At 38.7% G+C, this 72,089-nt stretch overlaps 3 protein-coding genes across 3 annotated transcripts in view; 1 reads left to right on the top strand and 2 right to left on the bottom strand.

The window, feature by feature from the left end:
- Positions 1-20,616: 20,616 nt before the first annotated feature.
- LOC125491941 (uncharacterized) lies at positions 20,617-22,808 on the bottom strand. Its single transcript, XM_048634022.1, has 3 exons — positions 22,527-22,808; positions 22,368-22,438; positions 20,617-22,015 (listed from the first exon to the last, which is right to left on the bottom strand). Exons 1-3 carry the CDS (start codon positions 22,806-22,808, stop codon positions 20,617-20,619), a joined length of 1,752 nt encoding a protein of 583 aa, XP_048489979.1.
- Positions 22,809-25,074: 2,266 nt separating this feature from the next.
- On the bottom strand, positions 25,075-27,549 carry LOC125499564 (proline-rich extensin-like protein EPR1). Its single transcript, XM_048648505.1, has one exon. The coding sequence runs from the start codon at positions 27,504-27,506 to the stop codon at positions 25,344-25,346; it is 2,163 nt and encodes a 720-aa protein (XP_048504462.1). The 5' UTR covers positions 27,507-27,549; the 3' UTR covers positions 25,075-25,343.
- A 44,335-nt stretch (positions 27,550-71,884) lies between these two features.
- The window catches only part of LOC104899368 (glutathione S-transferase T3-like), a 597-nt gene continuing 392 nt past the window's right edge, over positions 71,885-72,089 (top strand). Inside the window, exon 1 of the mRNA XM_010686543.2 lies at positions 71,885-72,089. This exon is cut by the window's right edge and continues 392 nt beyond it. Coding sequence (XP_010684845.2) covers positions 71,885-72,089 — 205 coding nt within the window.

The following is a 72,089-nucleotide window of genomic DNA, read 5'->3' on the forward strand; positions in this document are numbered from 1 at the left end:
TTTGGCATTTCAAGAGTATTTTTGCATTTGTTGCATCATTACTAATATATATCCAGGCTGTAATATTATAGGTTTTCGGTAGGTATCAGGAGGGGTTTAAAAAAAAAATTCCGTCATAAAGGCGTTGCAATAACTATATGATAGTGTTGTAATATATAGAGAGGCGTTGCTATAGAATCCAAAATGGGACATAATATGAATATTAGGGTCGTTGCAATAGCTATCAAATGGCGTTGCTATAGATATAGAGGCGTTGCAATAGACCTTATAGATCACGGAACAGCTCTTTACATCTATTGCAACGACTTTGTGGTAGCCGTTGCAATAGGCCGCAAAGGTCGTTGCACTAGGCCTATTGCAACGCCTCCAAATGCAATGGTTCAAAACCGTTGCAATAGGTCTACGGCAACGACTTTTGGACCTATTGCAACGATTTTTGTGTGTTGCCTTTGCCTTTTAATGTAGTAGTGACTGTAGCAATATATGATTTAATTTCGAACAAAATCAAAGACATTTTCCTTCTTAACTTCTCAAAGAGCAACTGCTTCTACCCATTTGGAGAAATAGTCTGTGCTTGCGAGGATGTATGCGTGGCCGGCTGAGGACTTTGGTGTGATTGGACCAACGTCGAGACCCCACGCTTCAAATGGCCAAGATGTCACAGTAAGATGCAATGGCTCCGGAGGCTGATGAATGAAATTGGAATGATACTGACAAGCTTCGCATCTTTTTGCAAATTCCATGGAATCTTGAACCATGGTTGGCCAAAAATACCCCAATCTTTTGATCCGATCGTGAAGCTTTGGACCAGCTTGATGGGCACCGCAAACTCCTGAATGAGCCTCTTCTAATGTTTTGATCGCTTTCTCTCCAAGGCACCGCAACCAGGTTCCAAGAAATGAACGTCTATAAAGCGTCCCTTGTAGTAGATGAAGCGCGGAGCTCGTCGTCGAATTTCCGTCTTGTGTTTAGGATCACTTGGCAACTTTCCATGTTCTAAGTAATCTATGAGTGGTTGACGCCAATCATTTACATTTACTTCATAAACTGAGACTGCATTGGCACCTTCTTCTATTCCATCTTCAAGAGGTGTCACCACCCATCGATTGCAAACCGGGACTGACATGCTTTCTTCTGCCCCAGTGCCAATGTGGCTGCAAGGTTGGCAAGTGCGTCTGCCATCTTATTGACACTCCTTAGAACATGATGTAATTAGATGATGTAAATGTCTCCAACAATTGTGAAGCATGTCTGTGGTAGGGTATCAAATCCTCTTTCTTGACATCATAATCATTAAGCAGCTGATGTATCACCAATTTGGAATCTCCATACACATCCAGGTCCTGGATCTCCATTTCTTTGGCCATTTGAAGTCCAAAAATAAGCGCCTGGTACTCAGCGACATTATTGGAACAAAGCTCGGTAAGAACAAAGGAGTACGTGAGGATATGTTTTTCAGGTGAAATAAGAATCACTCTGGCCCCAGCACCATCCTGTCGTGCAGCATCATCAAAGTACATTCCCTATGGTGTCAAGATGTCGATATAGAAGACTTCTTCTCTAGGTAAATCGTCTGAGAGTTCCCAATCTGACAGGGTCGGATGATCTGCCAAGAAATCCGCCAAAGCTTGCCCCTTAATCGCCTTCTGAGAGACGTATACAATGTCATGTTGGCTTATGAGAATTGCCCACTTCACGATTCGCCCGGACATACTGGCTTGACAAGATTACTTGATGGGATCCGTTTGGAGATCACCGCACGGTGTGTGCTTGCATGTAATGCTTCAATTTTTGAATGGCAAAAATCAACGCTAAACACATCTTCTCATGGGAGAATAATTCAGTTCGCGCCCACAATGTTCGACTAAGGTAGTATAGAGCTTTCTCTTTACCTTCATTGTTTTCTTTTGCACATAATGCCTCCAATGATCTTTCTTGAGTCGCGATGTAGAGAATGAGAGGCCTTCCTGGAACTGGTGCCCCCAAGACCGGAGGTGTAGATAAGTACTTTTTGATGCTTTCGAAGGCCCTGTGACATGATCATCCCATTCGAATGGAGCACCTTTCTTCATAAGATGACTGAAGGGATGGCATCGCCCAACTAGTTTGAGATGAAGCGTCGGATGTAGGCTAGCCTTCCTTGGAGTCCGCGTAATTCTCTAAGATTTCGTGGAGGTGGCATGTCTTGGATTGCTATGATCTTGGATTGGTCAATCTCAATTCCCCTATGTCTCACAACGAATCCCAAGAACTTTCCAGAGGTGACCCCAAAGCGCACTTCATAGGATTCATCTTCAACTGATACCTACGCAATTTCTCAAACACGTTACGCAAGTGAAGTAAATGATCGCCTCGCTTCTTTGATTTGACAACAAGATCGCGACATAGCACTCAACCGTCTTGTGCATCATGTCTTCAAAGATCTTTTGCATTGCACGTTGATAGGTGGCTCCTGCATTTTTTAAGCCAAAGGGCATCACCTTATAGCAGAATATGCCTTTTGGTGTGCGAAAAGCTGTTGCTTCTTGATCTTCTGGTGCCATCAGGATCTGATTATATCCTGCAGTGCAATCCATGAAAGACAAGGCTTCATGGCCGGCGTAGCATCAATCATTATTTCAGTGACTGGCAACACGAAATCATCCTTGGGACAAGCATCATGCAGGTCCTTGAAATCCACACATACACGCAACTGACCATTTTTCTTCCTCACAGGGACAATATTTGCGATCCATGTAGGATATTTGACTTTACGAATGAAACCTGCATCGATGAGCTTATTAACTTCATTTTCAATTTCAGGTATCAACTCAGGTCGAAAGCGTCGTTGAGGCTGCTTCTTTGATGAAACCCCTTTCTTTATGGCTAAACGGTGTACTACCACTCTTGGATCTAACCCGTGCATCTCTTTATAGCTCCATGCAAAGACATCTTTATACTCCATGAGTAGCTCAAGATACGCTTTTTTCTTCTTTAGGGGTGAGCAATGTATTGACGAAGATTGGTCGTGGCTCATCTGGAGTGCCCAGACTCAACTCTTTTAGATCATCTACGACGTGGACTGACCTCCATCTTCAAGTGTTTTTGGGGTCGCCGTTTTCACTTCCTCATCTTGGCCTTCAGCTTCACAAACGGTGAAATGATTGTAGGAGGCGGCCGTTTCTTCATCTGACCCTTCATTTTGGACAATTGAGGGCTTTTGATTTGTGAGAACTACAGTGTGGCCTCGCACAGTAAGAGACTTATCCATTTTTACCTCTAAAGTTGAGAAACGCTTCATTCGAGATGGTATGGTACTTCTGACCTCCTTCTCCAATTTAATTCATCTTCCACCTTTACCATCCTTCCGTCGCCATTGTTGTTTGGAATTAACTTTGCTTTTTCCAATCCGACTGAAGACAGATTTCTTGCACTGCGTGTCTTTTCCCAGTCTGTTGAAGACGCTTCTTTTAGATGAAAATGGTGTTGCATCCTTGCGCCTTCCAGCTAACCGTTGAAGGATCGGACTCGACGATGGAGACTTTTCTCGTCCTTCAAGCCTGTCAAACACCGAATATTGTGGTTGAATCGAAGCAGGTTTAATCCTGTCAAAGACAGATTCCATCCTGACTGGCAAAGTATTTTCTCCTTCACTTTCCTCCAATTCTTCAACTGCGATGTATTGTGTTGCGTGTATTGGTTTTCGTTGTGCTGTTATCCTAACTAGCTTATATTCCGTGAATCTCAGGCCAACCTTCTTCACAAAAACACGCTCTCCTTGCTTCTGGAGGTTTTGCTGAGTCTTGCTGAGGCCATAAGCTTTAGCCTCTATGACCTTCCCCATAGGCTCTGGATTAGAAAAATCATATCCAGAGTTCTCCATAAGCTTATAAGCAACCGGGTCAAAACCTTCTTTTCTCGCACTTGGCATTTCTGATGATTTCTCGAACCCCGGAAGTGGCACGCTGCTTATTTTTGAGTCATTTATCTTTTGCACTGGTAAAGTCATTCTTTCAGAAAGAATTTTTTCTTTCACGCTGCTTTGGTACAGGTTTTACTTTTGCTTCGTCTCCCCCACATTGTCCAAAAGGAGATTGACCTTTCTTACGCCTCGACATTGGAATATAGCGCAGCACTGGCGCTGTTGAGGTAGACTTGGCTACGTCTTCTTTCAACGAGACCTTCTGATCCTTGTTTTCATCAATCTCTATGATCTCTGCTACTACAAGTTTCTTCGAATGAAACTCCGCCTTGATTGGCTCTTGCTTGACAACGACACTCTTTCCTGTAGATGGAATCTTTACTGGCATCACCTCTTAAGGCTCCTGCTGCTCAATATAGAACTTCGCATCGGCAAAATGTGACTTAGCTTCAGAGAATGGGTTCACATCTGCACTTACCCTTCTTTCGCCATTTCTATAGTGTTTGAGGCATTGATGCAAGTTGACGCCACACACATTTTCATGCATCCAGGGCCGCCCTAACAACAAGATATAAGATGTCTTCGAGTCAATCACATGGAAGACTGTGGTTGCCATCATCTCCCCTATAGACAAATCAACTCTGATCATTCCCATGGCTCGTCGACCTCCTAAATTAAATCCTTGTATCATCAAGCGGCTTTCCGACAAATCCTCTCTAGTGATCTTCAATTTCTCCATAGTAGCCTTAGGCATGATATTGACCGCGGACCCTCCATCAATAAGAATGCGGTCGATCCTTTGCTTTCGAATATACCCACAAACAAAGAGTGGTCTGTTATGGGGTTTTGACCTCAACATAAGATCAGCATCTGTGAAAGCCAAGGCTGCGCTACACACTGCACACTGATCAGGATGGTTGTCATAAATTCCTTGCTCAATATTTTCCTTAGATGTATAATGAGTAGGATTTTCTATGGCGCGTGCAAGAGCAAATCATATTTCTTCTGGGAGGGCAAGAGATTGTCGCCATCCCATGCGTGAAGGAACTATTTCCAACAATGCAAGAATTTTGGCATCTCTCACAAGATCATTCCCATGATTGAGACTTTCTTTGGGAAGATGACTTTGTCCATCTTACTTATTTTCTTCTTCCACCACGTCACATGTCACCATATTGACTGAAACTTTGTCAAAGTATTCTTCAGGAAAGAATTCGTCTAAGGTGATGGGCATTCGTGCTTCTTGTTCAAGAAGATCAATAGGTAAAACATCATATTTTCTAATTGGTTTTGTCTCCTTCTCCGCCTTAGAGCGTCTGGAACGTTTCTTCTTTTGTTGTCTTTTTCTTTGTCGAAGAGGTTGTGACTTTAACATCACCTTCTTTTTATGCTTCCTTCTTGTGACTAAAGTCCAGCCTTCTTCTTCTTCATGAGGCATGGGAACCAAATCTGAATACTCGTGATGCGATGTGCATGACAAATCTACCACTTCCACCATGACTGGCTCCAGGCTTCCAAACTGAATGAGTCTTATTTGCTTCATCTGGTCGTTGGATGGGAAGGCTTCCAAAGTGACTGAAGCATGATTTGATTCCACCGTATCACCAAGATCTAGAACAATCTTCCAGTCATTGGCAAGTTGCATGATCTTCTCCTTTAGTGTAATGCACTTCTCGATAGAATGACTTACCAAACGGTGGTAACGACAATGTTCGGATCAGATGTTTTCCCTGCCTCTTCTAGTCGCTTGGACTCGGGCAATTCTATAATCCTCTTCTCGAGCAAATCCTCCAACATTCCCACTAAGTCAAAATCTGGGAAGGGATACTTCTTAGCCTGTGATTCTATCAACATGAGTCTATCTTTCTTACAATTCTTGGCGAATGACCCTTTCTTTTGCTCATTCTTTAGTTTTGCAGATATCTTCACCGGAGCAGACGTAGTGGTGATTGCAAAAGACTCCTTCGCAGAACTCTTAAAAGGCTTATTAGTCTTCTTGAAGTCCTTCTTCTCCTTCTTGTACTCCGAACAACTTCCTTGACGGTTGGCGATAGTAAGCTCCATATCATGGGCCCTTTTTGCCAATTCCTGAAAAGATTTTGGTTTTATACCCTGCAGAATGTACAAGAGATCCTATTTCATACCTTGAATGCACATCTCCACAGCGGAAGTTTCTGACAAGCGATCCTTGCACTCCAGACTCAGAGCACGCCATCGATTGATGTAATTAATAACTGGCTCGTCCTTCCATTGTTGCGTCTTGGTTAACTCTGTCATGCTTACTATTCGAGGCGTACTGTAAAACCTGTTCATGAACTCTTCCTCCATCTGGTCCCAGCTGCTGATGGATTCTGGTGAAAAAGATCTATGTACCAATCGAAGGCCATTCCCTTAAGGGAACCAACAAATTGCTCAACCAGCAAATCTCCCGTGGTCCTAGCATTGTTGCAAGTCTCCACAAAATGTGCTATATGCTGCTCAGGGTTGCCCTTGCCATCAAATTTTTGAATTTTTGGAGGTTGATAGCTACTTGCCATTTTTATCTTGTCAATCCTCTTGGTATATGGCTTTACATAACGATGATTGCCATGAGAATCTCCAACCAATTGCATTTTGAGCGCACTGGCTATCATATCCTGGATTCTTTGAACACTTACTGCGTCACCTTCTGGCTTTTCACCCTTCGAGCTATGTTTGGAACCACAACTGCGATTGCTGTCGGCATCCGAATCACTTTCACTACGGCGTTTTTCAAGTTTCTTCTACAAGGTAGCAATCTGTACATCTTTTTCTTCTCAATCCTTCATCATCCTTTGGATTAGATTCTTCATTTCAACCAATTATTCTTCGGTTGTTTTGGCTTCATGTACCATGACAGTAGCAACGTCGGGTTCTTGAATTGCTTTGAACAGATGCAGAATTGATGGATGTGATGATGAGGAGAAACCAGTGTTACAATCATCATCATCGTCGGGCACGTTTATTGGTTCGAAGAGGGGATTCGAGGAGAACCCTTCGAGCAGAGCATCATCTGACTTCTCATGTGTGAAAGGGTTTGCATTGAGTACGGCAACTTCACGCGCTCCAAGGAAAAGTGGCGCCATGGATGATCCTGAAGTGGATGAAAGACTTGGTTTAGTGCGCAATTTGGTAGGTATAGATGCCGCTCGCAAGTTGGAAGCAGCACTCCTGATGGCAGCCTTCTTCGTACCCCTAGTATGGAAACCAAGGGTTACATCATCAATAAAATCACCCAGAGTCATGGATTTTCGCTAGAATTGATCAGGGTTCTCCACATTAGGATGAGAGATGTTTTTATTTGGTGCCATTGCTTGGAAAAGATTTGAACTTTGTTTGGAAAAAGAGATGAGTGGTAGAGATGTCCCATCGAGCGTGCCAAAAATTTGTAAACACAAATTTTAGATGTCTGCAAAATAGAATCAAAAGATGTGAACAAATGAGAATTTTATCAATATAAAATTATGAGTACAATCTCTAATATAAATATCCACTGTTTCAATCTCCACGAATGATTTGATTTTCTTGAATGAGGGCCTCCGAGCTTGATCTCCTTCAAGTATGGTTTTCAGAATAGAACGGCTTTGATGCTTGTTGTTCTTCTTCTAGGTTGGATGATTGGATTTGATTTGAATGCGTAGACTGAGAGAGTTTATGAACTCCGGAGCAGTTTTCTCTCTCTCTTTTCTAGTCTTCTGTTTTTTTTTCTCTTCCTGAAAAATGAGGAGGAGCTCTCTATTTATAGAGTTAGGAGAACCCAAGGGTTTCCACTTGACCTGCCTCTTGGGCCTCATAGACATAACAGTCTAACTTTCATTTAATGAGTCTAAGACTCAATAATAAATGATTTAATTAAAATATATCACGTTTAATAGTGAGCCCAAATTAATTAATTTAGATGATCATTTATTAACAAAAGTTAACATTTGACTTTAATGTGTGACGTGGTATATAATAAAAATTTTATGCCTACAGATGTTGAATGATATCGATGGGGAATTACATTGCAACCATCTGAGATACCACTTGATTGGAGTGCGTTTATTGGGAGTAGTATATGGGAAGTGCTAGAGGTTGAATTAGATGGAATACTATGGGATAATGTTGTTCGAGTAAAGATTATGGTTGCTGGCTGCGTTGCCACCAATACCATGACGCGCTGTTGCTATCGTTCCTCAGTTTCCTCCCTCATCTACTTCGTTTATCAGATAATGAGAAGCCGCTGCTATCCTGTTCGTTGCTGCTTAACTGGCGTGTTGCGGAGTTTGCGCTTCTACTTCTACTTTTGTTATCCTTCTCAATAGCAACTGTTGCCCCATTCTCATGCCAATATATATTTTTGTGGCAAGGTACAATCTTTCTTGGGATTAAGTTTTCACTCATATTTCAAGTATTGAAATCTGAATTGTGTGGGTTTTAAATTGTTTAAATACTTTCACTAGTAGATTAGTTTTGAATCTGGGTAATAGATTGCACAATCAAATGGTGGACTGGAAGCTAATTAGTGTTGCTCAAAGTTTATTTAACATCATTATTTTGAGTAGATATTTATCTAATAATCTATTCTTGTCTTTAAAGCGAATCATAAAAAATTAAGTATTCACCATATACTCATTCTTATTTTTAAGAAATGAATTAGTTATGACCATGGTTATAGATGCATCATTATGTGTTGAGTGGTGAGATGACATGGATTGATTATAAAAGTATGAATTTGTTCCATTATTATTGAATTTGTTCGAAAATATTTATGTTTCACGAAAGATGATTTGTAAGGAATATGTTAAAGGAACTTAGTATTTGTTTTAGTGGCCTAGCTCATGAATTGAGATGAAAAGTGGGCAAGGTACATGTGCAGGAAAATGATTTAGATATGAGTTAAGACCAGATAAGGTCGGATATTTCTGCTTGTACTTGCCAGCGATTTGTGTTAAGTGATTGAGCTATGCCAGCGATATATTTTAATGAATAATGAATTCTTTTCCGAGCAATTCCCAAGCTTGATTAATGCATGAAAAACGTTTGCGAACTAAAGCCGTTTTGATGGGCTGAAGTAAAGTTACTGAGATTTTCACTCATTTTAGTTTTATTTTTGTTTTGTATTCTCTTCTGTAATTTGCAGGTTTGTGTTGGAGTCTCGGAGTGGCTCAAAACTGAAGGAGTGGTTATTAAGTTGTAATTAAATTAGTTGTCTGGAGATTGTATTTGGAGTATCTAGTTAGATTTTAAGTGCTTCCTGAGAATAAAATATTCTATTACTTTGAGAATCGAGTAAAGTCATTTGTAATATGATATTTGTCTTTGAGGTTATTATGTTGTGGGCCCATAACACACAGGTCGAAGATCGATTTGTAAAGTTATATTTTTCGATGCGAGTAAATGTAATTCAAGGTTTATGAATGATAAATAAGGTTAGCTAACAGCTCGAAAGTGCGGTTTGTTAAAACATACCACTCTATTAGTTTAAAAATAACAATAAAAAAAGGGGAAAACCTGATCTAATAGCAAACTGCAAAGCAATTACGACTCAACCTTCGATTTCGCATGTATAGCGTGCGTATAAGGCTAGTAGATTGACTATATAAATAAAATCCCAAATACTTATGGGCCTTGGACCATGGTTAACAATAAAAAATCCCTTCCAAACCTTTAGCTGCCAAAATATTAAAATTCACCGTTAAGAACTCGCGTCCAACTTCTATGGCAAATCGGCGAAAAAGCTCGCCAGAAAACTTTCCCCACTTCCGTCACCATTTTGCGGGGCTCTTTTGGAGATATTTTAGCTTCTAACAATACAGACCAAAAACCTGCTATTAACTCCACTGGTACAAGCATTGTCCCTCCCAAAAAGCTTAATGATCGAGTTCTACAAAATGAAAAATCTTCTTCTCCACCGTCTTCCCCCTCTTCTAATATCCAAATAGATATCCAATCAAATTAAGTAGGGTAATTCCATTAGCCCCGACATCTATTAATTTACCCCTTAATGTTTTGCCTTCTCTAAAGACTCCCTCCCCTAAGTTGCAACGCTCCTTCCTTTACTAATGTCTCCCTGGAATTTCTCCCCCCCCCCCTCCACCTCCAAATCCATCTCTTCCAATCTTGAAAACCTTTCGAAGACACAATTGCCCATTGTCTTCCAACCATCGACATCAAGCCATGGAAATTATACCTAGATTTCGTCGTGCCTGACCAATTTTAGAACTATCCTCCTCCGGTGAAACCGTCGTTCCCGGTCATCCGTAGCCTAACTCTTCATCACCATCACAACAATCTCATAAAAATCATCGATCTTCCTAGTCCTCCTCCAACTCTGCTCTACCTCTTGCCCATTCTCCCATCTCCACTTCTATGATCCTCTCTACGCTAACAAAACCTCCTAACCTCATCTCCTCCTCCGTCTCCATCATGCAACACCAACTTCAGTCTCATGTCCAATGCAATGCATGCATCCAAATTCCCAATTACCCCTTCCTCTAAGCCCCTCGAATTCCAATGATTTTTCCCTTACTATTAGATAGTTGAAGCCTAGACATTGGGAATCTTGAAACACTATGGCTATTTTCCTAATCCAAGAAGAAGTAGTTGATCTTCAATTAGAATTATGTCACTTCTCAATGCCAACTCGACGGGAATTGAACCTCCTTGCATCTTCAATGAAATTAAAAAACATCAAGACGCTGATTGAGGAATAGAATCGGAAAGATTGGATGACTTTTCTCCAACATCAGACTCTACCTAATTCCCAACCATTGTCTTTTCTTCTCTTTCCCAATCTTCCAGATATAAACTTGAAGATAATATCTTTGAATATCCTCAGTTCTAATTCTAATGAATTGCTTCCTCATGCTTGAGATGTTGTTAATACATACAACCATTCTACTCTTATTCTTTTCGAAACCAAAGTGGGAGATGATAAAGCCTTCCAAACTCTCGCAGTCTCCAATTTGATGAATTCAAAGTTCTCCTTCCATAAGGACGTAAAGGTGGAATTTGGTTGATGTTGAAATCTTCGGTTATTTTTGGTGCTTTTCATTGACCCTTCCGCTCACTACTTTATGCTCCATTCCACTATAGCCCATCTGAGCCGAAATTTTCGCTAACGGGCATGCATGCTCCTAGTTCCTCGTTCCCAAGACGTGCTATGTGGGATTCCTTGCTAGGGATGTTCAGAGTGCGGTCTGGACCGCACCAAACCGCAACCCAAACCGTTTTTCCCCGATTTAGGTTGGTTTGCGGTTTCAAATTTTTGGTTTGGTTTGAGATTTCAAGAAAACTGCTGTTTGCGATTTGGGTTGAGTTTGAATATTTGTAAATCAAAAGTGCACCGTAAACCACAAAGTTATATGATTTTTTTTTTCAAAATATAAATTTTAACTATTTTGATATTTTTTTTCTAAAAAAATTCACTTGACAAACTCACAGACATACGAGTATACGAGATAATAGGACTACAAAAGACTACAAGCTAATATGATAATACAATTATTAGGTTAGGACGTTAGGTCTTTGTACTTATCACTCATCAGTCATCTGCTCCTCTTTGCAATCCTCTACCACCCTCACTTATCTGCTCTGCTTTTTTTTTTTTGCTCTCCATTGTTTATTGTTTGTTAGTTGTCTAGCTAACTTCGTGTTCCAATGAGAGCTTGTCTATTGTAAAGTATTTTTTGATTTTATTTGGACTCTTTGTATTTATTAGCTAGTTTTAGAGAATTATGCATATCAACAACTTTGTACCATTTCTTTTTTAAAATTCTTAGATTACAGAACTCATATCGTGGAGCGAAATATGGTTAAAATCGCAAACTGCACCACACCGAACTATTTTGTGTGGTTAGGTTTGGCAAAAAGTGCGATGCGATTTGGGTTGGAAATTTGTCAAACCGTATATTTGCGGGTTGGTTTGGTTTACATCCCAAATTGCACCAACTCAGCCTACGAACAGTTCTACTCCCTGCGGCACAATTTTCCTCCCTAAATGCTGGCGGGGATTTGATTGACATCTACTCTAATAAAGAAACAAAATTGGAGGATAATATTTTTACCCATCCTAGAGTTTGCATCTTTGGAATTGGATGGATAAAGTTGGGTTAGCTGATCTTGGGTTCACTGGAAATCCATTTACTTGGACTAATTGCTAGAGAAAGGGTAGATTTAATCAAGGCGAGACTATATAAGGCCTTAGCGAACTCTAGTTGGCTTGAGACCTTTCCAAACACTTACACTAGTTGAAAAAGAAAATTAGATCCGATCAAAATAGGGGTAACTAATCCGGTTTTGGGTCGAGTCAGTTGGGCTCGGATGAATTACCTAGTTACCCACTAACTGATCCGACTTTCACCAAAAATAGGAGCAATATATGATTAACTAATCCAGTTATTTGGTGAAAACTAGACCAGTTAATAGGTAACTGGTTCGGTTTTCACCAAATAAGCAGATTAGTTTTGTGGGTTATGGAATAAAAAAATTGCAGCCAAATTCCAGCTAATTTTCAAATGAAAGGACGAAATAGAACACAACAAACGACAAAATAGAAAGGATATTATAAACAAAATTCTAGCAAATATCGAAATTACAACCGACAAAATTAAAATTACAACAAACAAAATTAAAACAAACAAAATAACAACATACGAACTACATAATACGAAATAAAAAGGAAAGACAAAAATTGCATCCACAAAAATGATAATAAAAATAAACGAACCCTAATTTCAAAAACAAAACCCTAATAACAAAAATTAAAATTGAATCCAAAACCCTAATTACAAAAATGAAAATAAAAAACCCTTATCGCAAAAGGTGAAATTCAATTAAAACCCTAATTATAAAACGAAATTTATCGAAAATCAAGCATAAAAGACCTAATGGTGGGTGTTTAATGGCGTTTGGTTTTCGTTGATGAACACGACGGAATCAAGCAAATTAACGAGAATCGAGCAAGGAAGATGGACGTTTAGCCTTCCATGATGAAGGTGAAGCCGAGAGAAGAACAGAGAATCGAGCGAGTTAAATAGATGGTGAAGATGGGTGTTTGTCCTTCCTTGATGAACGCAATGACGAGAGAAGAAGAGAGAGAGCGGTGAGGTAGGAGGAGATTGAAGGCAATTTATTGAGAATTGGAGTGGGCTGGAGGAGGATACTAATGGGTTCATGGTAGTTTAGGGTGAGAGGGGAAGAGAGGACAAAGTGAGAAGTGAGGAGTGAGAAGGAGGAGTAAGGAGTGAGGAGTGAGGGGTGAGAGGGTAGGAGTGAGAAATAATGAGGAAACTCTGATGAGGATGGAGCAAGGGATGTGCGCGTTTAAAGGAAGAATTAGGGGATGCTGGTGTGTTAATCAGAGCCACACTTATATGGGCTAATTTATTGATCCGGTTTGAGAAAGGACCAAATCAATTACTTTATCTAAGTTTTTCACCAATAAAAGTTGAACTAGTTAATCCAATTTTAGGTGAACCGAGTCAGCTTACTTGTATCATTTAAGGTTTTTTAACCCATCTTCCTCGAACTTTTTCAGACCATTGTCCCCTACTCATCTCCTTACATGATGATAACTCTTCTGGTGGTCCTTTTCCATTCTTTTCTTAGGAGGCTTGTATCTTTCATCCTGATTTTCATGAACTTTTTCTCAGTAACTAGAAAAATAATAATAATTTTCCTGTCTAGATTACACTAGAATCATAATATATATTGTTGTATAATATGAGCACTACAAGAAGGGCGGGGGGGGGGGGAGGTGAATTATAGTGAGAGAATAAGCTTCATAGGGAACACGAGAGATTTTAGCAAGGAAAAACTTCATAGGCCCAATAGGAAGAAACAACCTCGACCACAAGGGATTTTAACTCAAACTTTCCATTATAATAGGCCAAACGACTCTGTTTACAAACATATTACTTTTCTCTCGAGCCACAACTTAAGTTCCTAAACTCAAGTTCCCAACAACAGTTCCCACAACTGTCGTTCCTCTCAAACTTCTCTCGGAGTTAATTTCTCTTTCTCTTTCTCTTGCGTAACTCAAAGCTTCTCACACTTACAAGAGTGCACTTAAACCCTTTACCAAAAAATACAATTTGTAAGACAATGGAAGAGTAATAACTCGAATAAAGTAAGTATGAATTCTCTAAGGAACGACAATGACTCTTAAGACATTCAAGAATGTTTTGCTAAGTCAGACACAAAATAATCTAAGGTTTAGGCGCCTATTTATAGAGAACTTAGGCAAGACATAAACTATCCACTACTTAATCCATTATCCCATGATGTCCATGACTTAATTAATTAATTAGTTTATATTAAACATTTCTTGAGAAATAATTAACCCGCTCATTCCACTACTTAACTTAAGAATAAGAAGCAGTAAGTATTACGTGATTTTAAATGCTTGGGGAATAATTAATCTAATGAAATTAATTAAGACTTGGGAAGTAATTAACTAAGCCTACTAACCATTAAGTGCAAACGTGTAGCAGTAGTGTTTAGGCATGAAACCTGTGGATGGCTGATGAAATAAGCGGAAAAATGTACTCCGGACTAGTCGCGGTTATTGGCCAAAAGTAAAGCGAATGGTTGGGTGACAACCCCAACTGTCGGAGTGTAAGCTTTGTCTCCTCTGCCGCGTTCTCTTTCCCCCCTAGTTAAAAAGGATGGTATCGCAAAGTATGAAAGTTATATCGATAATGGATTCTTGATAAGGAATTGTATCGTGGTAAGTTGTTTCGATATTCGATTCCTGATAAGGAATCATATCAGGTACGTAATGAATGTTTATTCAGTATATGAATATGAATATCGATATTGGTTTCCTGATAAGGAGGCATATCATGGTAAGTAATACTAACGTTAGATTCCTGATAAGGAATCGTATCTTGTTAAATGGATTCCCGATAAGGAATCTTATCTCGTTATTGGATTCCCGATAAGGAATTGTTATGATGAAAGTTGTTATGTTATTTATTGCATGACAAGGGTTTGTGTAGGACAATATAAGAGAATGATTGATAGAGTATCAAAGCATAAGTTTGGATTTATGATAAGAAATCAATTAAAGGAAGTAAAGTATATTACTTATGTCAAAGTTGATAAACCCAGATTCCTTATAAGGGATCATAATATGTTGAAAGGTTAACTAATTAGTTTCTATATAAGATATGTATCAACTACAAGATTGTTTCAAGTCATGTTGTTGGGTTTGCTGTTATGTGAATGACGATGTAGTAGAAAAGGAACAATCAGATAAAGATGTATAAGTATGTTGTCAACATGAGTTGATGTGATGCATGTTATGACAATGTGATTATGTTGACTGCTGAGTCGTTTTAAGTAAAAGCCACCAAAGCATGTGTTACTCTTATTTACGGGTTTAGTACTCAGCTTTGTTGATGTGTGTACGTTGTTTTGTCATTTCTGTGGCCTGTCACTTGGTGGGTGGCAGTATCTTAAATGTTTCAGGTTGAAGACGTGAGTTATTCTTTTGCAAGCTGAAGTGGATACGAGATGGTGCAGTATTATATTTGTTATTGAAGTGACGACGCTCCACTTGTAATAGTTAAATCGTTTATTTTCTATAATCTATTTCTTCATTTAAGAATCGTTAGCTAGTGCTCCTGATACTCTATTGGTTGATGCTCCGCTAAAGCGTTGAGGTTGTTGAGATTTGGGATTTGAAAATATTTTATAAATTGAATTTGCAAATAGGTTTAAATCATTTCTTGCTTTAGCGTTTTCCTATTTTCATAGGAAACTTTGCCGGATTTTCTGTAGAAATTTATGAGGATAAAGTCTGAGAATCAGGACGTTGTTGTAATAGTTAATTAATTTGAATAGAGTTGGGAATTACGTCCCACACTCTCAATGTAGTTCGGTGAGTGTGATGGTAATATTCCGGATTATCTCGACTAGAGTCTCTTTCGCTGTGCTTAATCCTTTGTAAGCTGGTCGGGGAAATCCGGGCTGTTACAATCATGGTGTACCTAAGGACATTGTTTCGGATTGTGATTCGTGGTTCTTGTCCAACTGTTGGTAGAGTTTGCAGAAGGCTTTAGGAACTAATTTGGTATCGAGTAAAGTTTTTCATCTGGTTACAGATGGGAAAACAGAAAGAACGATTCAGACTTTAGAAGATATGTTGCGATCTTTGTGTTATGGAGTATCAGGGTTCGTGGGAGGATTTCTTGGATTTGATAGAATTTTCCTACAACAACAATCATCATGCAAATATTAGTATGGCTCCGTTTGAGGCATTATATGGTCGGAATTGTAGAAGTCTAGTCTGTTTGAATGATATTAGTGAATCTGTGGTGCTTAGACCCGAGTTCCTCGAAGAGACGGTGAGGCAAGTGAAAGTAATTTAAGAAAAGATCAAGGCAGCTGAAGATCAGCAGAAGAGTTATGTTGATTTGAAGCGAAGGGATGAAGAGTTTTAGGTTGGAGAGAAGGTATATATTGTTGAAAATATCTCCAGTGAAAGGGGTGATGCGATTCGGGAAGAAGGGAAAGGTAAGCCCAAAGTATATCAGGCCATATGAGGTGTTAAAGAAGATCGGGAAAGTGACATATATGTTGGATTTGCCAGATGATTTAAGTCAAGTCGATGATGTTTTCCATATATCTGTAACACCCCCAAATTACTCGCTTTTAAATAAATAATTTAGTAAATAATATTTGACTAATTTAGGAGTATTACCGCCATGTGACTAACACGCTTTCGGCAACCGACTACTAACTAACAAAATAACTTAAAGCGGAAGACTTTAACCAAAAATAATAATACTTCTTTATTAATAAAAGTAAATATTGTCTCAATACTCAATATAAATAAAACACCCTAATCTAGGTGAAGATCCCCTTCTTAGTATGCTCCCATGCACATCTAAAATTCACCTGCAAAATTGATTACCAAAAAGGTAAACAGGAGAAAGCCAAAAAGGAAAAAGGAAATACGCATCAGTATAAAACTGAGTACGAAATATATTAGATAACTAACACATTTGTTAGTTCGCAACATTTTTTCATTTCCAAAACTCCATCACTAATAATTCAAGAACAACTCTTTAAGAATAAACTATTTTCAAACACGTTAATAATAATTCAAGAATAGCTTTTTAACACTAGTAGAATAAATGCTATTTGTTGCGGTAATATTGTTGCGGTTTTACCTATACGCAGCAATATAACACGCAAAAAAAAGAAAAACAGAATATAACAATATTGCTGCGGTTCCCGCCCAAAACCGCAGCAATATTGTTCAACAGATACATTTTAAAAAAAATGTAGGCCCTGGCCAGCTAATATTGTTGCGGTTTCCACGTAGGACCGCAGCAATATATTAAAAAATATATAAAAAATATTATTTAAACCTATTGCTGCGGTTCCTATAGAAAACCGCAGCAATAGACTTTTAAAATTCTAATAAAAAAGCCCATGAATGCTTTTATTTTTCTGATATAGCAGTTAGGGTTTCCTCCCCCCTCTCTCCTCTTTTCCTCTCATCATTTCACGCCTCACCCCCCTTATCTTCTCTCTCTCCTCTCCTCTCCTCTCATCATTTCACGCCTCCCCCCTCATCTTCTCTCTCTTCTCTCCTCATCTTATCTCTCTCCTCCCAATCAAGCCGGTTAACCGTTTGAAATCAACAGCTCAATCACGCAGGTCGACCGTTCGAAATTAACCGTCTCCATCACGGCTCAATCACGCCAGATTCGTAGCTTACAAACTGTATGTGACCAACGTCTCAATCACGACTCAATCACGCCGGTCGTTCAACCTTCTCTCGTGGGTCGTTCGAAATCAGCGGCTCAATCACGCTGGTCGTTCAAGGCTCAATCACGCCATCTCCAGTCGCCATCTCTCGTGGGTCGTTCGAAATCAACGGCTCAATCACGCCATCTCCAGTCGTCATCTCTCGTGGGTCGTTCGAAATCAACGTCTCCTTCAAACCCTCTCACCAACGTCGTCTTCGTCGTCATTCACCAAGCCGTCGGTCGTCGGTCCTTGTTCGCGGTCGTCTTCTTCGCGTCTTCTGTCATAGTTCACTTTAGTTTCAAGATCTGTTCACTTTAGTCTTCTGTCAATCGTTTTTTTGTTTAGAATTTTCTGTTTTTTTCTTTTTTATTTTCATTGTTTTTTCGTTTCTTAAATTTGGTTTGTAGTTAGATCTCTTTTTTATTTTCAGTTTTTTATTTTTTAGTATTATTTGTTCTTATTAGTCATTTACTGATAATTGTTTTTTTAATTTTCTTTTCTATTTTACATTTTATTCTTTTGTAATATTGATGTAATTAGATTTTTCATCTTTATATATTAATAAACATTTTATCTTCAGTTTGTCTGCAAATTTAATGGATAGTGAATGTGTTAACTGTTTGGTTTTAATATTTCAACTTTAATTGGCAAAAAAAAAAAAAATTTTTTTTTTGTACCTGGTCATATTGCTGCGGTTTTGACCAGAAACCGCAGCAATATACTGGATTTTTTCTGATATAAAATAATAATATTGCTGCGATTTTCTGCTAGAAACCGCAACAATATGTTGAGATATTGCTGCGGTTTAAAACCACAACAATATCATTAATACCTATTGCTGCCCCCTTAATTGTTGGGCGCCCAAAACCGCAGCAATATGGCACTTTTTAACCTCAACAAATAGCATTTATTCAACTAGTGTAATAACAAACTCTTTCCAAACACTTGCATAATAATAATCTTGAAAACAAATCCTCTTCTTATCTCCCCGTCTATTTTGCTTAGTGTGCACCGCCCCCAAGCTAGTCATCCCATCACAGAACTATATTGAGGAGTAACTATAATTTCCAACAAGTGGAATTTGAAGCTCTCTATGTTAATAAAGCGGAAATAATATAATATGACTTGTAAGTCATTAATAACCTCTTTTTCTCATAAACAACTTTTTGAATATTCAAAGTTCATAAAAACCAATCAACCTTTCCTTGTAAAAATAATTTCTTTTTTTTTTTGGTAAAATGTAATAGATATATTACCAAAACAAGCAAAACCGCCCAAAAAAAAAAAAAATCCTAGACCTCACTACAGAGGCAGCAGCACATCCCTAGCAACACACCACCTAAACAGAACACACACAACTAAATACTACTACTTAGCCTATCCAACCAGTCTCGTTCCTCATCAGACCACTTAGCATTTACACAAGATCTAGCTCTAATGCATACTTTACTTTTAATACATTTTATAACTACATTTGGCATGGGAACCTTTAAATTCCAAACTGCATTGTTCCTAACAAGCCATACATGGTAAACAGTAGCAGCTAACACAGCATAACAAACATTCTGCTTCCTCTTGGATCGGTATTTCCTCCCCCACTTTTTCCAGCTTGTGAAGATGCATTCATTTAAAGCAACTCTAATATCCAGCCACCTGAGCAATCCCACACATACCTTTCTACTAAAACAACATCTAAACAATAAGTGATGGCATGATTCCTGCTCAATTCCACATATAGCACAACTTGCATCAGTTACAACACCTATCTGAGCCAATCTTTCTTTGGTTCTCAGCCTATTCAAGGTATACTTCTTCCCCTGATCCAACCACTTCTTCATGTAGCCATGTGTAGCCTTCTTTGATATAAATGAATACTTAGGAACATTAAAGGAGTTCTAAACCCAGTGGTGCCAATTCACCTTTTCCCCTTCTTCATGTAGCCATGTGTAACCTTCTTTGATTGTATACTTCTTCCCCTGATCCAACCACTGATTATCTCCTCTATAAGCTCCCCTCATTTTTTCTTTAATCTTGCATATATTCTTCCATCCCCAACTGACATTCACAGGAGCTTTATATTCCCACCAGTCTACATCTTTCACATAAACACAATGAATCCATTTAATCCATATCAAGTCTTCTTTTTGGGAGATCTGCCAGACATACTTCCCTATTGCTGCCATATTCCAGCACAACCCATCTCCTACTCCAACCCCTCTCCTTTTTGACCAGCACACCTCCTCCCGCGCCACTGGAGGAACTTTAGTGGAGTAGATTCTCCCTTCCCACAGAAAGGCTCTGCATATTTGCTTGATTTTATTCAGTACTCCTTTGGGTACAAGAAATATCTGAGCCCAATAAGTATAAAGGCTCATCAAGACAACATTCACTAGGGTAACTCTAGCTGCATAAGAAAGGTGTCTCGAGCTTAAACACACTATTCTTTGCACTACCTTCTCCACCAATGCATCACAATCTGACTTTGCCAGCCTCTTTGATGTAATGGGAACACCAAGATTACAAAATGGAAAAGCCCCTCTATTAAACCCAGTCACCTGCAATATCCTCTCCTGAATTTTCCCTGGAACATTACCAAAGTAAACTGTTGTCTTTTCCTGGCTTGCCACCAACCCTGAAGCCTCTGAAAAAGATTTCATCACCCTTTTCATCAAGATAGCTGATTTCACCTCACCTTTACAGAATAACATTAGATCATCTGTAAAAAATCAAGTGGGTCAACTTCAATGCAGAACATCTATAATGATACTCAAACCCTTCCTTCTTGCTCATTTTACTTATCAACCTTGAGCAATATTCCATTGCAATCAGAAATAGAAGTCGGGAAATGGGCCCTCCTACCTCAGCCCTCTTCTCCCTTTGAAAAAACCCACACAAACTCCCATTGATACTTAAAGAGAAACTTGGAGTACTCACACACACCATTACCCATTTCACAATGCAAACTGATCAGGGAACTCAAGACCCTCCAGCATCTCTCTCAAAAACTCCCAATCTAAGGAGTCATAAGCCTTCCTAAGGTCTATTTTCATAGTGCACCTAGCAGGCTCACCTTTCCTTTTATAGTGTCTTAACATGTCCAGACATATGAACACATTATGAAATATCACTCTATTCTCCACAAAAGCACTCTGCACAAGATCTATAATCTCAAGGAGCACTCTTTTCAATCTAGAACACAACATCTTAGATATAATTTTGTACATAACATTGCAACATGCAATTGGTCTGTATTGTGTTACTTCCTGTGGTTGCTCACACTTTGGAATCAAACACAAAGTTGTGCAATTAATCTGCTTCAATAATTTCCTAGTGTTAAAGAATTCCAACACTGCATCAGTTATACCCTCTCCAATAGTATCCCATGCCTTCTTATAAAAGCAACTAGAATAGCCATCAGGCCCAGGGGACTTGTTATCATCAATATCCATCAAATCTTGCTTCACATCTTCAGCTTGAAAATTTCTCATAAGCAATTGCTTATTATCCTCACTCACCTTCTTTCCTTCTCTCAAAACACTCCTACTCACTTTCTTCCTTGTCTGTTGAGCACAACCTAATAAGTTTTCATAAAACTCCAAGAAAGCCTTCTCAATCCCCTCTTGATCCTCCATCCATTCCCCTCTTCCATTCCTAATCCTATAAATGTGATTCCGGGCTCTTCTTTTCTTCAAACTGGCATGAAAATAGGAGGTGTTACTATCTCCTCCTTTCAGCCACTCATTCTTCCCTTTCTGCTGTAAAAAGCTCATTCTTGCTTTATATAGAGCTAAGTAGTGATTTCTAGCTTCCTCATCTTCCTTGTGTAAATCCCTATTTCTAGGATCCTCTTGAATCTTCTGTTGAGCAAGAGTCAGTCTCTTCCAAGCCAGTTCAGCTTCAAGCTCTATATTTGAGAACGTGTTTTTATTTAGCACCTTTAAATCATATTTCAACATCTTTCGTTTCTTATCCACCTTATACATCCCACATCCCTGCACTTGCTTCTGCCATCCAGCTTGCACTATCTCCCCAAACTCCTCAGAGATAGTCCACATGTTAAAGAATATAAATGAAGATGGTTTAGACTCTCTAACATTATCTATGTGTATTATACCTGGGCTATGAACTGACAAACTTTCAGGCAAAAAGTGAGTAACAACCTCCTGGAATTCCCTTTCCCACCCCTCATTAACAAACACCCTGTCTATTTTAGAAAATATCCTATCATCACCCTCCTGTTTATTTGACCAAGTGTAGAAAGGTCCTATAGATTCCATCTCCTGCATCTTACACCCCCTCAAACAAGATCTAATCCCCTTAACCTCTGCTAAAGTAACTGCAGAACCCAACCTATCATTCAAGTTCACCACATTATTGAAATCACCACAACACAACCAAGCCCCCCTAATATCATGTCTTATTCTTTTCAAACCATCCCACACAACCTTCCTTTTTTCTCCCTCATTTAAACAATACACCAAAGTAAAATAAAAACACCTCCCAGTCCCCACATGTTTTACTTTAGTATGAATGTATTGAGCATTACACACAATAACATCCACTTCAAACTTTTGAGGCATCCAAATCAACCATATTCTTCTATCTTTATGATGAGAATAGTTTGTGACTTTACTCCACCTAGGACACACTCTAGGGTAAACCTTATCAAAATTGCAAGATTTGACCCTAGTCGCAAGGAGACCAAATAACCCACACTGTTGTTGATGCATCAGCTTGCTCACATCCCCATGCTTCTGTGGGCAATTCAGCCCCCTTATTCCAGAACCCAATTCTATCCATTAGGAGATAGATTCACCTCCTGCTACCTGCCCCCTTCCTTCTTCTCTCATTACATTCTTACCCTCGTCTGCTGCCCAGGAGCAGAACTAGGTTCTGCAGTGTCAACCTGCTTCTCCTTAGGGTCATCTTCTCCCTGTTCTTCTTGAGGGTGTTCAGCAATTGGTGCTAATCCCTGCCCTGCATCCACAGCTTGTATCGCTGGCTTTAGAACATTCCCTTGCTGCACTTGCTGAGCTTTTGGAACCCACTTCTTCTTAGCTATGATTTTAGCTTGAGCAACTTCATACCTTTTCTTCCTACATTGCTCTGCATTATGCCCAATACCTCCACAATCAGCACACATTACAGGCTTGCATTCATATACCACTATCTAAGTTTGTAATAAACCCTTCTCATCATAATATGAGACTTCCTGTGGAAATTCTTATTCCAAATCCACCTCTACTAGCACCCTAGCTAATCCCAGAATGTCCTTTTGTGCCGTTGCTCTATCAGTTCTTATAGGCTTCCCTACTAAACCTGCAATCTTGTTTAATGCCACTGAACCCCAATACTTCAGAGGTAATTTTGGCACCTTTATCCAAAGTTGGAACAACCTTCACATTCCCTGCATTCACATCTATATCCGGGTGCCATTCCTTCACAATTACAGGTTTACCATCATAGAGAATAGGACCAGCCTCCATTGCCTTGTTCTTACTAGCAATCGAATGGAATCGGACAATGAACATTCCGTTCTCCATCATTGCCACTTTGACCACACCAAACTTCTTCCACATCCTACGAATAAATCCATCAATCATCCTATATGGAGGACGCATCCCCAAAATATAACACACAACTACATACCTCCAATACTCAATTTCAGGGCTAATATCCTCTACTGTAATACGAACTTCCTCATCATTCTTAGTAATTTCATGTTGTGCCAGATTTAACCCTTCTTCTACTATGTTATTGAACAACGAACTCTTCCAATTAATAGGGTTAGTTGTATTACTTGTATTACTAGCAAGCACCTGCATAGGATGTGGTAAAGGATTCACTGCCGATGGAACTCGTGCCGGCGTTCGCACTGATTCAACCCAGGATGCCACATGGTCCCTTGCAGCTAGAAACACACTCCTATCCTGCTCTAAAACAATCCGTTCAATAGACGACTCTGATTTTTCCTCTTCCGAAGACCAGCTTAACTCAGCATCATCGACAATTTCATTGATGTTCTTCTCCTTCCTTGCATCACCTGATTATGGCTTATTCACATTCTTTGCATTAGTATTCTTCTGACCTCCATTACCCTTTTTCGAACCCTTCGCCATAGCTCCAGCATACACTGAGATTCAAAAACGGTTGATGGTGGTACTGTTTCATTGGTTTTCTAGAGAGAAGTGAGAGTTTCTCTCTGGCCATCTTACGTTAGTCTCTTTTTAAAAATAATTTTATTTTCCAAAACGGATAACAAAACTTCTATATAAAAATGGTTGATAAAATCATTCCTTCTTTTCACTTTCAAGAGTGGATAATAAAACATTTTAAACCACATTTCTAAACAAATCCAACCAGTAAATCAATAAACAACTTTATCACATAAAACCACATTTTAAAATATCTAGCTACATAACGTACCTTGATCTTGTACAAACAATATACTAGTATCCTCAGTTATTCTTATGCTTGAGCTTTCTAATAACTAACCAATAAGTAACTTATCACATGAACTTAATCATGATTTTAAACATGAATGACCTATCATGAGCATAATATTTTTGAGTAAAAAATATGAAAATCTTTTTCTTAAACCAAAGAAAATTGGAACTTCAAAAGAAATATAAAACTAGAATGGATAAGAAGAGAAAGAAGAACCTTGAAGTAAGAGAGTATGGATTCTTCAAAGTTTTTGTGTGAAAAAGATGGCTTAAGGTATGGGGTATCATAGGAGTAGAATAGGTGGTACTTAATTTCAAAATTAAATAGTTTGTAACCTTCACCATAAATCTCTATTATATATAAGGGAAGGGGGAGCTATGGTGTCCCGGAATGAAGAGACTATTTTACCCCCTTCTTTTTCTAAATTACAAATTCACTTATAAACGAAAAGGGTCTTCACATAAAAAAACTGGAAATAAAATTATAACAACCACTCACAAGTCAACTAAAAATAATAGAATTGCATAATTTACATTATACAAATCACTCAAATGAGGAAACTTTACAAAACTAAAGGATCACTTACAAACTACAACCAATACACTACAACGTCAATACATACTCACAAAAATATTCACAAAAATTTGACTTGAAATCAAAGTGTCCACTTTATTCACAATCTATGAAATAGTGTACTTAATTTAAAAATCAACTAAAAGTTTATATTAGAACATTTTTAATTATACATTTTTACGCTGTGATATTTTATCATTTTATCATATGTTAATTTTTTTTTGAATATTATACGTCTTGTTTTAAGAGATAAGTAATAATCTAGGGTCCAACTTTGTATTTTTTGAATATGGCTTTTATAATTATTGAATCGCCCTTTCTCGTTATTCGTATCAATAATACTCGAACTGAATTAGTAATCATTTGAACAATATAATGAAGCTAGATGATGTAGAAACCATATTCATTTTACCATTGTATTGCACTCACTTCATCAAACATGTTCTATTCAAGAAAAATCATCTATGTTTTTCTCACATTATTGTAAATAGTTATTAGGTACATGCTTAAGCTTGAAGGTGATCGCCATCCTTTATCAGCAACATATACAACCCTATAACATAGAAATATTTATAAATAAAACATTATTATGCTACTACGATACTGAAATATGGAGATGATACTTAGAATATTGTTGACCAAACAAGACATAATAAGTTTAAGAGCACTGAAAGCCAGAGGGTACCCTTTTGCCACAGTTATTGACCAATGATCTCAAGGAGACAGAGATATTAAGATTAATCCCCAAAACATTGGCTTTGATGGCAGTGCAAATGCACGAGCATGCTTCACGATCAGTCAACCCTTGAAGGATGGAGCAACATGGATCTTTTGGTCGACTGCCAATCAAAAGTCCGTTCAAGTCACCTAATAGATTGATACACACATTTAAATTAAGCGGATTTACGGGACACATGCCCGATGGTGACAGTGTAGGTGACTTGCCAGGTGGGGTTAGAGACGGTGTTGGAGTCGGAGTTGGTGACTTTCGAGGTGGAAATGACACTGGGGTTAGAGTTGGTGATATGCCAGGTGGTGACGACAAAGGAGTAGGTGTTGGTGACTTGCTAGGTGGTGATGGCATTGGAGTCGGTGGTGACAACTCTAGGGTTGGAGTTGGTGACTGGCGAGGTGGTGAGGACGTTGGAGTAGGTGTTGGCGACTGGCCAAGTGGTGAAGGCACTGGAGTTGATGATGGTGATTTGCCAGGTATTGGTGCCTTTCTAGGGGGTGATGACATTGGCGTTGGTGACATGCCCGCTGGTGATACCACTGGATTTGGTATTGGTAACTTGCCAGGTGGTGACGCAATTGGAGTTGGTGACCTACCAGGTGGTGATGCCATTGGAGTTGGTGTTGGAGTAGGTGTGGAAGGCACTGGAGTAGGTGTTGGTGCCTTTCTAGGTGGTGATGGTATTGGCGTTGGTGACATGACCGGTGGTGATGCCACTGGATTTGGTATTGGTAACTTGCCAGGTGGTGACGCAATTGGATTTGGTGACCTACCAGGTGGTGATGCCATTGGAGTTGGTGTTGGAGTAGGTGTGGAAGGCACTGGAGTAGGTGCTGGTGCCTTTCTAGGTGGTGATGGCATTGGCGTTGGTGACATGCTCGGTGGTGATGCCACTGGATTTGGTATTGGTAACTTGCCAGGTGGTGACGCAATTGGAGTTGGTGACCTACCAGGTGGTGATGCCATTGGAGTTGGTGTTGGAGCAGGAGCTGAAGGCACTGGAGTAGGTGTTGGGGCCTTTCTAGGTGGTGATGACATTGGTGTTGGTGATATGCCCGGTGGTGATGCCACTGGATTTGGTATTGGTAACTTGCCAGGTGGTGACGCAATTGGAGTTGGTGACCTACCAGGTGGTGATGCCATTGGAGTTGGTGTTGGAGTAGGTGCTGAAGGCACTGGAGTAGGTGTTGGTGCCTTTCTAGGTGGTGATAGCATTGGCGTTGGTGACATGCCCGGTGGTGCTGCCACTGGATTTGGTATTGGTAACTTGCCAGGTGGTGACGCAATTGGAGTTGGTGACCTACCAGGTGGTGATGCCATTGGAGTTTGTGTTGGAGACTTTTCAGGTGGTGATGGCATAGGTGTTGGTGACTTACCCGATGGTGATGCCACTGGATTTGGTATTGGTGACTTGCTAGGTGGTGACACCCCTGGAGTTGGTGATTTTCCAGGTGGTGAAGCAATTGGAGTTGGTGACTTACTAGGTGGTGACACCCCTGGAGTTGGTGATTTTCCAGGTGGTGAAGCAATTGGAGTTGGTGACTTGCTAGGTGGTAATGCCCCTGGTGTTGGTGACTTGGCTGGTGGTGATGCCTCTGGAGTTGGTTGTCTACTTGGTGGTGACGCTTTTGGGGATGGTGATTTTCCAGGTGGTGACGCAATTGGAGTTGGTGACTTGTTAGGTGGTGACGCCTCAGGAGTTAGTAATTTTCCCGGTGGTGATGCCACAGGGGATCGGGAGCCACCAGGTGGCGACGCCCTCGGTGTTGTTGACTTGCCAGGTGGTGGTACCCCTGGAGTTGGTGGTTTAGCGGGTGGTGACGCCCGTGGGGTTGGTGAACTTTTAGGTGGTGACAAAACTGAAGTTGGTGACTTTCCCGGAGGTGATATCATTGGAGTTGGTGACCTTACAGGTGGTGACAACGCTGGCTTTGGTGGGTTTCGGCCCTGGTTGCCGCCACCGTTACGAGGAGGATTTGTGGGACGTCGTGATGGTGGGGTGGGGGAATTTTGGGAATTGACCATTGTTAGAATCACTAAATCTAGGCATAGGAGTAAGATTATGGAAAACGAAACTTTTGAAGACATCTTAGAAAGCTTCTATCAACCTTTATTGAAAAGTGAATTGGAATTGGAGAGATTATGATGCCAAATACATGAATGGGTCTCAGGCTATTTATAGTAAATATTTGTGGAACTTTCAGGAACAAAAGTATACACGTAATAGTGCTTGTCAAAAATAGAAAATTTTCTAACTTATTTATGGCCCATGAGGTGATGAACATGACTAAAGCATCACATATAAGCTGGATTGTAGACTTTGCTTCTACACACTTATACTATGCGTGTTGGCAAACAGTGTTTTAATTTAGAATTAAAATGTTTTGACTTTATCAAAATCTTATTTAGGCCATATCTATCGTCCTAAACCCCAAGAATAAGATTTAACCCATTTCGGCACCTGGCCGCCAATCTCCTCATTTCCCCAAATCAGTTCTTGCCATTACTCAGACTCATAGGTGAAATTACTCGAAATATATAAGTAAAACCCAAAAAGCACAAAGTGATCAGTGATCACCAAGACACCGACAACATAACAATAACAGAACACCCCCGAATCAAGAGTTCAAGACATATAGAACACATAACTTGAACCAAATTCAACATCTAACAGGCAAATTTCTACAGTTTCATATTCAAAAATTGTTCAATAATCACCTTAAATAACATAAACATGCAGAATAATTATGAACATTAATAGTAACCATACTATAGTATTAACAAAATGAAAAAGTAAGCTCAAAATTTGTTAGCTAAGAATTAAGCAGTTATGTAATATATACATTATTTTTCCACATAATATTCTGAACTAGTCTAATAAGGATTAAGGAAATAAGAAAGAAGAGGATAGACAGACGGTAAGTTATGGTAGTCTTACGTGAAGGGAAAAATTACAGGGTTAACTAATTATGGCACTATGTGGAACACACAGTATCATAACGGTATAATTGTCAATAAACGGAAACATAAATGGGTATAAATGCTTTACAATATATGCATAAACATATACTCCATGAAATATGTATAGGAATTGGTTGGCTCAAGCCTGTAATTTTGAGCTTTTCCATATCTTCTCTATTAGAACGCAGGGTTTTATTTCTACTCCAATCATTTGCTTGGAATTTAGGGGGGACGGGTTTAGGGTGTTGCTTGTAACAGGCCTTCGGGTGGGGATCCCTATGTGAGGACAATCAAAGAATTCTTCTTACAAAAACAAAGTATATAAAATATGTATAAATTGATATAAATTATGTATAAAATGATATTAAAATTATGTTCAAACAGATATAGAATATGTAAAATTGGTATAAAATATGTGTCAATGGAGATGAAATATGTTAAACTAATAAAAAAATAGATAAGTTAATTAGAACACCTCCCTTACGTAACAACACTTGATATGTGAGAATAGTTTAAAAATTTTACAGCAAGTTTTGATATTTAAACTAGTTATTAGGCCTGCGCTATGCATCGGGTAAGAAAATTTCATTTATTAATATAATACTTTATGATAATAGCACTAAATACAACTTAGTCTAGTGGTTAAGACTTTAATATATGTACTTGAGGTCTTGGGATCAAACCCTATACTACGTGATTTCTAAATTTTTTTTATTGTACATGCATTCTATGAACTAAAACTCGCTAGGAAGAGCGCCACATGACACAATTTCTTGTTTATGCACGCCTTTTAATATATTTATATCTCTATTATATAAGTGAAAGGAGGAGGTATGATGTCCTCCTATTAAATGTCTATACTACCCTTACTTTTTTAATAACATCAATTTTGTTTAAACTTTTAAAGTAAAAATAGGTACTCAATCAACAAAATATTCAAATTTTAAAGAGCTACAAGTAGAATAACTTAAAATTTTAGGTTTTAAAAAGGAAAGACTGAAAAAGTAAAAAAATAAAAATAAAAAACAAAGATACCATTTAAGAATATCGAAATCTTCCATCAAAAGGAAAAATTGTCAAAATAAAAAATCAGCAATATACTTCTACACCATTATAGTCATGTAAAGAAACGATCACAATTACATAGAGGATAATAAGGTCAGATCAATAATTGATCTGAACTTATTTTTGCTGAAAAATAACTTCTAATAAGTTGAATAAAACATATTCTTGATTGAAAAAACCGTCAACTTAAACTATTATAATTAGTTGTCGATGCATGTATTACGTGCATGTAAAACAAACTAATCGACATTACGAAACATCATAATGAAAAAGTTGTCATCGCACGCATGTAATATATACACTAGCCTTTTATGCACGCAATGCGTGCGTTGATTGTTGTTTAATTGGGTTTGTTCTTAATAAATTCATCTAAATATAATTTTAGAAGTGTGATTTTATAATTATTGTTGCACAAACTAATGTAAAGTAATTAAAAATTATAATGAACATTTAGATATAAGGTCTTATAGTCAATTTAAATTTTTAATTTTTTATAATTAAATAACCATTAGAATAGTTTAATATTGACTTAACATTGACGAATAATATTCACTTAACTTCCCAAATTATACAAAATTCGACCCATCTTAATATTGATTTAATGACTTAATATGGGAAGTTGTCAATGTTAATTTATCACTAGAATTTTGACCCCATCTTTAAATTAGGAAAGGATATATTGTAGAAGATTTGAATATCCAATTTTATATTTAGCTATGGACAAAAATGACTTTTTAAAGGGGGACACCATAGCTCCCCCCTTGACTTATATATAGAGATATAGACTAGTATTAGGACCCGTGCATAATGAACGGGAGTATTTATCGCTTTATTACATATTTGAAGGAAGTCACTGTTTCGGTATGGGACAAGTTTTTAGGGTAAGAACCGGGATGCCTTTAGTTAATCAAGCCGGTTCCAGTTCCTGCAAGAAAGAACACGTAAACTAGCCTCGGGGGTTGATCCGAGGAACGCCCGTCTGATGCCTAAGTCAGTTATGGGAAACACCGGTAGGTCTCAAGTATAGATTATTAGGATTCGTGAACGTACCTTATGATTCAGATCAACAGGGTATTTATAGGAAACCCGAGTAATCCCGTATACAGGTTGGACCCTGTATTTACGGGGGATATTCTACGTATATTCCCTTAGGATATACTTCTATCTTATAAGCAACTTTATCTTTTAGGCCCGTAGGCGCTGGTGAAATAGGCTGGATCAGGCCCAACCCACAATCTAAAGGCCCGTAGAATGATACCGTTATCTGAATAAGGCCGGTATGACGAAGTCAACGGCGCTATAAAAAGCGTGTAATCACATTAGTGTGCTCAGGTCTAGTTATACCGGTATGGAACTTAGTCATCCCCCATACAACTAGCCCACAAGCCGGTATGTCTAGCATAGACGTATCCTGCTTAAATACCTTGTAAACCGACATGGGTGGAGCTGACTGGAGCTGGAGTAGGAAGTTGAACCGTTGGCTAGGGAATTTCAAGCGTCGCCTTGGTATCCGCGTCAACTGTCAGAGCTCTTAATAAGAAGTTGCATCACAGCTGGGTGTCATTCAACAACACGTGGCGTGATCAGGACGTGAAGACCAAGAGCCGCCTAATCCCAACCGTGACTTCTTCTATAAATATGCCTTGAGTAAGAACTATTTTTCACTTCTCACAATTTCGCACTTTCTCTCCCAATCACAACGGAATTTCTCTCTCTAAGCTCATCCCTTGCAATCCTGACGGTAGTTACCGTACTCTCTTTCCGGCTTTACGCTACTTGCTGATACCGGTTCATTCTTCCTATATACTCTTCTTTCCAGGTATTTCTTTCAAGTCTTTCATATCTTCTTATTTATAATGTATTTAGATTCTGATTCACAAAACATATCTAGAACTCCTTCTGTTATGAGTGAAAGTGACGTAGAATCTAGTAGCATTTCCTCTAGATCCATAGGCCTAAACGATTCGCCGGTAAGGGACTCTGTCTAGGATCTTAGGGTTAATAGCCATAGTGACTGTAGTACCTCAGGTAGGCAAGACAACGAGCCAGCCATACGAGCTTCTCCCTTGGGGATGGTAGTAGGATAGGTAGAGGCCCTAGGAGTAAACGTTTATGGACAATATGGGACCATGCTAGGTCTAGCTGAATGCTCTCCTGAATTATTTCCTCCCGGCAGTTCTTCTGTCCCTAGACCGGTCTTTAAGATAGGGGAACCTTCAACCAAACCGGGACCCAAAGAAACGGAAGTGTCTCCGGTGCATTCGGAGGCCGTAGAGAGTGTGGTCCGGTTTGCGGTGGAATCTGATGAGGAATCCACCACTTTGGATGTGGAAGATGATTCTGACCGGGAGGACCCTGTGGAAGTCATCCTTGAGGAATCCGACGAGGAAGGTTTGGCTGAATTATTTATGCCACCCAATGAGCCCGACAGTTCCGCGGTTGTGGAGGTAGACGGAGGTTGGGCCGATATCTGCCGGGGGAATAAATTTCTGATAAAAGGACCCCAATACTTTGCCTTTCCAGAGGAATACAATTTGGTACTCCCGGTTAAAGGGAGCCGTGTGACCGATTGTCCTGCCGGCCACATTGCCATCTATGCCCACATGCTGGATTTTGGGTTGCGATTTCCCTTGGACCCTTTTTTTGTCAAAGTTTTCAAAGCCTGGAACATCTGCCTAGCCGCAAGCTGAATTTGATGGCATACGCCTGGGTGGTGCATTAGAAAGGATTTTCGGAAACCTTAAACCTATTCCGCAAGCTGCACTGGATCAAAGAGGATGGCTCCGCCAAGGGGAAAGGAGCTGGGAGGAAGAGGAGATCCCAGGCCGACGAGGGTGAGGGCCGGGGAGGCTGGATGTCTTTGTACACGAAGGCCCGCAAATTGACTGTGTACCCTAAGCCTTCTTCCCTCAAACATTGGAGGGAGAGATTCTTCTGGGTGCGTGTGCCTGACGATTTTCCCTTACGCCGTCAATGGACTAAGCCTCGCTCCCGGATGGAACACATCCCTGATCGCGGCCTCAATCGACGGGAGAGAGTAGCTTACGACTTCTTTTCCTCCTCCTCTATACCGGCATTGATGGGCAAGAAACAAATACCACTGCCAAAGCACTGGCTTCCCCATGCCACTTACGTTTTTAGCAACCCTGCCTTGTCGGCCTTAGGTTTCTGCCATACCGAACCTTATGGTGGGTTCCTATGTATATGCTTGTATTTGTTGTTTGTTTTATTTTGGTTGTCCTTGAATTTTGCTAACTGTGATATCCTCCTTTGATGCTTGTTTTAAGGCCGGGACTTTCTGGTTAGCGAAGCACTTTACGTCGATCATAAATACCGACCAATAAGTAACATGCCTCCCAAGCCAGCCCGCCGTTTTACTCCCATCCGAGCACCAACTGGTGGTCGATGAGGCCGAGGAGCCGGCAGGGGTTCCAGTCTTGAAGAGGACGACGGGAACTCCATGCCCCTGGTCCAACGAAGGTCCAGTCTGGCTCCTCAAAAGAGGAAAGCCGAGCCGGCAAAGGAGCAACCGACTGCTAAAAAGGCGGTAGTGGGAGCTACCCCTTCCGTCGCCAAGGTACCGGAAGCTACCAGCCTTATTTCTGGCAGGGTGGCAGAGGTTAACAGTTCTTCACAGCGACCTAAAATATATAAACAACTCACCCTGCCTGAAATGGTGGCGGGGTTGGAGTTGTTCGCCAAACCGAGGAAGGTTGGCTTTTTGGAGCGCTATCGGCTCGAGGTGCCGGAGGCACTAAAGAAACGCTGGTCTCGTTCTCCAGTCAAGGACGGCGCAAAGTTCGAGCCCAAGCTCAACGTCTTGGACGATGAGTCCCTGCTGCTGGACCGTCCCCTGGAGGGCGGGAACTTAGGCTACCGTATTTTGAAGGCTATGCAGTTGAAATACGATATGCTTGTGGACGAGATCCATGCGCTGGCGACTGTGCATGCGCATAACCTAGCCCTGGTAAGTTCCTAGTTTATCACCTTTTTTCTTTACAAGTGTGTTGTCGGTTTTTTCTCCAGTATTAACTTGTTTGTCCTGTGCCTCCTGCAGTCAGTCCAATCCAGTAAGGAGCTCTGTGATCTCTACCGAAATTTCAAGTCTTCTTACTTTCAGGAGGTTCGGGATCACAGAGACCTGAAGGGAAAAATGGCCGTCAAGGAGTAGGAGCTACTGGCGGCCCAGACTGAAATGAATGCCGCCCTGGCTTCGGAGAAGAAGGCAGATGAGGCTCTCACCAAGGTCGTCAAGGATCATTCCCTTGTTTTGTCCAACAAGGATCAAGAGATCCGTCTTCTTCAGGGTCAGATTGCTGAGGCCAAGACCCTGGAGCGCGAGGCCGTTAAGTAGTATCAGAAGTCCATGGACTTCGTGTCTCGTTTGCTTAACCGGTACAACGGCGGCTGGTCGGTCGCCATGAGATGTGTCCGCCATAACTTTCCGGACTTCGATTGGTCCACAATTGAGACGGCTCATCTACGTGGTAATTACGAGAATCCGGTTGAGGGCGAGGTCTTGGATACTGGCGTTACTGAGGTTGATATCGCCAACGCTGATCCCCGGGCCGAGTTCGTAGAGGATCAGGGGACTGTCAACACTACTGCCACTACCGGAGGGCAAGCAGTTGCCAACCCTCCTGCCGGCGGTGATAAGCCGGAGGAGCCGGTTGTAGTGGTTGATGGGTCTGAGGAAGAAGAGCGCGTCAAGTAGAATTTCAACTTTCTTCCTTATCCTGTAAACCCGGTTGTCTGTGGCCGGTAGCCTTATTCTACAGTCTGGTCTCCTATGACTGACTGTTTAAGTTTTAGGGTTGTAAACCTCTTTTTTATATTTGAAGAATATTTTTTGCCAACTTTGATATCATCCTTGATCGCTTTTATTATTTAGTTGGCTACACCAATTATTCCTTTGTTTACTGATACACTTTAACTAACTGAATGGCTAATTAATAATGCGAACGGGACCTAATTTTAACTAGTAGATCCGCGAAGGTCGTTGACCGACAAATTACTAATATGGCGCGATTTTAACCGGCAAATCCACGAAGGTCATTGACCGGTGAGGCATTAGATCAGCAGATCCACTAAGGTCATTGACTGATCGATTGATAATGCGAGTTGATGTTTCCCGGCAGATCCGCGAAGGTCATTGACCGGTTTTGTACTTTAATTAATTAATTCAGTAGATCCACTAAGGTCATTGACTGATTAACTAACAATGCTTGCTAATTTTATCCGGCAGATCCACGAAGGTCATTGACCGGTTTTGCACTTCAATCTATTTAGCAGATCCACTGAGGTCATTGACTGAATGATTAATAATGTTGTTTTAATTCCGTCCGGCAGATCCACGAAGGTCATTGACCGACAGGTTTAGATAGTTAAAAAATTATACATAGAAGATGCTCATTTTATTAAAATAAAACGACTATTCCCGACTGTGCTAGATTTATGGCCTACAATGGTAAAGATAAAATTCTAGGAAAGATTAAATCCTACTGGCAACAATGTAAATTTGACTACACATAGTATCTTTTGAGGCTACTAACGTTCCAGCTATTTTTCAGCAGCTTGGCCGACATGTCATCCAACCGGTAGGATCCGGGCACGATTTCTTACTTGACCAAATATGGACCTTCCCAATTAGCTGTGAGCTTACCGTCCACGTGTGCTTTCCCGGTTGCTGCTGTGCGTCTGAGTATGAAGTCTCCTTTGGAAATCGGTCGGCTCCGTACTCGCTTATTGTAGGCCTTACTTATCCGGTCCTTGTACGCTGTAGACTTTTGTTCTGCCGCCAGCCTGACTTCTGGTAGAAGATCTAAGTCTTCTTTGTGTAGTTGTCCATTCAGCTCTGGCTCGTAGTTTAAGATTCACCAATTAGGCAGTCCCACTTCTACTGGCAGCACTCCTTTTGCTCCAAAAGCTAGCCTGAACGGAGTTTCGCCAGTGGCTTCCTTTTCTGCGGTCCATTCAGCTCTGGCTCGTAGTTTAAGATTCGCCAATTAGGCAGTCCCACTTCTACTGGCAGCACTCCTTCTGCTCCAAAAGCTAGCCTGAACGGAGTTTCGCCACTGGCTTCCTTTTCTATGGTCCTATTGGACCAAAGTACTGCAGGAACCATGTCGGCCCATGCTCCCTTCAGCTCGTCCAACCTCTTTTTTAGTGCATTGAGGATCTGCTTATCGGCTCCTGCTTGTCCGTTGCTCTGGGGATGGCAAACCGACGAATAAGCGAACTTGATGTTGTATGGCCACAAGAAGTCTCGTATGGGACCACAATCAAACTGGACGCCATGATCCATCACTATTCCCATAGGAATCCTGAACCTGTTGATGATGTTTTGCCAGATGAATTTTTTCACTTGGTGGGCCGTTATCTTCGCAGTCGGTTCCGCCTCGATCCATTTCTTGAAGTAATCAATACCCACAATTAGGAATTTCCTTCAGACAGATGTCGGTGTGAAAGGTCCTATTATATCCATCCCCCGCTGAGCGAAAGGGATTGGGTTTAGGATTGGTTGTAGATCATTTGCCGGCTGGTTTATCACTGGTGCAAATCGCTGACACTTATCACACTTTTTGACGTATGCCTGGGCGTCCGCCAACATACTTGGCCAAATAGAAGCCTGCTCTTAGTGCTTTTAGTACCAGCGCCTTTCCACCGATATGATTCCCACATATTCCTTCGTGAATTTCTTATATTATCTTAGTGGCCTCATAGGCCGTGACGCACCTTAGTAGAGGGAGTGAGAACCCTTTTTTGCACAACTGGCCTTGAAATATGCAGTACCAAGATGAGTCCCTCTTCAGTTTTTTGGCCGCTATCCTTTCGTCCGGGAGGGTACCTATCAGCTTGTAGGCCATAATGTCGTCATACCATTCCGGGCTCTAGCCTATGGTGTTGACGTCTAGTGCTGAAGTGTCTATGCTTCGTTCCCCCAGAGTCTCGACCATGACACTTCGCTTCTTGTCACTAACACTTGAGCTCGCCAGCTTTGATAAGGCGTCAGTCGCCATGTTTTCTATCCTTGGTACTCATTTGACCTCAAAGCTCTGTAATCCCGCCGTCATGCTATTCAGCTTACTCAGATACTTCTGCATAACTGACTCCCGGGCTTCATAGGTTCCCTCGATTTGGCTCGATACCAACTGTGAGTCCGTGGTCATGAGGATCTTTTTGGCGCCAGCCGCAATGCTCAGACTTAGTCCGCCAGAGCTACTTCGTATTCTACCTCGTTATTAGACGCCTTGAAGCCAAACTGTATGGCGTATTCAAAGATCTCCCTTCTGGGGACGTCATCACCACTCCTGCCCCAGCTCCACTCCGGGCCGCTGAACAGTCGACCTCTATTTTCCAGATGCCGGTGGATTCTGATGGTTCAGTGTGAGTAGTTTCGACAATGAAGTCGGCCAATGCTTGGGCTTTGATGGCTGTACGAGGCCGGTATTCGACGTCGAACTCAGATAGTTCTATTACCCACTTGAGGAGTCTACCGGTTGTATCGAGCTTGTGAAGAGCTTTTTCCAGGGGTTGATTAGTGAGTACTTGGACGGTATGTGAGTCAAAATATGGCCTTAGTTTTCTTGCCGCAATCAAGACGGCATATGCCATTTTTTCCAACAGCTCATATCTCTGTTCTGCTCCGATTATTACATGAATTACGAAGTATATGGGGCTTTGTTACCCTTTCTTGTTCACCAACAACACCGCTGCCATTGTCTTCTAGGATACCGAGATGTAGAGCTGTAATTTATCTCTTAGATCTGGCCGGGTTATTGTCGGTAGCTTTTTAAAGTGCGCTTTCACTTCCTCAAAAGCCTGCTTTTGTTCATCCCCCTAGTCGAACTTCTTGTTTCCTCTAAGGATTTTGAAGAACGGTAGGGCCTTCTCCGCTGACTTGGATACAAACCTGGTGAGGGCCGTCATTCTTCCTGGTCAGTTTTTGAATGTCCCATATGCTCTTTGGCTCCGGGAGGTCGCTGATGGCCTTAACTTTGTCTGGGTTGGCGTCAATGCCTCATTCACTTACCATGAACCCAGGAACTTGCCGAATCTCACCCCAACATGTATTTTTTGGGGTTCAGCTTCATCTGATATTGCCAGAGCGTGGCGAAGGTTTCTTCCAAGTCGACGACGTGCTCTTCCTCTGTCAGGCTTTTCACTATGCTGTCGTCGACGTATACCTCGACATTCCGGCTATTTTGGTGCTTGAAAATCTTGTCCACTAATTTTTGGTACGTGGCACCGGCATTTTTGAGCCCAAAAGGCATGGCCTTGTACGCGTAGACCCCGACATCCGTGATAAAAGCCGCTTTGTTTCTATCGGACTCTAGCAGGCTGATCTGATGATAACCAGAGAAAGCGTCCATGAAGCTTAGTAAGGCATGGCCGCTAGTAGAGTCTACCAGTTGGTCTATTCTGGGCAATGGGTTGCACTCCTTGGGACAGGCTTTGTTGAGGTCGGTGAAATCAACACACATTCGCCATGACCAATTTGCTTTTTTCACCATGACTATATTTGCAAGCCATTCGGGATAGTCACAGGGCTCAATGAAGTCTGCTGCCAGCAACTTGTTCACCTCCTCTTTGATAGTTGCATTCTTCTCACTGGAAAAATTTCGCTTCTTTTGTTTTACTAGCCTGACATCTTCATTTACATTCAGTCGGTGCACCATGAATTCCGCGTCGATGCCCGGCATCTCGTCCGCGGAGAAAGCGAAGATGTCGGCGTGACCCCTAAGCAAGGAAATCATGTTAAATTTAACCTCTTCTGCCAGATTGGCCCCAATCTTCACAGTTCGTTCCGGCCTTTCCTGCTCTAAGCTTACTTCCTCTGTCTCTCCTTCTGGGCTAGGTCTCGGCTGATCTGTCAGCCTTCCCTCGAAATTCTCCATGGACAGATATTTTCTGGCCTTGTTTTCCAGCCTTCGTTTCTTCCGCTTTGATGGCGATGTATCAGCGGGACGCTTATGGTCAGAGTGCCTGAGAGCGGTCAAGTAGCATGCCCTTGCCGACTCCTGGTTCCCCCTGAGTTTCTCGGGGTTGCCGTCATTTGAGGTATAGACCATTGTAAGGTGGTAGGTTAATACCACAGCTTAAGCGTCATGAATCAAGGGTCGTCCTATGATGGCGTTGTACGCCGCCGGTACATCAACAACAAGGAATTCTACTAGCAGGTCTCTTGAGTGAGATCCCTCCCCCAGCTTTACAGTCAGCTTGATGGTTCCTTCTGGGACGACAGATGCCCCTGTAAAACCGATAACAGGATATGATACCGGCTTCAGACATGTAGTGTCGAAGCCCATTTTTTCGAATGTCTCCTTATACAAGATGTTGGCAGAACTTCCCCCATCTACCAGCACACGATGCACCATTGCGGTTGATATCTGTAGAGATACTACCAAAGGGTCGTCATGGGGGTAGACAATGCCCTTGGCGTCCTCTAACGTGAAAGCCATAGATGGCATGGCTGGGGGTGCCGGCCACTTCCCTGCATTGTGGTAGTTCACCTGGTGCCTGACTTCCTTCAAGCTTGGTTTGGCACCATGTATGCTTCCCCCTCTTGTCGGTCCACCCGTGATGACATGGATTTCAGTGATCCTATCTTTGATTGGCCTTCTGTTGCCATTTTCATCTTCTCTAGAAGGAGATTTTCGGTCAACCCTCGCTTAGTACTGGGTGATATATCCTCTTCTAATAAGGTCTTCGATCCCGTCCTTGAGGTCTTTGCAGTCTTCGGTTATGTGACCGTAATCCCTGTGAAATTCACACCACTTCGATTTATCCCGGCCTTTGTAATACATTGTCCAAGGCTTACGCCACTTGTCATCATCTTTGTGCAACTCGTATATCTGGGCACGGGATGTCGTGAGAGGAGTGTAGTTGTGGTACTTATCAGGTCTGCCTTCATGGCCCTTTTTCACAGAGTTACTTTCCTCTCTTCTATTGGAGGTGTCCGGCTTCTTGTCTTTCCGGTACTTATCATCTTTGCGGTCTTTTTCCTTATCCTTCTCCTCTGCTGCAGGCGTCTTAGCATTTGATGTTTTGTCAAACTCTTCCCCCCGGATGAAGTCGTTTGCCTTGCCCAACACCTCTGTGAGGCTTGTTAGCTTCTTTCGGCCCAAATAACTCCTGAAGCGAGTTCCTTCCTTTAGTCCTGTCATGAGAGCTAGGACAGCAACTTCCTGCTGGAAGGTAGGAATGGTGACAGCTTCTGCGTTAAAACACCCGACATAGTCTCTCAAACATCAGCTCGCCGGTGGTCGATCGTCTTCTCCCTGCGTTTGTTGCTAACAAAGTGCGTAACAAACATTGATGTAAGCTGGCCGAAGTCAAAAACTGTTGCCGGTGGTATGCTTTTGAATCATGTATGTCCCAGTCCAGTCAGTGTAGAGGGGAACACCTTGCACCATACTAAGTCAGTGTCGGTGTATAGCAGCACTTCATAGGCGGATATATGGTCTTCCGGGTCGGTCCTACCGTCATACTTATGTCGGCATTTTGATTTTCTCCATGGGTTCTTGGAGAATAGCAGTGGAGAATGGCGAATTCCGCAAAGATACCAGTGCTATTCGTCGGTATTCACTTCCCTTCCATAGATGAGAGGATTGCTGCTGGAACTCAGTGTCCTGCGCTTCCTCCTCCTCTTCTTCTTCTCCCATATGCTTTGTGGGGGTTTTGGAGTTGGCCACCTGATCATGCCGACCTCGCTCTCCCTGGCGGCCTGTCCCCAGTGAACGAAGTTTTCTCACTGGGCTGTGGGCTCTGCTCAAAGGTCGTTTAGCGGGCGGACCGATCGGTGGGGTATGGCTTGCCATGGCTTGGAAGACCTCGCAGCACTCCAAAGTTGTTCTGGGGTAAACATGTGCTGCATGGTATGGAAGATGTTTTCTTGGGGAGTTTCAGGGGTTTTTCTACCTTTGTCAGTAGGCGGCCGACCTTGCCTTGTCGCCGGCAGCGGAGTTAGGAATCCCGGGGAGGTTTTCTCAACGGGAACATTGCTTTCATCAGTTTCCGGCATCCCAAAGTACTGATTAGGATCCATGGGGGTTAATTTGTTTGCAAGAAATGGCTTAGACTACAAGGTATTTTTCGCCCCTCCTTCTAGCGCCAATTGTTCCGGTATGGGACAAGTTTTTAGGGTAAGAACCGGGATGCCTTTAGTCAATCCAGCCGGTTCCAGTTCTTGCAAGAAAGAACACGTAAACTAGCCTCCGGGGTTGATCCGAGGAACGCCCCTCCGATGCCTAAGTCAGTTACGGGAAACACGGTAGGTCTCAATTATAGATTCTTGGGGTTCATGAACGTACCTTATGATTCAGATCAAAAGAGTATTTATAGGGAACCCGAGTAAGCCCGTATACAGGTTGGGCCCTGTATTTACGTGGGATATTCTACGTATATTCCCTTAGGATATACTTCTATCTTATAAGCATCTTTATCTTTTAGGCCCGTAGGCGCTGGTGAAATAGGCTGGATCAGGCCCAGCCACAATCTAAAGGCCCGTAGAATGATACCGGCAAGCTATCTGAATAAGGCCGATATGACGAAGTCCACGGCGCTCTAGAAAGCGTGTAATCACATTAGTGTGCTCAGGTCTAGTTAGACCGGTATGGAACTTAGTCAGCCCCCATACAGTCACATAATAACATTGACTTAACTTCCCATAATATACAAAATCATAAAACATAAAGTATGAGTGGTGATGAACAAAAATTACAAATGAAAATTCTAAATCAATTTATATGTTTTCGAACACTTTCTTGTAAACTACATTTGGTGTATTTGCACACAAACAATGTTCTGTATCAAACAGAAGGATCTTGAGACCTTTTTTTCTCGTAACTCTGAACACAACAACATAAAATTGTCCATGACTGGAAACATGTATCGGAAGATACATGCCTACATGGGACGAAGTTTGTCCTTGAGTTTTATTTATAGTTGTAACACCCCGATAATTCTCTTTTCTAGAAAATACTTTTATAATAAACCTTAGAGAATTACCCAGGCATTATCGCCCGTGTGATAACGTTTCGGCTTACTCAGAATTTTGCAGCGGAAAACAACTTTCTAAAACAACTTTATTAAAACTTATGAAATCAATAACAATTGTCAGAAACTAAACACACTAACTTAAAACGAACTAACGTCTGAAACATAAGCTCCTATGCAACCAACTTAAATGAAACTAATAATACAAGAGTCGCTCCATTCCAGATTCCCAATGAGATGCATCTTCGAACCTGTAATGTCAATGCCGTCTCAACTCTCCTCCCCCGAAGGATCACCACATGATCAATAGGCAAAGCCATGATCATAAACACAACAAGCACGTAATCAGCAAAGCTGAGTACTACATATCAGACATACATAACCCTAAACATGATACTACAAAAATATAACTTGCAGGAATAAACAATAATAAAACATATAATAATCTGCAGACAACTCTTACTGAACTAGACTCCAAACTTTATTTCTTTCTTTAAATGGAATAGTTATTGGATGAGTTGTCTCAACCTGAAAATAGGAAATACGGGAGCTACCACATATTCCAAAATGACCTGCGATATCGAGGAACCTTTGAACTAATGAGGGATGATGATCAATCCAATCCTAGAAAAGCCATGGGCTACCACCATGTACTCCAACCCTTAGTGTCCAACTCTAGATGTGCACCAGTCTAAAGTCTATAACCTATTCTCGTTTCACTTTACGTTGAATATATTTTAATACTTGTGTTGACACAACAAACAAGCAACACATACTAATAATCACACAATCATAACAGAATTCCTTTTTATCTTTGGATTAACAAGCGTTCACAACTTATCAATCAAGACTCCTTTAACTTCTTTTTATACTTTACTAACTTGCTTGTTGAACCTAGCCAACAATAAACTTTTACCTTTATATAGGTATAACTTGCAACTTACCAAATAAGATCCACGGTTCTTATAAGATAATAATAATACTCAAGAATCCATGTAAAACATGATTCAATCTTACTTACATTAATTCACTCACGAATTAATACATAAACTTGACTTATCTTGCTTACATCAAACTTCCATACAAACATTTATACTCATACATACTCCTAGTTTACATGTAGCACACAGGCAAATAACATGTAAAACAATTCCAGTAAATCATATATATGAACAAATAGAGTCCTATACATGATACTAACAAATAAAACATTCTTAGAGCATGCTTCTAAATCACATAGCACGTAGACAATGTACGTACCTTGTATAAGCAAATCTGTAGGCCACTTTTACACGCTAAAAGTCTCCTACTACGAAATCTCCGCCTAGAAAATAAAATAATGAAATAAATATCTCGTACTAAAAATTTACAGCAACTTTAAAACGATCAAAACCCCCTTAAACGTGTTTTAAAATCGTTTTTACGTACCAAACTTTCGTTATTTTTAATCCCTAGTATAGTACAACTATTCTAGTGATTAAAAATCATTTAAAATCCTTAAAATACTTATTTTCTGATATTACAGGATTTATAAAATTTAATAAATCTTCTGAAAATATATTTAATACATATAAAATTATATACTAACCAAATCTCATGATTTATACTTTATAAATATAGTTTCTAGTGATTAAAAACCCTAAAAACTATAAATTTCATGATAAAAACTGAAATAAACTTAACATATAAAATCTGAATTTGTTATACTAATAAACATAATGGCCGAAATATTTTTAGGCATGTAAAACAGTAATTTAAATCATAAACATGCTAATTAATAATAAAATAATATAAAAACTAGTACTTTAATGGAATCTTGAAGAGGAAGAAAAGAAAAACAACCACGACAATGGAGGAGAGGAAGGCCGGACAGCAGCAGCCACGGAACAAGAAAACCGGCGGTCAAATTCTTGGTTCCAACAAAGATTTGTGACGTTTCTTGTTCAACAAGAAACGTTACTTCAAGAAGAAGAAACAACTTTTGAGAGAATATCAAGAATGGCGCACAAAGGATGAGAGAGGAGGAAAGAAAAGCGCCGAGTGAGAGAGAGGAGAGAATCACATGGAAAGAGGAGAGAGAAATAAAGTGTGTAGGGTAAAATTTGGGTTTTTAGGATATTTAAATAGAGGCTTTTCCTTTTGGGCTTAGGAAAAGAGATTTTAATAAATGAAACTTTGATGACTAATAAAAAGGGCTCATTAGGACTTTAGTCATCAAATAACCCTTTCCCTTTTTATCACTTTTGGGCTTTCGATTTCATTAAGCTTCCTTTTCAAATATAGTTTTAGTAATTAAAACTCTTATTAAAACATTCTTAATTAAAACATTACAATTTTTATTAAGCTATGAAAAATATTTTTAGTTGACTTTTAAAATAGTCAACCCTTTTTAAAAGTCAAATCATTTTCCAAACTCTTTTGGATTTAAATATAACTACATAAATACTTTAATATATTTATGAAAATTCTTTAAAATTGTGGGGGATTACAATAGTCATAGCAAAACAAATGATTAATTGAAGGAAATTGTCGTCTCTGGAATCTGATAGGAAATTAAGTGAAGTCATACGATATTAGTGTTATTCTTGGGATGTATATTTTTTTCCGATATTGCTTTTGAAAATAACAGTAACTTCCCGTACATCGTGCATACTGCACGGGAAATTTTTTGTCTTCCAAATGGAAGATTTTAAGAAGTTTATCCTAAAATAATGTTGGTGAATATTAACTTGTGATTTAAGATTTCATAATCATGTATTGATATTATTTTAGAAACTGACAAATAACCCGTGTGTTTAGTAGCTGATGTAGTTAATGCCATGGTGGATCACATGACCCACCTATATTTTTTAAAAAGGTTGATAGAAATAGTAATTGCTCTATCTATTGCTTCCTATAGAGTCTCAGATAAAATCACAATTCGCACCACCAATAATACTCAACCATATGTCGGCTTCAGCAACCACTTAGGGAAGTCTTATTCTACCTTCTTGCACCACTGATGCATCATATTTGGCCACCCATTGGTAGTTGCCCACTTAGTCATGATTTTAGTTTTATACCCGTGTAGCTGCATGGGGAGTTTTTTCTTTTATAAATTTAAGATTTTATGTTATTTCTCCTAAAATTAGGGTGAAAATATTTAACCCATTCATCTATCAAATAGATGATATAAAAGTTAGGAATAAAAAAAAATAAGTAAATACATAAATGTAAATTTTAATTTGCTATTAGACCCGTGCAAATTGCACAAGGAATTTTGTTCCATAAATTTAAGACTTTATGTTGTTTTTCCTAAATCATTCTTGATATGAATGTACTCGAATAACATTCGAATAAAGGGATTGTACTATTTGATTGATAACTCCTGAACTCTCAAATAGGATTTTGATTCAATTAAGTTACTCCTGGCTTAATTAATCAAGCATTAAACTTAATTCACTCCTGAATCAAATTCAATTGTTGTTAAACAAACTCAAACCATACTACTGGAATTAAGTTCTTTGAATACTAATTAATAAACACTCCTGGATATCAATTAATGGTTTGTAAGCAATTAACTCAGGAAAATAATTTTTTCATAAACTCTTAATCTCCTTTTTATTAATGATCGAAAGATGCCTTATATAGGCATTACAAATACCTAATTATACAAGGACTAGAAAACATAAAAGATAACTAATAAACTCAAAGTTAAACTAACTAACTAAGACTCCTAACTAGCTTAAAACAAGTAAAAACTATCCCAATTAGGATAGTAAAACCCTATAAGCAAACACTAGTGGAAGAAACCCCACATGATGCGGTCAAAACTGGCCTTTCAGATGCGGTTTTGGTCCGCATCAGGTGAGGGCGCAAAAGGTGACTAATCATTTATGATGCGGTCTAAAATTACATAAGAAAATGATAATCTGATACAGTTTTACCTTAAAACCGCATCCGTAAGCCATATTAACTGACGCGGTTTTACATAAGAACCGCATAAGATTATGTAAATTGATGTCTAAAAAAAAGTGCAAACCTGAAAGCTGCATGTCTGCACTACGCCAATTACAAGGTTACTTATACCAATATATATATATATATAACTTATACATAGAATGATAGAAACAATATACATATAACTTATACAAATATAGAAATATATATATAAACAATCCAAAATTATACAAATTAGATGTTTTTTTTTTGGGATAAGAAAAACTTCTCACAGTACCACAATTTTGAAAATATGTCCAAACATGAAAGAAAAAAGGGTATTCTCTACAACTTAAGACTGCATGGAAAAATTACAAGGAGAGCTTTAGAGTTAGGAGTGAGGAGGGAGTGTTGGGCCAGGTGTAATTATCTTTAGCGTGTTGGGCCTAATTTAGTGTGTTGGGCCAAAAGGGGAGTGATGGGTCAAATTTGAGCGAAAAAACTAGCAAAAATTTTGGACCGCATCAGATTGTACTCCCAACTTTCCCTCCCAAATTTAAAGTTGATTTTCGGATGCGGTTTTACAAAAACCGCATCTGTTACTAAGTGACATATAAGGTTCTTTCCACTAGTGAAAAGACTTCTACTACTAATACTAGAATTCTAACTAAACTATAATTCTAATCCAATTAGGAATCCTTTTTTTCGAAAATAACATTAATTCATTGATTCAAAGTCATACGAGATCTACAATAGAAGTAGAAACTAAACAAATACATATCAAAGTGAAATAAATACAATTCTAATATGATAAAACCACGATCGTTGAGTAGATCTAACACTTCTGAACACCCTCGTCTTTTACATCGCTGTCTGTTGCAGCCTTCTGCAAGGGGGTCTATCGATCTTTTGTAGTTTTGAAGTAGAACTGGATTTAATTCAATTGATTGTAAATGAAGTCTTGACATCTGTTGCAACTCCACACAAATTTCGATCAACAAATTAAACCTTTAGAATTACACAAAAACCCAATAACGTCTCCAAACTCTCACATGGAGAGAGATAAAACCCAATATATGGGTAGATATAACCCAATATATGGGTAGAAAAACTCTCCATTAGAGAGAGACTAAATTCTTTTAGAAACATAAACATAAAAAACTAGTAACAAAAGGAGAAAAGGGGGCTTACCACCGCCCAAAAGGGTGGTGGTATCCCCTAGGTTGAAAATTAGGGTTTTTTGGAAGAGGAGAGAGAAGAGAGAAAAAAGTAAGTTAAAACTAGGATTTGGATTTCTAACATAAGTAGAATTCATAAACTAATATACTCCTATCAAAACTAGGAGTTCTAATCCTACGAGGATTAGGATTTCAAGAGTCCTATTCCTACTAGAATTATGAAACAAACAAACTCTTAACAAACTAAAAATTAAAACTCCTAAATTACATAGAATTCTAACAAATTTAGAATACTTCATAATTAACACTTCTAATATGCATCATACTCCCATCCTTCAAAAAATCTTGTCCTCAAGTTTTAATGTGATCCATGAAATCATCCAAATCACACGTATAACAATATACACCATTAATATTTGACGTCGTTCATCACCCTCTTCTGTTACACAAATCTTAGGCTTTCCAAATCTTGATTTGTCCCTAGTTGCAATTTATCCCTCCTAAAAAGAACAACATGTAAAACTTTGGGAAAACCACGATCATCAGCAACCCTAGGCGCCAAAGTAAAAGAAATATTAACTAAAGGATCATATTTTTACAAATCAACATTAGGTACCACCGCTTCCTCATGAGAAACTTCAAAGATCAAATCTTTATCCTTACAACAATAAAAGGTTTCGATCTTTTCTTCATCCTCAACAATAGGAAGTTGCTGTTTTTCTTCATATCGTTTCTTTTTAAGTTGTTGAACCAAATCTTGAAGCTTCACACGAGTCCTTTCAATTTGTGCTAATCATTCTTCAAGGGTTAATGGACATATAAGATCTTGTAATTCCTGTTTAGCCCTTTTAAATCTTTCCCAAGCCTCTAAGAACTCAGGCCTCCATCCACTTGAACCCATAGATTTCAAACGGACATCAAATTGCCAGCAATAATCATCGAAAGTGCAGATATCAAACCCCAATCAAAACTACTCAAAAAATTCTGATCATTTTACATAATGTATCCCTATGTATTTGAAACACGCGACCAAAATTTCATCAAAAATTACCCAGTCAATAATTTGCAGTTTTAATTATCCTAACACAGTGACAGATTTACCCGGTTTTAGACCAATTCCAAAGATTACTCTCGAATATATATCAAATCAGCTCCAAATCTTACGAAATTTTAGGATAATAAACTAGACAAGTAGTAGTATAGAATAGGATCAAGAATCACTCAAAAATTAACGAGTCGTTCAAAGTTACCTCAAAAAACTGGTTGTTACGGATGATTTTCTTCGTCCTTCTTTCGTCTTCTCCAAGAACGTCTAAGCACCAAAAGTACTTAGATGCCTTTGCACTGATGATACCACTTGATATAAATGTACTCGAATAACATCCGAAAGGATAGTACTATTTGACTGATCATTCCTAAACTCTCAAATAGGATTTTTATTTAACGGTTTTTTCACCAAATACCCCTGACAAAAAAAATCACCAGATACCCCAAATTTTTAAAAAAATGACAAATAATGCCCTTAATGACTAACGGTGGTGAACTCCTTTAGTCATTAGTGGTAATTAACCCTAAAAAACCTAAAAAAACTCTAAAAAACCCTAAAAAAACCTAACTAATCTAACTCCCTCTCTCTCCCCTAACCCACCCCCCCCCCCAACAACCCCATCCCCACCACCCAGCCCCCCCTCCCCCTCCCCTCCCCCTCGCCGGCAACCCCCTCCCCCTCACGCCAAGCTTTCCGGCAACCCCTCCCCTCCCCCTCCCTCACTCTCGTCGCGCCTCCTCCCCCTCCTTCCTTCGCGCTCCTCTTTCCGGCAGCCCCCTCCCCCTCCCTCACTCTCGTCGCCCGCGCCTCCCCTCCCCCCTCCCTCACTCTCGTCAGCGCCTCCCCTCCCCCTCCCTCACTCTCGCTGGCCCCATCGCTCCTGCTGTTGTTTTCGTTGCTGTTGTTTCTGCTGCCGAAAAGAGGACCGCGAAGGAAGGAGGGAGAGGGAGGGGGAGGGGAGGCGCGACGAGAGTGAGGGCCGGGGACGGGGCTGCCGGAAAGGCGGCGTGAGGGGGAGGGGAGGGGGAGGGGGTGGGGCTGGATTGGGTGGTAGGTCTAGGGTTTGGGGGTTGGGGTTGGGTTAATTAGGTTAATTAGATTAATTAGGTTAATTAGGGCTAATTAGGTTGACTTAGGGCTAATTAAGTTGACTTATGGCAAACTTGTAAATATAGGCTTACGGAGCACTAACGTCCGTTAATAATAAAGGTATCTGGTGAATTTTTTTAAAAGTTAGGGGTATCTGGTGAATTTTGAAAAAAGCTGGGGTATTTAGGGAATAAATTTTTTTGTCAGGGGTATTTGGTGAAAAAACCGTTTATTTAATTAGGTCACTCATGGCGTAATTTATCAAACATTAAACTTAATTCACTCCTAAATCAAATTCAATGGTTCTTAAACACACTTGTTATTTCTCTGGGAACACTACAAGAGGGGGGGGGGGGTGAATTGTATGTGTAAAAATAAACGTAACTTTTTGCGGAAATTTAAACTTAAACAAATAAACAAGCTAAAGGAACACAAGGGATTTTTAAACTCAACTCTTTCACTAATTAGGCCAAACAACTTTGTTACAACCTAATTCTACTCTCGAGCCACACCTTGAGTTCCTAAACTCAAGTTCCTGAGCCACTGTTCCCTCAACAGCAGTTCCTCTCAACTTCACTTGAAGTTTTCTCACTCTTACTTGCTTTACTCAAAGCTTCTCTCTTACAGAACTTCACACAGAGTCCCCTTACCGCAAAAACCAAAATACAATTGATCGAAATAAGCTTAGTGGAATTAGAGTAAGTAAGCAAAGAACAAATGGCTATTATGAGAGAATGAAGGCACTGACACTTTAATTAGTTAAACTCACTAAATCACTTAGTCAGACACACTTTGGAACCCACTTAAACATTATTATTTATAGTGACAGTAATTTAGAACGTGGGAATTAAAACGTGCATTTGTGAAAAACCATTATCCCATGATGTTCCTTACCCCAAGGAACACGTTCCTCAAAACATCCCATGATCCCATGATCACCGTAACTGTTTTGAGCATTACTCGAAAATCAGATTTAATTTAAAAACATATTAAATAATAAAACCGAAATTAAATTATTTTAATAAAAATATTATCTTTAATTAAAATCCGTAAAAACCGAATAATATTTTTATTATCTTTTTGAAAAACAAAATCTTTTCCTTAAAAAGATTTTCCATAAAATCGGATTTATTCTTTGATAAAAATAGTTACCTATATTTTAGGCATTATCTACTCAACTGTCATCAATGTACCGTTGTAATGCTTCAAGCCTAAGTCTAGCTCCTTTTATTAGTTAGAATATTTAACTTATTAGTTTAGCAGTGCCAATTTGTCTGTTCCTTACAAAGGAACAGACTATCATTCTCAAATAAAACTGCCACAGTTCCTTACCATCCTTACTCGTTTCTTTACAATGGAACTAGAAATAAAACGCCTTGCTTTATTCTTCTTGCTCCATTGCTGCTCCAGTATCAATTAGGGAAACATCTTCACTTAGTCTTCAAAATCCACACTTGATTTCTTCCTTGACTTAGCATTCTCTTTGTTCCTTTCAATGATACCTTAAAATTCATGCACTTAAATAACTCATTAGTCCACTACTTAGTTTGCATCTTTGTTCCTTTGTCATCATCAAAACTAGGGTTCAACAATTTCCCCCTTTTTGATGATGACAACAAAGGTACAAACTAAGGAAATAACAAATAATATAAGTGAATGAAAAGACAAAACAATAAAACAGGAAATGAAAAATAAAACAGAATTAAGTAACCCACTTAATTTTGATTTTGATTTTTCATTTACCTTTACCTGTTTTTGATTTTTCATTTACCTTTACCTCTTTATATTTTTATGATTTTATTTTACTAAGGTTCTTCCTTAATTCTTTTCCCCTTTGTCATCTTGAAGAGCAAACTCAGCGTGATTTTATGAATTGTTATCAAGACCTTGAGACCATGAGCAAGCACCAAACATGGTTAAGTTAGAATATACAAAGGTTAGACTAGCTCAAACAGCAATCACAAAATACTAGTCAGTCCAAGGAAGAAATTATGCACAAAAAATCACAAACGAAGATAAAGTAGCAAAAGTCATATTTATATAGCACTTGTTCCTTTAACTACAAAAGGAGACAAAGAAAGAGAAAGAAAAAGAAAACAAAGCTAAGCTAAGCAGTCTTGTTCCTCGAAAGACAAACAAGAACTAAGAACTAGGAAGCTAGGGAAGGGGAATGGTGTTCCTTAACAACTTCTTCTTCAACCACATCCTCCAATTTCTTCATCACTGCTCCATGATTTTCACCAACTTGCTGCTTCAAACTCTCAAGGGCTAGGGCCATTGCCTCCATCTTCTTTTGTTGCTCAATCACCGTATCACTTAGAACTTTCATTAAACCCAGCATCTTGTCAGTTTTATTATCTAAGGTCCAATGAAGATGATTATAAAATTTAATCATGTGTTGTGCAAGACAACAAACTTTATGGACCTAGCCACAATCATCAGAAGGAACTTGAACCTCACCCTTAGAACCAGAGGCAGTAGGAGGTTTTGGTGGAGGAAGTGGGGTAGCTGCGTTTGAAGGACCATCAGTTACTGGAAGAGAAACAGATGGAGAAGTGGTGGTATATATGGGAGGAAGAAAAGGTTGAGGTGGTGGAAGATCAGTAGAGGTGGTGGAGAAGGGATTTGGACTAGTCAACTCATCCTTTATCTGTTCAAAGTTTGAAGGAACATAAAAGGATGAGGGAGAGATGGAAGAGAGGTTAAGGAAAGGAACAGAGAGTTTTGGTGATGATGGAGGAGTTGGTTCCTTAGTAGAGTTTTGGTCCTGTTCCTCCGCATCAGAAAGAACTAATGGAGAGTCCTTGTTCGAAGGAACATGGGCAGTGAGAGCAATTTTCAGTCTAGAGCTCTGCCTAACTCTTGTAGGAACAGGAGGGGTAGGCTTTTTGGCTATTGTTTTGCGCCTCTTAGGTTTAGGTTCCTTAGGTTCAGTGGGTGCAGGAACTTGTTCCTCCAAAATAACATCAGCCAGTTACTCTTCAACTGCCCTGGGCAGTTTCCTCTTGCTAGAGGAACTGGGAGCAATTCTCCCTTGAGTTAGTACGCCCTCTTGCACAGAGAGATCCAACCCATGAAGTGTTTTCTCATTTAGGATATTTCCTTGCTTAATTCCCAATGTGGGCCATCCGGTTATCTTTACCTTAAAGTGATGAAGAAGAGAGGTGATTAAAGCTCCATAACCAACGACACAATTGTTTTCTATGAAATGAGTAAGATGTTGGATGAAAGAGAAGGAAGTTTATTTGGATGTGGTGGTCTAGGCAGAACATATAACACATGTCCAAGAGACCCACTTCATTCCTCTTTTCAGTTCGAGGAATAAGTGCTCTGCAAACTAAGTTAAACAGGACTTTGTGGACAGGAGAGAGTAGGTTGTGGTTAATTTTATTCTGGCCAGCAGTTCCCCAAAAAGATTCAACTCTTGTCTTGGGGAAAATTGGGAAAAAAACTTTCCTTCGTTTAAAGTACACATCTGTTCCTTTGCAAGGAACTTCCCAAATCTTTGCCAAAGTTCCTTGAGAAAAAGTTATTTTCTTCCCCCTTACTTCAGTAGTGCAAATGCCATCAGTGTTAGTAAAATTTGCACAAAACTCATCCATATAGCTAAAGGAACTAGAGCATTGTTAAATGCATATTCAAACAGGTATTCCATACCCTGTTCCTTTAGTATATCAGTCAATTCATTAAATTGCACTTCTTTTGCCCATTCTAAATCTACACAAAAACCTAACCATACCTTGACTCACTTCGTTCCACTCGTTTCTGGAGAAGAAGTAGCAGTTCCTTTGGAAGGAACAGGGGTAGCTTCTTCTTCCCCCTGAGTTTGTTCCGGGGATTCCTCTTCATCATCCTCCCCAATCAATTTTCTCCTTCGCACACTCCTTGGTGATTCTAATTTTTGTTCTTCATCGACTATGGGTGTTTCTTGAATTTGTTCGGTTTCTAGGGTTTTGGAGAAAGAGGTGTTTTCTATGAGGTTTTGGGAGATTATGTGTTTGGAAAAGGTGAATTGTGTGAGGTTTTTGCCATTTTGTGAATGTTGGGGTTTTATGGTTTGTGAAGAGGTGTGAAGAGGATTATCAATGGTGAAGTTGAAGAGACTAAGGAACACGGTTTAGAAGATGAAATAAAGAAGGAGATGAAATGCATGTAATAGTAGATGAAGAGTTACACGCGTAAAAAAATAAATAAAATAAAAAGGAAAAAAAATGCGAAAAACAGATAAATGAGAATCATGATTTAATTTAATCTGATTCTTATATTTTTGGGATTTTCGGAACTTTTTGGATTTTTATGGATTTTTAATTTTGGAAAGAAAACGAAAGCTAAGGAACTTGTTCTATAAGAACAACTTATGCTACATATCAACATTCTTCATATTATGCATGTTTCTTTACCTTAGGAACAGTAAGGGAATTATTATGTGACATTTGTGAGTTGTTTTATTCCTTTGAATTCATGTTTATGTTTTCAACATCTTATTTTGCAATGGTCTTAGGCAATTAAACACAATCACTTCATATCACATAGAGTAAGTCAAATTAATTCAAACACGGGGGATTGGAATAGGAACAATTACTTAAGTTTTATTAAACCTAACTCAAGCCTTAATTTTCATATCATCTCTTTGTAGAGGCTTAGTTAGTATATCAGCAATCTGATTTTCAGTTTGACAAAACTCAAGTTTAATCAAACCTTTTTCCACATTTTCTTTAAAAAGTGATGTCTGATGTGTATATGCTTAACTCTTGAATGATGCACTGGATCTTTTGAAATACTAATGGCACTAGTATTATCACAATAAATAGGAACACAATTAAAGTTTATTCCATAGTCACAAAGTTGTTGCTTTATCCAAAGCCTTTGAGAGCAACATGCAACAACTGCTACATATTCTGCTTCAGCAGTGGATAAAGCGACCGTGTTTTGTTTCTTGGTACTCCAAGAAACTAAACTATGACTAAGAAAGTGAACCATACCTGAGGTGTTTTTCCTATTTACAAGATCTCCTGCATAATCTGCATATCCTCTTAGCTCAAATGTGTCACTTCTTGGATAGTAGAGTCCTAGATCATCTGTTCCTTTAAGATATCTTAGAATTCTCTTCACGGTAGTTAGATGAGATTCTTTGGATTAGCTTGAAATCTAGCACACAAACCAACACTGAAAGCTATGTCTGGACGACTGCAGTTAAATACAAAAGTGAACCAATCATTCCTCTATATTTTTGTTTGATCAACACTTGTTCCTATGGAGTCTTCATCTAATCTAGTTGAAGTTCCCATAGGAGTGTGATTTATCTTTGAATTTTCGAGGCCATATTTCTTCAATAGTTCCTTTATGTATTTTTGTTGGTGAACAATTATTCCTTTTTCAGTTTGCTTGATTTGTAACCCAAGAAAGAAATTTAACTCACCCATCATACTCATTTCAAATTCATTACTCATGAGATTTGAGAATTCTCTGCATAATGTTTCATTTGTTGCTCCGAAAATGATGCCATCAACATATATTTGAACAAGTAAAATGTCAGTTCCTTTCGATTTTAGGAACAAGGTTTTGTCCACCTTTCCTCTTTTAAAATTGTTTTCTAAAAGGAACTTTGATAATCTCTCATACCATGATCTAGGCGCTTGCTTTAACCCATAAAGATCCTTATCAAGCTTGTAGACATGGTTTGGGAGATTATTGTTTTCAAAGCCTGGGGTTGTTCAACATATACATCTTCATTTAAATTGCCATTTAGAAATGCACACTTAACATCCATTTGATATAATTTAAAAACCATATAAGCAGCAAATGCAATTAGATTTCTAATGACTTCTAATCTAGCTACATGAGCAAAGGTTTCTTCATAGTCTATTCCTTCTTGTTGATTGTAACGTTTTACTACAAGTCTAGCTTTGTTCCTGACAATGGTTCCATACTCATATAGTTTATTTTTTTTTATTTTTTTTGGTAATTAAAGTAAAAATAAGCCCAAAACATCACATACACCTAGAGGTTAAGAGAACAACACTCTCCATAACCCAGCACTATACTGGACACACCCAGCAATCACAGAGTTGCAAACCACTCTTGATCATTAGAGCTCACTTTACTACTCATAATTTGACTTACACGAGTCTTGACAAGGCTTTTTACAGTTTTAACAGTAAAAGCAATGGTGTGAATGACTTCATCCCAGTATGCACTGTTCCTGTTTTTCCAGATCAAATAGACCACAGCAGCAATTGCAGCCAAAATCACATGTTTTCTGAATTTAGTCCCAGCATAAGAGCCTCTGATTCTTCTATATAATTGCAATATCCCTCTGCCATTCCAAGTGAAATTCACCCAACTCATCACTTCTCTTATGCACTGAGTACTGAAATGGCAATCAAAGAAAAGATGATCCATGTTTTCTGATTGTTGTTGGCATAGAAGGCACCTGTCAGAGTCACTAACACCAATTTTGAACAGTCTCTCCCAAGTCTTCAATCTGTCCTGGACAGCTAGCCATAGGATAAACCTATGTTTAGGAATACTGTATCTGTTCCAGACACTAAAAACCCGTTGTTGTGTTGTTGCTTGCCCCAATGTGTTCACATAGTGCTTCTTTATGCTGAAAACAATATGAGTAAGCCAAAGATCATTCCCCAACCAGTTGCTTAACTCTCTTTTAGCCTTACATATGTTGTTCCATGTCCAACTAACATTGCTAGGAACAACATACTCTCTCCAGTTGGAATCTTTGATGTAAATGCTATTCACCCACTTAACCCATAGATTGTCTTTCTTCTGAGCAATACTCCAGGCAAGCTTGCTAACTGCTGCTGTGTTCCATTTCAATACATCCCTTAAGGCTAATCCTCCAGCCTTTTTAGGTTTGCACAGGTCATTCCAAGCAATGGCTCCAGCTTTAGTGTTATTATAGGTGCCTGTCCACAAAAAACATCTACAAACACTAATCACCTCTTTAAGAACTTCAGTTGGGATGATGAAAAGTTGCCCCCAGTAGACATGTATACGCATTAGAACGCTATTGATAAGTTGTGTTCTTGCAGCAAATGATAAGTTGCGTGAGCTCCAAACTTTTATTCTACCAATCATCTTGCTCATCAGAATGTTACAGTCATTCTTCTGTAGTTTCCTGGTGGTAATAGGTACTCCTAGGTACCTGAAAGGTAGTGCCCCCCCCAGCAAAACCACTAACATCCACCACTCTTTACATATCATTCTCACTCACCCCTGCAAAGTAGATTTCAGATTTTTGTTTGTTGACCTCCAAACCTAAAGCATCTGAAAACATCTGAAACCCCTAGAGTAGAAAGTAAATTGACCTAAAATCCCCATTACAAAAGAGCAATAAATCGTCTGCAAAGCAAAGGTGTGTAATCTTCAGCTCCTTGCACATTGAGTGAAACTTGAACCCCTCCTGTTCATGTACAAACCTCAAGATTCTTGCTAGATAATCCATCCCTAGTGCAAAGAGCAGAGGGGACATTAGGTCCCCCTGCCTCAAACCTCTTTGTGCCCCAAAAAATCCTGTGATGGACCCATTTAACATAATTGAGAAGGTAGGTGTTGTGACACAAGCCATTATCATCTCATTGTAGAATCTAGGCAACCCTAGACCTTCCAACATCTGTTTCAAGAAATCCCAACTAATGGTGTCATAAGCTTATTTCAAATCAAGCTTCATCATGCAACTGGGCCTCACAACCTTCCTATTGTACAATTTCACCAAATCTTGACAGATAAGCACATTATGCAATATACTCCTACTAGCCACAAATGCACCTTGAGATTCAGAGATGATGTCAGGTAGTATTTTGTTCAGTTTCTCACTGAGCAGCTTTGTAATGCACTTATATAAAGTGTTGCAGCATGCTATTGGCCTGAATTAAGTGACACTTTCAGGGCTTTTAACCTTTGGGATCAAGGTTAAAGTAGTGATGTTTATTGCTTTAAGTAGTTTCCCTGTTCTGAAAAAATCTTGTATAGCTTCAGTGACCTCATCACCAACATAATCCCAGCAGTGTTTATAAAACTTGCTATTGAAACCATCAGCTCCTGGAGCTTTGTCATCTGGGATGCTAAACATTACTCTCTTGATATCTTCTTGAGAGACAGTTTCCTGAAGGATCTGAACATGGTTATCAGTCAATTTCTTCCCATAGTTCAGAAGAGCTTGCAACACTGGCTGCTTTTGCTCTTTGCATATGAAAATAGTTCCATATAATAGCTAATAAAAGCTTCTTCAACTTGCTCCTGGTTATTGACCCAGTTACCCTTGCTATATATCATGAATTGAATAGACTCTATTGTGTGATCTTCTATCTTTCAGAGCTTGATAGAAAATTTTTGTATTTTCATCTCCACATTGAAGCCATGTCAGTTTAGCTTTTTGTTGCAAAAAGGAATACTTACTTTTCTTAGCTCTCAGCAAAGCCTCCTGAGCCACCAGATCAACATTACTAAGCTCTTTATGCATATGCTCCTGCATCTTCTCCAATTCATGTTGGGCCTTAATTACATTAGCCTCAACATCACCAAAACCTTCCTTATTCAAGCTCTTTAAAGCTAGTTTCACCTGCTTTAATTTTGTACCACCCTATACATAGCACATCCATGTACATGAGTAGACCACACTTGTTGCACTGTATCATTCAATGCCTGATGGTGACACCACATATTGTGAAATCTAAAAGGTTTCTTCTTATGTATCTCAGGGAATACCTATAACACAACAGGGGTATGGTCATAACTGCCCTCTGGCATAAAAACAGCAACAGCCAATTCAAAACTATCCATCCATTGTTGTGTTGCAATTACCCTATCTATTCTGGAGAAAACTCTCCTATGGCCATCCTGCTTGTTATTCCATGTGAAATATCTCCCAGAAGATTTCACATCATTCAGCTTACAGACTTGCATACAATCAATCATAGGTCTTATCTCTGCCATACTAACCATAGACCCAATTCTGTCTTCAACATTGCTCATAGCATTAAAGTCCCCTAAGAGAACCCAAGGCTCTTCATGTAGCTGATCCAACCTCTTGAGCCCACTCCATAAGCTTTCCCTATTGTGAGCATCATTAAAACCATACACAAAAGTGCATTTAAATTCCATCCCTTCCTTATTCCTAACCTTACAGTGAATGTATTGGCTATTTACTTGCAATATATCCACAGTAAATGAGTTAGGACACCACCCAATTAGAATCCTTCCATTCTTATGACATGATAGATTATGAGTAAAACACCAGCCAGAGCATACCTTGTTATAAACAGCACCAAGGTTAGGGGCTTTCACCCTTGTTTCTAGGAGGCCAAACAACTTGACATTATGAGAGCAGATGAAATTTCTGACCTCAATTTGTTTTGTCTTGTTGTTTAAACCTCTCACATTCCATGATAAGATATTATCCATTAGGTGTACAGGGTGTCACCCTCTTCTCCATTTTCCCATGTTCATGAGCTTCCATTTGCTTTCCTGTAACACTACCTTCCTTTCCCTCCCTACCTACTGCTACTTCTTTTTGGCCTTCATCTACATTTATTGCAGCAGTAACCTCTGTCACCTGCTCTTCCACCCCTTCCACTCCTTGCTCATCTAACACCATGAAGGTGTTATGAACAGGGATGTCAATAGTAGAATCTACAGGTGCAGCCTTATGATTTTGCACCAATGTGAAACCATCCTGATCTACAACAGTCTTTTTAACCCATATCTTCTTCCCTTCATTTTTTCCTATAGTTATCAGTATCATGGCCAAATCCTGAGCATTTACCACATTGCACAGGTTTCCGTTCATATTCAACCTTTTGATCAACTATCCTTCCATGTTCATTACAGAACTGAATAACTTCAGGTAGCTGGCTCTGAACACTCACTTCCACCACTACTCTTGCATAGCTAAGTCTGTCTCTAGTCTTAGTTACAACATCCATTCTTAACACCTTCCCCATTTGACCCACTATCTTAAACAAACTTTTTTCTCCTCAATATTTAAATGGCAGCCCTGGTAATTTCACCCATATTGGCACCATTTTAACCATGTTTTTGTCAACATCCATGTCTGGATCCCATAGCTTAACAATCAAGGGTTTTTGATCAAAAAAATGGAATCCTTCATCACTATCTTCAACATTATTAAATCGAACTATAAAAATCCCCTTACCCATTGTTGCTATCTTATCAATCCCCATTTTACCCCATAAACGCTTGAAATACCCTTCCATCACTGCCATTGGAGGATTAGCCCCCAAGACATAACAAACAACCGCGGACGTCCAATATTCAACTTCATCCTGTATATATCTTCAGAATCTATGGCTACAATCTGAGAATCATTTACCTGAACAGTTACCTGAGGTGATTTTTCAGCATCCTCCACTCGTTGAGCCTAGAAAAGCCTCCGAACACTTGCTGGTTTCTCAGCACTCTTCAATACGTTCAGCTATTCTGTCAACACCACATTCTCATTCGCCTTCTGAACCATACTCTAACGGGTCTCTATTGGTGTCACCATTGTATTCCTTTCAACCTTCTTCTCCAGTTCTTCATGTTCCTTAATGGCACTAGGTACCTTGATTGCTTCAACACCAGTTACCTCATCTACAGTTTTAGTTTTCTTTACCGGCGACGACGACGGCCCCGACTTTTTCTTCTGAGCGCTTTTCTTCGCCCTCCCCCTTGCCATGGCGTCAACGTTTACTTGGCGTAGCGCCTAAGCATTCGTTGAGAGAGAGTATTCAATTTGCCAAAAGTATCTTTAGTCTAGTTTATTTCTAAACACTCATTTTAAGCCAATTACTTTTTTGTTGTTTAGAATAAGGAACTAGATGCCATACCTTGTTTCTTTCGAACTCATTTAATTCAGCTTGCGTGGCAGTGATCCAATCAGAGTCAGTTAGGGCTTCTTCATGATTTCTTGGTTCCATCATTGATATGGACGCATGAAATGCACAAAAGTTCCTTAACTAAGATCTAGTTTGCGTACCTTTTGATATGTCACTGATTATGAGTTCCATTGGATGTGACTTTTGTTGTCTCCAAGGTTTTGGTTGAAACTCTCTTATAAAAATAGGTTGTTCCTCGTGAGTTCCTTGAGTAGATGAGGAACTACGATTGCTTGTTCCTCTGTTGTTCCTTCATCTTGAGGAACAAGAACAGCTTCTTCACCTTGACGAACAGGAACATCATTGTTGTGATTATTTTCATTTTCTTCATTGCTTTCCTCTTTCACTTCTTCTTCTTCATTTGAATCTGCATTTTTCTTACTTGGTCGTACCAACCCAATCTCATAGTCATCAACCTGTATGCTTGGATTGTATTTGTCAGATTCATCAAAGATTATGTGAATACTCTCTTCGACACACATAGTTCTTTTGTTAGAAACTCTATAAGCTTTACTATGTGATGAGTATCCTACGAAAATTGCTTCAGCACTCCTTGCATCAAATTTCCCAAGATTATCTTTTCCATTATTATGCACAAAACATTTGCAACCAAATGTTCTAAAGTAAGTGATATTGGGTTTCTTTCCAAAGTAAAGCTCATAAGGAGTTTTGTTAATTATAGGTCTCATAATGGCACGATTAATTATGTGACAAACAGTATTAACAGCTTCAGTCCAAAAGTTCATTGGGAGTTCACTAGCAATTAACATTGTTCTAGACATTTCCTCCAAAGTTATATTTTTCCTTTCTATAACACCATTTTGTTGTGGTGTCCTAGGGGCAGAAAAATTATGATCCAGGCCATTATCTCTGCTTAAGTCAATAAATTTATAATTTTCAAATTCTTTACCATGATCGGATCTAATATGCATTATTTTATGACCAATTAAATGTTGAATTCTTTTAGCAAAGACAAGGAACTCATCATAAGTCTCATCTTTACTAGAGAGAAAAATAACCCATGTATACCTAGAGTAGTCATCGACAATAACTAATACATACCTCTTTACACTTCTACTTTGAATTCTCATAGGTCCACATAAGTCCATATGAATTAGTTCTAGTGGTTTAGTGGTACTTACTATCGTTTTAGATTTAAAAGAGGATCTAACTTGCTTTCCTCGTGCACATGCATCACAAACTTGATCAATATGAAATTTTATGGATGGTAATCCCAAAACAAGATCTTTTGATCTAAGTTTTTCAAGTAATGAAAAGCTAGCATGTCCTAGACGCTTATGCCAAAGGAGAGAATCATCTTCAATTACACTAAGACATGTTAAGTTGATTTTAGGAACAAGATCAAGATCCACAATATATGTGTTTCCTTTCCTTGTTCCTTCCAAGATAACCTTCTTAGTTTTAATGTTAATGATCAAGCATTTTTCGTTATTAAATTCGACTACATTTCCCTTGTCACAAAATTGGGAAATACTCAATAGATTATGTTTTACACCTTTGACTAAAAATACATTCTTAATGGAGTGTGATGGTGACTTACCAACCTTGCCCATGGCAACTATGTTACCTTTCTTATTGTCAGCAAATGTCACACTTCCACCTTCGTAGGTTGAGAGTGAGAGAAACTTAGTTTTGCCTCCTGTCATGTGCTTGGAACAACCACCATCAAGATACCATGTGTTGTTCCCTCTCACTTCAACCTGCAAATATCAACTAATTGTTAGTTGTAGGAACCCCTTCTTTCGTGGGTTCCTATTCTCGACTAGGACTAGATTTGACAACCCACTTTTTGTTACTTATTTTCACATTCTTGCCAATCATCTCAGTTTTCAGTTGACATTGGTTTATGTAATGTCCAACCTTTCCACAATACATACAGAATTTATCGTTAGGTATTAGGTCAACATATTTCTTGGTCTTGTTCCTTTTCTTGTAGTTTTCAAAACCAAGACCTTCTTTTCTCTTGGTCTGTGGTTTCTCAATCAACTTAGGAACAACCATCGCACTACAAAAAAAACTACATATAGAGGCAAGCCAAAATTGCATCTAAATATATATTTTTAGCCTCTAATGGTGTTTAGAAGCAATTTTCTTGCTGCCTCTAATTAGTCCGTCGCTAATTATAGGTTGCCCCTAATGCCATCTTTTAGAGACAGACAAGTTATGGTGTTGCTAAAGACACTTATGTTTAGAGGCAACCATATGCTTGTCGCTAATTGTTGGTTGCCCCTAATGCCACCTTTTAGAGACAGACAAGTTATGGTGTTGCTAAAGACACTTATGTTTAGAGGCAACCATATGCTTGTCGCTAATTGTTGGTTGCCCCTAATGCCACCTTTTTCAGGCACAAAACTTGAAGTGTTGCTAAAGCCACTTACATTTAGAGGCGACCATCAGTCAGTCGCTAATTATATGTTGCCCTTAATCACTAGTACATAAATAGTCATTTGTATCACACCTTAGTACCTTATTTACGTCGGTTCTAATAGTGGTGCAACTAGCAACGAAGCAATAAGTCAATCAAATATTTGCTTTGGTTCTACCTACGACGCCAATAATGATCCAATTGCGTCGCACATGAGTTTAATGACCGAAACAAATGTAATTCAAATTCTCTTTGACACATGCTTTATCCTGTACAAAATTCAAATTTTTAAATTAAAATTTGTGGCTGACAAATGTTTTGGCTATCAATTTTTCTGAATCATACCAGACAAATATAAAGTAAAAAAAGGAGACAATTGAAAATAAAAAAATAGTATTATTTCAACTCTGACCAAATGTACAATGATTATTTCTAACAGAGTATTAAAAAATAAATATATAAATAAAACTCTCTAAGAAAAAAAGTTACAATAACTTATCAGTTAATCGATAAAAAAAAAAAAACACAAGGGTCATTCTTAAAAATCTTTATTCTTCCAATGTTCCGAGTGCACTTGGAACTCTCTTATGATTGCTATAATCCCGTAACTTCTTTGAATCATCCACCATCTGTAAAACAAAAAACAACAATTAAATCAACATAATCAAACCCATAAAACAACAATTAAAAAACAACAATTAAACAACAATGCAAAATTGGACCGAAACAATCAACATAATCAAAACCCATAAATGAGTTTAAAGATACGAATTAATCAATATGATAATGGTAATAATAAAAAAGATCAAAATAACAGAAAATCCAACATCGCCCATAATGATTGCCACGTAGACACGGGATACACCGCACACCGGACATCGATATATAGGTACGACTTAAGTTACTACTGGTTGGGTTGACGGCTACAAGGATAACCATACTTCAATTGGCAATGACTAGAGGAAGTTAAAACTAGAATTCTCGATATAAGTTAGGTCCCTTATTTTTTCAGATATCGTAATGGCCCCTTATTTTTCTTTAAATTAATCCAAATAGTTGAAAAACCAATAATCATTGTAGCAAATGAGATTAATAAACTGAATTGGGATACAATGCTGATTAATCTCATTTGCTACAATATAAGTCATTTTTCTACAAATCAATGGTTTTTTTACCCATAAAAACCAATGATCATTGTAGCAAATAGTTGAAAAACGCCGAGATTAATAGTAGTATTGATTTCAAATGAGATTAGCAAATAATAGTAGTATTGATATATCCAATGCTTTACCAAATTATTAATCTCATATGCTTAACAAATCAATGGTTTTTTTACTTAACTGAACTTATCTTTAATTTATTTATCTCTATTTATCAATCAAATCAATTGGTTTTTTTACCAAAATAATAGAAGTCAATCAACTATTTATCAAAAAAACAATGCTTTACCAAAATATATTAATCTCATTTGCTACAATAAGCCCAACATAATCATTTGAAAATGAAATGGGATAATTTTAAAACCCATAAAAAAAAAGAAAAACGAAAATCAATCAAAAGATCGAAAAAGACAAGAAAATATTTGGAATAATATCAATCGAAAAAACCCAAATCAATTGAAATACGAAATCGAAAAAATTGAAAAACCCAAAAAAAATCGAAAATCAATTTAAAGATCGAAAAGGCCAAAAAATAATTGAAAAACCGGAAAAATATAAAAAATAAATCGAAATAATTGAAAAAAAAAACACAAAAACCAATCGAAACAATTGAAAAAAAGCAAAAATCAGTGAAATAATTGAAAAACCCAGAAAAAAATCGTAAATCAATCAAAAGATCGAAAATGCCAAAATATTTATTGAAATAATATCAATCGAAAAATGGAAGATTTTAAATATAAAACAATCCAAGTAATCGAAAAACCACCCACGCAAATATATCAAAATAACCAAGAAAAAACAATTAGAGAACTGTAAAAACTCCAAATCGAAAAGAACACAGAAATACCCTAAATAATTAATCTAAAAACCCAAAAAAATCATATATTTCAATCGAAAAATCAAATACTTGAACCCTAAAAACCAATGTAACCGAAACTAAAAACCTGAAAACATATATAATCGCACCTAAAAAACCACAAACATACCAGATCTGAAGAGAGTGAGAAGCGCATCGACGGTGGTTGCGCAAGCCGTCTGGTGGTCGGGATTGTTGCTAGTGGCGGTGGGGTTTTGCTTGTCAAGAGGAAGAAACTCGAAGAGAGAAGGAGAGTGAAGAGGGGAAGAATCGGAGAGAGAGAGAGAGACAATGAAGAGGAGAACCAAAGAGACAGAGAGAGATAGAACGAAAAATGACGATATGAGAGAGAAAAGAGTTGAGTGATGTCGGCTGTAAAGATGAAAGAGAAATGAGAGGTAGGGTTTTTGTTGGAAAATGGTTGAGTAGATCTTAGGGTTGCCAACCCTCTTAGACACATAAAAATAGAATATTAATATGTATTCCGTAAAACAAAATATTAATATGTATATAATAAATGAGGATTGTGCTGCTCAACTATAAGTGAATTTAGAAAGCATGATGTGCGAATTTCAGTAGTTTTTGCATTAGGCCACTTCATAAAAACTTATGTGAATCATAAAATTCGAATAATCAACTGCGTAAAACCACTCTAATGAGTAAAAAAAGTAGAATGACTCTTCATATGTTTTAATATTATATATTATAACCAGCTACAATAATAACGAGTAGACGATCATTCCAAACTTTATATAAATGATTTATTATTATAAGCATTATGATTGATATATAAGTTTGTAAATAGCTATGATGGTAATGAGAATAATAATACTAATAAACATAAAGCGACAATGATAATAGGTAAAAATACAAATAATAACAGTAATAGTAGCAATAGTAATACAAATAAGAACATGAATACTAAGAATAACAATAACAATATAAATACTAATATTTGGAATCATTTTAATATGAAATTGATATCAAAATAATTGTAAAACCAATCTATTATTATATTGATTATAATTTTTCTTATTATTTTATCATCGTCTTCCATAAGAAATAAGTTATCTATCGGGACAGAGCCCCCTTTGTGGATAACCTTCATTATCATGTAAAAGTAAATAAAACCACCTCGTTCGGCTCTATCCATACTCCTAGTGCTGCTACAGTTACGAAACCTCCCATTCCAATTCAAGTGCTTCCCCAGCCTGATCCCAAGAGAACTATGTCCTTGGTGCTTTCTACTGACTTCTGTAATTTTAAGGACAACTCTACTTCCATTAAGCCTACCCTTGGTTAAATTCTTTTCTTTGTTGATGAATCATACCTACATGGATAAGATCAGATCAGACGTCCAATCATAGAACTTCATAGGTTGAACAGTACATACGCTTATTTGGAATCTCCATTAGTGCAATATGATCTGCAAAGGCTGAGTCGGTATAACTACATGGAGCTACCTTCTCCAAAGCTGATGGTACCTCTAGAATTTCAGAAATCATTGTCTAGACATGTGCCAACTCCCTTCTAAGGAGGTCTACATGTGCCAACTGTCCTCAACGCAGTTGCGATGTCCCTGCAAAAAAAGGCTTAGAAGCATAATTATAGTATGGATTACCTACATGGTGTTCATCCTGCACATGGTTAGTCGTCAGCACGCCATGGAATGTGTTTGCTCCTCTTATCAAGGAATTCACGACATTGGTCGCCACAGTTGACAAGAGTCGCGAATTGATAAGGAACTCAAACGATGGGACTAGTGCTGATACGAGAGAATGACTCCTTGGGAGCAGAAACTTTGTCCCTAGCTGGTTGTGCTTTGGCTAAAACGACATTAAGACTGAGGTCACCGACCAGCTAGCCCTCATCCAAGGCGGCAGGCTTAACCATATAGTAGACGAAATTATCTGCATGTGTCTTAGTTGTGTGTTTGGAAAGATGGGTGTTCTCGATGACGCATGGAACGTCATCGGCGTTGACAACTGCGAAGAAAACATCTAACTTGCCCGAGTCCAGGTCGTGTAAAATGGTGTCCACGATCTTGATAGTGGTGTTTTGTTACCCTTTCCTTACTTCAATGAAAAGTTTAACTCCAAGCAGACTTCCTCTATTTGCGCCATCATTGGAGTCGATATTGTACCCATATCGAGTTGTGTTTTGCTAAGATGAATAATCAACTGCGTAAAACCACTATAATGAGTAAAAAAAAGTAGAACGACTCTTCATATGTTTTAATATTATATATTATAACCAACTACAATAATAACGAGTAGACGATCAATTCCAAACTTTCTATAAATGATTTATTATTATAAGCATTATGATTGATATATAAGTTTGTAAATAGCTATGATGGTAATGAGAATAATAATACTAATAAACATAAAGCGACAATGATAATAGGTAAAAATACAAATAATAACAGTAATAGTAGCAATAGTAATACAAATAAGAACAGGAATACTAACAATAACAATAACAATATAAATACTAATATGTTGAATCATTTTAATATAAAATTGATATCAAAATAATTGTCAAACCAATCTAATATTCTATTGATTATAAATTAGTATAGCGATAGTACGATATAATAATATTGGAACCATTCTAGCTAATACGTGAATGATTATTAATGAGTATCGACTCTTCATATGCTATAATAGTATAACTAACGATAATAATAACGAGTATTATATATTAACTACGAGTATACGATCAATTACATACATTCAATTCATTCAGACATTCATACTTTCAGGCTTCACGATTGCTCATCCTGAAGGTGATCAATCTGCCAGACCCAAGCCACGGTACAATCTCGAGGCTCCTTGAATAAATTCCTATTTTATTTTAAAGTTATGAAGTATTTTTTTTATGATGTAGATCTTTAATATATAATCGTTTTACTTTATATTCTAATCCTTCCATTTTTTTATTTATTTGCGTACATTATTATATGCTTGCCTCATTGCCTCATTACGTCATACATATTATATGATTGTTCTATGCATGATTTACGACTTTTATCACCCACATGCTATTTTTGTTAATCAAGACCTAAAGAATTATTCTAATATTAATCAGATTATTTGGACAACCTACTAGGTACCTTGTAAATTTATTGCATAATAACATATCACTAAAAAATAGTCTTTTGTGTGTTTCCTGAACTAACCTAGACTAATATTTTTTTAGGGTGCATAAAAACATTATTTGGTTGTTCTATTGCATAAACATTGACATGAATCAGTATTTAGTAGAGGTCAGCAATGGGCAATATAGTTTCTGATTGTGTTGTATCCTCATCCCCGAACTCAATCTTTGCTTCATTTTGACCATATATGGAGTCTTGACGGGGAAATATACATTAGATAAGCTCTTAATTTGTCCGTAAGGTTTCCCATGTCCAATCAGGTTTATGAGTCTTCCTTTAAAGACTTGTTAGTGACTTCATAACAATTTTCAATACAAAACCTTTACTCTTTTTATACTCTTTTGGCGACTTCACTGGGGAGGATTTTTAAAAATTAATTTGGCGACTAGAGAAATAAAATTCATACCCTTTTTATGCATTAGAATTTTATTACAGCTTTGCATATGCATGGCTATTGTTTAAGCCACTATAAGGACAATCTACCTTGCCTCATTAGTATATGTTCTATGCATGAGGTCACCCTCGAGTGGTTTACGCTTTGTCCTACCAAAAAGCTTCCTTAGCGATGGTGTTGTATCTTAGTTATAAAAAGACCTACCCAACCATGGCATTATTATCTTGTTCTTGACTTGAGAATTAGAGTGTGTCTTACATGTGGCCACCTCTTTAAGTAGGGGTACGAAGCGTGGGATCTATCTTAGTCATGGACCCTTTCAGATTGAACTTAAACCTAACAAGAATTACAAGCATAGAACTGCACTTTAGGTTGGTACTTATGCATTCATCTTATATGACATTTTCCTATGATTGCAATTTTTCTTGTTATTAACCTGTCAAATCGTCAGTGTTATGCATCGTCCTAAAAATCATGTCTAACAAACAACAAAGAAATCATCAATTGGCTAAAACATCGACTAATGTGTGCCAAGTTCATTAAGTTGTGCTTGGAGCACCACTCCCGTGTCAAACGCACAATTGTGCATTGCGCGTAGCAATGCTGCATGGCACGCAGTCTGTGCATCACATGTTAGTCGTCGTTGTGGTCGATCCTATGTTTGGTCCGTCTACATTCGTCTAAAAGCATGGTCATTCTAAGGGTCTCACCTAATTAATAAAATAAAATCATTCTTTTCATGCGAGGTCGAGTTTGAATTAAAAAATGTATCTAAAAAAACGATCATGGTAGGTTTATAATTGTCATGCATGGCTACCTTCTCCATGATGTTCAACTAATATTTCCTATCAATCCTACCTTACCATATTCAATCCATTTCGAAATCAATCCTACACCCTCTTCTATTCTACGCTTTTTTAAAAATATTTACAAATTATAATCATTCAAGACATTTACAAAAAAATTTTTCAAAATTGATCCATCATGCTTTGTTAACAAAAGATAAAACAAGGGGTTTAATTTCAAAACGGATTTTGAAAATTCTAAGCTCAGTTGAAACATCTTCATTCATCTAATCCAATTAATTTAATCCATTAGCATTCGTTCTAGGCTCATATGCATTAGAGTCCATTTTGCATTCATCCTAGACTCGTCTAATTTAAGTCCATACATTCACTATCATTGTAGTCGATCTCTGGCCCATATATGTTTAGTTCATATCAAAATCTTAGCACATGTGCATCTTTGTGTGAAATTTAGTCCAAGTCTATTCATACTCCATTCCAATATAATTTAAAATCTAGTATAATCCAAATCTTAGGTCCACATATGCCCAATTCATTCCCTAGGTCTAGTTTGCATTATATGTGAATCCTACAATATTCGGGTTATAGGTCAGTCTTAGGACTATAAAATTTCCCTAGATCTAGTTTACATTATATGTAAAACCCTAGTTAGTCTTCGAACTATAAAAGTCAGTCTTAGGACTATAAAATTTTCCTATGTCTAGTTTGCATTATATGTAGACCCTAGTCGGTATTTGGACTACAAAAGTCAGTATTAAGACTGTAAAATTTTCCTAGGTCTAGTTTGCATTATATGTAAACCCTACTCGATCTTCAAACAATAAAAGTCAGTCTTAGAACTACAAATTTCCCTCAGTCTAGTTAACAGTATATGTAAACCCTAATCACTCTTTACACTATAAAATTCAAGTCTTCTGACTATAAAACTCCATCCCCCAAGTCTAAACACCTTTACTTGTCTACCTTGCTTTGAGTCTAGTTTGATTATTATAAGTGCAAAGTCTAGTACTCAGCAAAGTCCAATCATTAAGTTTGCTTGCATAGTTAAGTCCAGTCCATGTTTGCATGTGCATTTAGTTAGACCCATATCTCCATCATGGTCGAACCCATACTAGTGCAAAATCATATTCCATTTATATTAATTTCTCATTCCATTCTTCCATATGCCCATTCTTATATCCCATTTTCATTTCTCATTTTGAAAAACAATATTTCTTAAATTTTACGTGGTCCATCCGATCTCTGTAAAGGGTAGATCGTGAGATTATAACTTGGGAACGTCCAACGGAGAGGAAATGAGGTCGACATACTCCCAGGCTCGTCAAGGCACAACCTAACCTTTTCAGACGAATCTTCCTACTTTTGAATCATCATCTAAAATGGGGGACACTAATGAACAACTAGGTGCTATTATGATTCAACTTTAAATGATGAACTCTTGTGATCTTAAGGAACAAGAAAAAGAGATTAAGTCATTGCGAGAGAAACTAATTGCAAAAGAAGAACAGAGCGACACTTCACCACCACCACCTTCAATCAAGTTCGAGATGGATTTGAGGTTTAAAAAACTCAAGTAATTGATCCAGCCAATTCTTGCACTCGAGAGTCAGGCTCATGGCTATGACATCATTAATCCTGAATTGAGGGGAAAGCTGCCTTAAAAAGTTGCATTGGGTGACCTCCCGAACTTCAAGGGGTCGAATACCCAGATGATCATCTGAGAGTTTCTCCATCTCTATGGCTCTCAAGGGCATGAGCAAGGACCTTAGTTCTCCTAAACCAGACCGTGCACCTGAAAATAGGCACAAGAAGTAGAACCCTAATGCATATTGCAAGTACCACCAAGGGAATGGACACCCAACTTCTTTATTTTTGGCCTTAAGGAATCCTCTACAGGACATGGTTGATAGTGGCAGGCTTCCAATTCCGCCGGCAGCAAAAGTTAGCAACAATAACAACCCCTTCGGCATCGTATCACTAGTGTAGGGGGTTTTGTCATTTAGCGTTGGTTTCACTAGTAGAGTAATTGTTTATTGTTGTGGCTGAATTGCTGTGGTTTTACTCATACGCAGCAATAAACTACATCAAAAGATATGAAAAATTCAAAAACCAACATATTGTTGGGGTTTCGGGTGGAAACCGCAACAAATAGGTCTCAACGAGAATTTTTCAAAATTGGTTGACTTGTTTGACCAGATCTATTGTTGTGGTTCTCAAAAAGAACCGCGGCAATAGATTAAAGTATCATTTTTTTTAAAATAAACTTCTAATCTATTGATGCGGTTTTTGTTGAGAATCGCAACAATATCCTTTGACCCATTTATATAATAAGACGCGCTAGGGTTCACTCTTCATACCGTTTTACTCCTTTCTCTCTCCTCCTCACAATATCCTACCCTCTCCTCTTCCTTTTCGGATCTGTCTTTACAGCCGCTCTCACTTAGTTTCTCACTCCTCACTGCTCTCTCAAACTCCTTGCTTCACTTGGTTTTGGATCTGAGCAACGAATTCAAGCTATTTGAAGTTCCCACCTCGAGAGATGAGCTTACGATGGTAGGGTTCAAGCAACGGGTTTCGACTGGCGACACTTTATTGCCGACCACCGACGAACCGACCGGCAGTCCGGCAGTGAGGAGGCGCTCCCCCAGTTCACTTTGGTCGAGTTGTCAACTCTTTCATTAATCTGTATGTTACTCTTTTATGACGCGATACTCTCACTAAAGCCTGGGGCTGAGTTTGTCTTTAGCTTTAAATGCTAAACTCATATCTTAGAGAGACCCCAGTCATTGCCCATCAGTGGCTTTTGGAGGAGAGAGGTATAAAAAGTAGTAGTATAATAAGAGGAGAGAGAAAACTATGAGTTGAATTTACAATGCCCAGCTCTTCCCCATGAGCCAAAAGAGAAAGAGGGGCAAAGAGAAAACTATGGGCACGTGGAAAGTGATGTTCATTTTTGCCAACAAATCCAAGCATCCAAGGGTCCTTATTTTCTCAATTTAACGGTTGAGAGTTGTGATGCCTTTTTTTTTTTTTACTGTTACACACCTTTTAGCATTGTAACATTAATAATATTGTTTTATAAATTTTTTTTTTTAAAAAAAGTCTATAACAGCTTTTTTTTTTTCCTTCTATAAATGAAGACCAATAATGATATACTTTCATGCACTCCTTCTTCTTCTATTCTTACTTTCATACACACCTTTTTCTTCTATTCTAATAATCTACTTAGATTTTGTTTCAAATACAGTTATTATCTCATGAAAAATGGATCCAAAAAGTGGAAGGAAAAAACCCCTCAAAATCCAAAAAGGCCACACAATCTCAAACTGATCCAAACTATTCTCAATTGGATCTAAATTTTGAAATGCAATCCAACTCAATAAATTTTTTAGAGTATCAAAATTATGCCATGCATATCTTAGGTTCCCCTAATCAAAACACTCAATCAAATTATCCCCGACACAATTTAAATTTCTCAAACCCAAATTCGTTCACCTAATTTCCTCCAAATTCAACCGAGAAATTCCAATATTCTCAATCTGACTCAGTACTTACTATGTCCCAACACTTTCAGGCATCGGTAGGTGGAGAGCCACTTCCAGAATTTGATACTTCATTGCGATCTCGTGCTGCATCAGTAGAAGGTGATGATGATGATGAAGAAGACAAGATTGAGGACAATGATGGTGAAGATGGAGACACGCAATCTGAAAAAATGTCGAGACAATTGTGGTCGCACGCTGAAGAAGAAGTCCTGGTAA

This window comes from Beta vulgaris, chromosome 7 (assembly GCF_026745355.1).
Source record: "Beta vulgaris subsp. vulgaris cultivar EL10 chromosome 7, EL10.2, whole genome shotgun sequence".
NCBI classification, from domain to species: domain Eukaryota; kingdom Viridiplantae; phylum Streptophyta; class Magnoliopsida; order Caryophyllales; family Amaranthaceae; genus Beta; species Beta vulgaris.

Bases quoted from the DNA above. Each gene is read 5' to 3' on its own strand.
- LOC125491941 (XM_048634022.1), bottom strand. From the start codon at position 22,808: ATGTGTGCTGATTGTGGAGGTATTGGGCATAATGCAGAGCAATGTAGG. The intron at 22,439-22,526 runs GTAAGAATGTAA...TTCTGGAATAAG, and splicing joins CTCCTGGGCAGCAGACGAGG to GGGGCTGAATTGCCCACAGA. The intron at 22,016-22,367 runs GTCTCCTTGCGA...CTTGAATGATAG, and splicing joins ACAACAGTGTGGGTTATTTG to GTTGGGTTCTGCAGTTACTT.
- LOC125499564 (XM_048648505.1), bottom strand. From the start codon at position 27,506: ATGTCTTCAAAAGTTTCGTTTTCCATAATCTTACTCCTATGCCTAGAT.